General features: G+C 41.9%; 1 protein-coding gene and 1 long non-coding RNA gene across 2 annotated transcripts; one reads left to right on the top strand and one right to left on the bottom strand.

Moving 5' to 3' along the window:
- The first annotated feature begins 18,074 nt into the window (after window positions 1–18,074).
- LOC147418547 (uncharacterized) lies at window positions 18,075–42,128 on the top strand. The gene is made up of 2 exons (XR_015187276.1): window positions 18,075–18,347; window positions 41,912–42,128. It is a non-coding gene; the product is annotated as an uncharacterized LOC147418547 (long non-coding RNA).
- On the bottom strand, window positions 25,706–26,218 carry LOC147418548 (uncharacterized). Its single transcript, XM_086506480.1, has one exon. The coding sequence runs from the start codon at window positions 26,216–26,218 to the stop codon at window positions 25,706–25,708; it is 513 nt and encodes a 170-aa protein (XP_086362606.1).
- Window positions 42,129–64,633: the final 22,505 nt, after the last annotated feature.

Genomic DNA, 64,633 nt, shown 5'->3' with positions numbered 1-64,633 from the left:
AGATGCTCATGGTGAAAAGCAATAAGTGAAGACCCCTCACTTGTTCTCAAGCATTGCCCGACTATAGGAGGCCTCGCAGGTAAAAACTTGTAAATGGATACAAAAGACCAGGAAGATTCTATACTTCAACAGCGACCTACTCCTAGGTGTGAAGAAACAAGCTATGTTAATCTGCACACAAATTTTCTATTTCTGCTTCCTCAAACAGGTCTTGAAGTCTAAGAACTGGCGAGTCTTTGAAAATGACCTCTCAATAGCTAGCTTCGAAGAGATTGTTCAGGAAAGCAGGGACATGATCGTAGCTATTGGAAAAATCAATAAATCTGGGGAGCTATTGCAGCCACCATGGTCTTATTCACAACTAGATCACTTCATAAAATGTAACTCGCAAAGTAGCTTATGTCATTATGGGGGTTTGTAGCTCCATATTGTATCATTTGGCCCCTCAAGGAACATCTCATGCTACTTGAGAGTTATTGTACTTCCCTTTCTCATTGAATATAATACATCCACTCACAATTGTGAGTATGGCAAGAAAAAAAAGAGTGTTGTGATATTAAATAGTTTCTTTCTTGGATTTTTTCTCTTGATGTGGAACGTCACTATATAATGGTATGGTGATACAACCAAACTCTATATATTGTATTGCCTATTGATGTGAGTATGTGGTCACGATTCTGCTACTCACTCCAAAATCAAAAGGTATTCCTAATGGCTTCAAAACATTAAAAGGTGTTCCTAATTCAAAAATTTCCTCAACAAAAACAAAAATGATGCGCTAGTCTATAGCGTGTAGCAATAGACAATGACGAAACACATAGTCTTTTGACTTTCAACCTTCATATGTCTTTTGACTTAATGCGTTTTTGTCCTTTAGGGGTGCCAATATACTGCTGTTAGAAAATTTCGTTGAAGGATCCTATTGATTCTTTTATTTTGAAATAGCCTAAGCTAAGGGGCAGCCCTCCTTTTAGGTGCTCAAAAATATAATAAAGTTCAGTTTTTTTGTGAACACTTCTATGATCCATTCTTCTTTCTTCTATCAAAGCCATCCCACATGGTGAAAAGTAAGCTTTTCGAAAAGCCCTGCCAAAATTCTTAATCCATGCCACTAGAGAAATCTTGCATACATGACCTTGAAATAAAAGGACTAAAATTGAACATATGCACGCTCCAAGGACTAAAACTGAACTCACTCCAAGGAAAGGAACAACATCTGTGGAAATTCACTAGGAATATGAGCCGCTAGCATTTAGTATGTGTGTTGCCCTACTTTCATGGTCTTGATATTGTGGGAAGAATTTTCCGACCAGGTCTGCATGTTCTCAACCAATGGTGATTCTCTCTTTGTATGTGGGTCACCAGGTGCCATGTGGGCCTTGGTGTGCTAGAAAACTCATAATCGTGCCTGTTTGTATTCAAAATTTTCGGTTGAGAGCTAGAGGAAAATGGAAGAACACACCTGGATTATGACAAGAATAATGTGAAAATGGAAGTGAAAAACTCAATTTTTCAAAATATCCTTTTGAAAAAGTCATAACTAGAGTGCTTCTTTGGCCACGTTTGTATTGAATTGAAGTGAGTTTGAGGGTAAGAGAAAACGATTGAGAAAGCTTGCGATGTGTCACAAACATGGATGCAACTGTTAAAAATCCCAACCACATTCACGAAGGAGCTGCAAGAAGATTTTTGAATTTGACTATATGCTAACGAAGTAGCAAGAACCTAAAAGAGAAAATCTTGGAGATAGATAGATAGATAGATAGATGAATTATCATCCACGGAGGTCACATATGACCTATGGGACTAAAAACAAGACATTACAACGTTGCTTTTAAGTGGAGTCATTGGGTACATATCAGTTAAGGACTGAGGGTCCATTGGCTAGGAAGAAAGAAAAGAACAAAAACTAAAACAAAGACTAAGAGGTGGGGTCAAATGTGGGAGAGGCCGGTTTGGAAGTTCGAAACTCCTAGATGACGGTTTTACCGCCTCAATAGACTGCCCATTTTCCTTGTTTGCACGCTTTGTGCGTCTTCTTGAGCTCGCTTGCTTTAGTCTTCAGTTGATTCGTAGTTAATTCTTCGACAATCCAAAAATTTGTCCCTAGAGAAGGCCCGATTGGCGTAGCAACCGCATCTGCTCGTCTTTTTTCTTGAAGGTGAGGATACAATGTTTAGGTGGTACTTGCCTATGTGTGTCGTTGATCCAAGAGATGGTTTCGGGCTTTATGTTAACTGGTTGGAGAATATCATTCAGCTTGGAGATGGCTTCTTCGAGAGTGTTTTCATCGAGGGATTCTTGTAGCCGACGTTCCTATAAAACTGCATATACCTTAGTGTCAATCTCCTTAGTAATGGTATGTGTGGCCGAGTGGGCTTGCGTGACTTTTTCCTCAACTTGCTTCATCTTGTCGGTGGTGAGATCTACCATAGAGTCAAATTGTGCCTCAAGTTTGCTAAGGCGGGCCTTGAGCTCACGATTTTCTTCCATGACTCGGTCCAAGGCCTCCTGAAGTTGTCCGATGCTTTCAGCTTTGTTCGAGGCCACTACGATGGCGGCAAAACTTGGCCGTGTTCTCGTGGGTGTTTTTGGTAGTGCTGTATTTGCATTCGTCGACATTATCTTCACCAGCTTGTTGGTCGAGAAACTCTTGGTTGATACACTACGTGACCCTCTCTTTCTCTGAAACACAAACCCTTGGTCAATCCACTGAGTGACCCTCTCTTTCTCTGAAGCAATTAATCAATCAAGCATGCAATTAATCAAAGCCTGAAACAATTGAAACAGCTGTCATGACCATTGTGCGGTCGTGGACAGAGCGAAAGCCGGCAACGGTGAAGCATAGCAGCTATCACGAGCATGGTGTGGCCGTGGACAGAACGAAAGCCTGCAAACAGGCCGTGGACAAAGCGCGTGGACATGGGCTTTAGATGGGGCGAAGCTATTGGCTAACACCCCCCACAGGGCAGCCCTCGCCCAAGGGAAACATGCGGCAGCACAGGAAGAGGAGGGGAAATGACGCGTAGAGAGAGCTCTAGGTTGTGAGAGAGAGAGAGAGAGAGAGAGAGAGAGAGAGATGGATAAAAGCGTGTTCCCTAAGCACCAATGGATTAGCGTTAGGCTATGGGGGATGAAGCCTTAGATTAACCATGGTGTTATGGTTAGGGTTAGAGAGATGGAAATTAGGGCTAGGTTTATGCAAAAAGCAAAAGCATAGAGAGAGTATAGACACAACGGTGATAGCTCAAAGAGAAAAGATTGATTAGAAAAGAGCCTTTCAAATAGGCTTGGTGCTTTACAATCATTGGCTAGTGCTATTGTATCCTCTTGCTATTGGACCATGTCATAATTCTATCCTTCCTAGGTGGCTAGCTGGCTTTCCTATAGAAGCCTTGAGTTGGGCTTATCCCAACGAGAGAGAGAGAGAGAGAGAGAGAGAGAGAGAGAGAGAGAGGGGTTGTACTTCACTTTCCACAAATCTTGTTACCTTAAGTTGACATGGTCTTGTATTTACAATGCCATGATATTCATGTCCCAATTTTTGATATGTCTAAATATGTTCTTAGCTTTTAGATTGTATTAATTATTTGATTCAATGTCTCTCTATTGTGTGCATTCTTGTCATTTGTGTAAGTGTGGTTGTGTCATTTGAAGATTCAACAAGAGTATTTATCCATGGTGAAGAAAATGGAGAGAGAGAGAGAGAGAGAGAGAGAGAGAGAGAGAGAGAGATCTTGATACCTTTCACTGACTCAAGTTTTCTTATATAAAGTGATGATATGGATCATTAGAAATATGTTCACTTTTAGATGTTGTTTCCTTTTATGTTTGGAAAAAAAAAATTGAAGTCTCCTTGCATGGGAGTTTGCACATTCCTCCATAATTTTTATAATATGAGGGAACGTGCCATTTTCACGGCAGCATGCAATTTTCAATGTGTTCATTTCACTACATTGTTAGTAATGAGTATAGAATTCAAAGTATTTTACGTACCCTTTTGGCTCGACATTCATTTGTCGATTGTCGTAATGAACACAATGATGCTGGCTAAAGCTTTGTGAATGAGTTTTTCGACATGATGATTGTCTTCCCTATTGGTATATCTTCCAATCCAATCAGGGATTCTCATTTGTGTGAAGGCGTTATGTTAGGCCACATACTTTCAAAGAGCTAACTCAACTGTAGGAAGTGTTTGGATAGAGACGTTCCCTTAAACTAGCTTAGAACTTCGTCGCAACAGTGCAAGAGACTTTGTCTTAAGAGAAACACTCACCTCGCTTACTAATTTAAAATGTCTCTCATGGGCATGACGGCATGCAATCTTTATCTTGGTGGTGATACACCATTCACATAAATCTTGTAGAATCATTTGAAGCAGCTTTGGGCTGAGTCTCCACAATTATTACCCACAAATTAATCAAGCACCATTGCAAAAACACAATCCATTTCTAAAATGGTGAACCTTGTAGGCATTTGATATTATGATTTCTCTCATTTCCACCTTGGAAATGAACTTTCCTGTTGTATGGCAATCAAGACATACACTCAAGTTTTTGCCTACCCAGAAGGTTGTGCCTTGAGAATTGCCGCAAGTTTGGAAATGAACTTTGCTATTGTATGGCAAATTACCGTCAAGTCTTTGCCTACCCGAATGGTTTTGCCTTGAGAAGTGCTATAATCTACTTTGTCTTTAGCAACTATGGTATTGGAATGTTGATACTCAGATCCTCTCTACACACCATCTAATCATGGTAGTTATGGTCCTGTCGTATGGGCATGAAATGTCAGCATACCTCCTCAACCTTGCCTACATGACTGCAAGTGGAGAACAAACTGGTGGAAGTCACATCATTTAACATGAGCACGTAATCTAACATGCTCTGAAAATAACCACAAGCCAGGAGAAGTTGCTTTATAGAGCACAACCATCAAATTGTTGCACTCCATGTAACAAATTTCTTATTGGAAATCGCTACAATAGCATGTAAGCATCCTCTAGAATCCCGTAACTTGCGTACATATTTATAAGTATGTTGCCTTCAAGGTGGAAGCATAGGTGATTGCAATTAGATACACGCCTTCCCTTCGGATCCAACCAGGCTGGGTATATCCCACAATTTGTCTGATCAAAAAAGAAAAATTTGTTCCTTGTAACTCCTCATCATGCTTTGCTTATTTATGCTTTACTCGTGTTCCGAATATTGCTTTTTCATGGATTTTGTTAGTCAAAAAGTGAGAATATGAATTGTATTTGAAGATCTCGTATAAGGCCACAATAATTTGAGGTGGTAGGTGAGTGTAATTAGAGACAAGCCTTCCTGACGCATCTGGTAAAAACAGCCCAAAGTTTCCTTGCCACAACTAGGTTGACCATATCTTGCAATCCACTCACTCCAAGAGATGACAACCTAGAGTGGATCCCCATCAAAACTTCTCATGCGATCGTGACGGCACCACAATTGGCATACATATAGATCAAGGCACCACAATCAATGCATTCCAAGAGACAACTTTCCAAACAAAAAGCTCCTCAAGCACTTTCTGTGCTTTTTCAAGCGCACCACATTCGGCGTACATATTGACCAAGGTAGTGCCAAGCAAGACATCTTTTTCAATAGCCTCTGACTAATTGTGAATTTTTGTGCCATGCCAGCATCTTGCATAGATCCACATGTCTTCAAGATGCATGCCTAGGTGATTGCATCTGGAGAGAGGCCCTCACTTCGCATCTGCTAAAAACAGAGTAGAGCTTTTTGGACTTGGGCCCTTGGGGGAAAATCTTGCAATCAGTGCATTTCAAGAGCCACCTATCTTCAAGATGTAAGCATAGTCTTAAGCACGAAAGTATGGGTGATTGAATTTGGAGAGATACACATGCTTTGCATCCACTAGAAACAGGCTAGAGCTTTTTGGATCTACTCTTGTTGTGCACATTCCTCAATCAATGCATTTCAAGAGGCATACATATCAACCAAGACAATGCCAAGCACCACATCTTTTTTCAACTGTCCTAATCTTGTTGCGCACATCCCACAATTAGTGCTTTCCAAGAGGCAACATTCTAGACAAGAATATCCTCAAGAACTTCTTGTGCTTTCTCAAGTGCACCACATTTGGCATACATGTTGTTTAAGGTAGTGCCAAGCACGACATCTTTTTTCAACAGCCTCTGACTAACAATATAATTGTGATTACTTGTGCCTATACCAACATCTTGCCTCGGGGGTTGCACTATGTAATCATGCTAATGTATAACGTGAATTCAAAAGGAGTGGTTTTCAAATACAAAAGTTTTAGGCAATTTAACAGAGATACATTAAAATAAGGGGGTTTTATATTCAATTTTCGAAAAATTCCTAAAATAAGGGGTCATTTTATTCATTTGGACATGTTAAAAGAGGGGTTTTTCAAATGCACGTTATATAGGGGTCACTGAATAGTGAACCCCTCGAGCATCTTGCAAAGAGCCACATGCCTTCAACATGCATGCGTAGGTGATTGCATCTCGAGAGAGGCCCCACTTCGCATCTTCTAAAAACAGACTAAAGCTTTTTTGACCTGCCCCTGTGGGGCAAATCTTGCAATCAATGCATTCCAAGTGTCCACAATACGGATAGGAAGCTTCTCTAGAGCACTTGCGTAGAGCCACATGCAAGATGTAAGCATAGCCTCGAGCTTTTTGGCCCTGCTCTTGTTGTGCACATCCACAATCAATGCATTCCAAGAGGCGACATATTGAACATGAATCTCCTCAAGCACTTTTTGTGCTTTCTCAAGCGCACCACATTTGGCATACATATCGACCAAGGCAGTGCCAACCACGATATATTTTTTCAATAGACCTGCTCTTTTGCCCACATCTCGCAATCAATGCATTCCAAGAGGCGACATTCCAAACAAGAAGCTCCTCAAGCACATTTTGTGCTCTCAAGAGCACCACATCTAGCATACTTATCGACCAAGGCAGAGTCAAGCACGACAGCCTTTGACCAACAATATGATTGTGAATTTTTGTGCTCATATCAAAATCTTGCATAGAGCCAAATGCCTTCAAGATGCATGCTTAGGTGATTGCATATGGAGAGAGGCCTTGCTTCACATCTACTGAAAATACATTAGAGCGTTCTCTTGTGGGGCAAATCCTGCAATTAGTGCGTTTCAAGAGTCCACACTCCGGATAGGAAGCTCCTTGAGCACTTGCGTAGAGCCACATGCCTTCAAGATGTAAGCATAGGCTTCAAGAAGAAAGTATATGTGATTGAATTTGGAAAGATACACCTGCTTTGCATTTGTTGAAAAAACCCTAGATATTTTTGGCCCTGCTCTTGTTGCGTACATCCCGTAATCAGTGCACTCAAAGAGGCAACATTCCAGATAAGAAGTGAAGGGGATCGGGGAGCACCACAGACGGAGAGTGAGAGAGAGAGAGAGAAGGAGACACACACACGATGTGGGTGGGGAGACTCCAAAGAGTGAGCAGCCCCCTATACACTTATGCTATGTATAAGGTATACAAGTCAGTGGGCGCCCAGACTCTGGGCGGCCGGGCAAGGCACAGACGCCTATACCCCAACAACCTCCCACTTAAAGGTGAATGTGCCTTTAAGCAAGAGAACCTAGTCTAAAGACTACAAAAGGCGAGAGAAAACCGCTCTCAACCGATGCCCACTGGCTGGCTGTGATCGTGTGCATCCGGCTGTCCTGCTTCCGTGTAAGTCCATACACCACCAGACGTACCGCACACGTACTGCAAGTATGTACGCAATACCTGCATATCTCCCTCGTGCACTATGCCATCATCAGTCAACAAACGACTGACAACCCCAACTGCAAATGCTCCCACTACAGCTGCGATATCCGGTCTCAAGATCAGCATCTCATACATGAGACCACCGAATGCCGATGCAATGCTAGCGGGCCCTGCTAGCTCTACAGAGCATGCATCAATATATATATCCCTGGCAATAGGCATCTCTGACTGACAAGGCGCGTCAGCCACATGCATCTCCCGACTGTCCTCAAAAGACGCATCAACCTGTCGTGAAACCTCAGAGCAAACCAGCTGCTCTAGGTGTCTGCTGGAAGACATATCTTGCACAACTATATTCCCATGCTCACTGTCGAGCATAGAAAGGAATGATTGCATAATCGCTGACGTCTCAGCCTCCTCTGCAATCATCCACTGCAAACATGACCACTCAATCTGCTGTGACTCACTAGAGCTCTCATGCTCTAACTCTGTATGCATAGACTCTTGCACAACGTCCTCCTGTCGAGACTCACTAGAGCAAGACCGCTCTACCTGTCTATCCTGCATAGAAGTATCTCGCACAACTGACTCTCTGCTTTGCTCGGTCACTAGCAAAGCATGCATGTCTTACTCTGTCACCTCTCTGTGTGACTGCTCAAGTCGTGCCCCAACTGTGTGCACAACGAGCTCACTACTCTGCACTCCATGCAAAGCATCCTGCAACCCATGAGCAAAAGAGACTCGCCTGCTCTCTCGCTCTCTACCTGGCTGCATGATCACAGAGACAACACCGTCTCTCACGTGATCCACATGCAATGGGTAACCTGTACCACTCCTGGCACCTCTCGCAATCACTAGCGAACCCAAATGCATCACAAAATCTCGCTCTCGTAGCGAAATTTGACATCCACAATCTCTAAGCTGACCAATCGAGATCAAACTCACTGTCAAATCTGGTACATAGCGCACATGTCATAACAAGTAAGATGCACCACTCGGTAATGACAATCTCACATCTCCTGCACCTACTATCGCATGCACCGATCCATCGGTCAAACGTACACTGCCAAGCATCCCGCTAGAATAGCTACAAAACCATGCACGATGCGGCGTGACATGAAACATAGCATCTGCGTCTAGCAACCACTGCGAAGGGAGTGCACTATCCACATGTATAGCATCTCGTGCATAGCTCGAGGTAAAAGTGACATCCCCGTCACTAGTATACTCCGACACTACATCTGCCTCAACTGTCAAAGCAACTGAGTCCATGGCATCACTACATACATCTCTGAGACTGTCATGTCTCCTACGATGTCGCATACGACGAAAACAGTGCCGTCTAACGTGTCCAGAATGACCACAATACCAACATATCACCTGTCGGCGTACTCGTGAATGTACATGTCTCACACGAGTCCATGATGACTCAGATCTATCATACATTTCATGTAATCTGCGCCAAAGTGCTCTCGAAGTAGCCTCATACATAACAAGAGCATATACAGATTCCACAAGGTGCAAAGAGACTGTAGATAGTGCCATCTCCTCTAGCTCCTGCCACTGATCGTCAGACATGTTTGAAGGTCTACCTGCATCACCACTCAATGGTCGATGCAACCCTCGTTGTGTCAATGCATCAAGCATACACTCTCTCCATGCTGCAAAGTCTGACCCATCAAACATGCACATTTCGGAGAGATCATAATTTGAGCGATCACCTGTCTCTGCCATGAGCACAATGTAGCAAACTAGAAAGCAAAACCACCCCGCCAACAACACCTGGAAACTGTCTACAAATATGGCCAGAAACACAATGTAAAACCTGTGAGACACACTCCAAAATAGAGCTCCCGCAATGTCAATACAAGCCTCGCATGCTCTAGTATCTGTTGAGATGTCGAGCTCTACACCTTGAGCTGGCATCCACTACAGGTCTTGGCCGCTTACGGCATTTACTCACTGGCGCGTTAGGTGACCGACACGGAGGATCTCTGCCAGTGATTCTACAGCTGGACTACACTTATAGTGCCAGCCTAGTACGCTTCTAGCGAGTTAACACTTAGTGACCACATGTACATATGTGCTACTTTTCAGCTTTAGCACTTAGTCATTTTTGTACTCTCTTTTCTGTGAAGAAGAAGAAGAAGCTTTCCATCTCTGTGTGCTTTGTGCTTGTCTTGTGTAGCTCTCTTGCATCCTCATTCTTTACATGGTATCAGAGCCTGGTGCAGGCAAGAGAGGCTAAGAGAGCAAGAGCATCACAATCCCTTTGTTCGCAATCCACGACCAGATGCCGAAGGCGCCTCGCGCAGCGAAAAAAATTTTAGGGGTTTTTCGCACAAGTTTCTGAACAGGTCTCCAAAGTGCAGTATACAGAGATTTACTGTACAAGTACAGTGGTTGTGAAACGCTTGATTGTGGACACTCGTTGAGTGTAGAAAGCGTTACAGGAACCACGATAGCAGGTTTAACAGATTTACAGGTTTTTGCAGATTGCAGCTATTTTGTCTTAGTGCTTCAAGATGTCTGACGGTTTCAGTCAGATTGTTACTGAGAAGCTTGAGAAAAATAACTACCCTGCATGGAAGTTCAGAATAACAAATTTCCTAAAAGGAAAAGGTTATTGGGACTATGTAGAAGGAGACAATGAAAAGGAACCAGAGATTCCCGAGGCAAATGCTACAGCAGAACAAAGGAAAGCTTTGAGGGACTGGCAACAAGGCCAGAGCAAAGTGATGTATTGGCTGTCTATGAGCATCACAGATGGCATGATGGGCTATCTACAGGATGCTGAAACCCCCGCCATTGCATGGAGAAACTTAGGCAGAGTGTTCGAGGTGAACACCAAGGCCAGGAAGCTTCAACTAAAGTCGGAGCTAAATCAGGTTAAGAGGAACAACCTCTCCATCAATGATTATGCTTTGAAGATCAAGAGTATCATTGAGGCTCTTGGATCTATTAAAGTCTCAGTGGAAGACGATGACATTGTCCGTGCATGCTTGGATGGTCTAGGAGATGAGTATGTACATTTTAGGTCTTCCATGAATACAAGAGACGACATCCCCGTGTTCCAAGATTTGATTTCTATGCTTATTCTTGAGGAGAAGAACCTTGAAACATCTTCTTCTCATGGCAGAAATAATTCTGAACAGGCCTTCTATTCTAACTCCAACAGAGGTAGAGGTAGAGGTCATGGTCGAGGCCCAAGGGGTTGCAGGGGCCAATTTCTGGAAGGTCAATCAAATCAAAACAATACAGGTGGCAGGGGAAACCAGTCTCAAGGCAGGGGGAGTCAAAGAGGTCGTGGTGCAGGATCAAGCAGGCAGCAACATACTCCAGATAGTAGAGAATGTTGGACTTGTGGTGAAAGAGGTCACATGTCACGTGACTGTCCAAAGGGAAAAGCAAGTAGAAAGAGAGAACAGGGAAACTATGCATCTACTAGCAGAGATGCAGATGACAGCAAAAACGAGCGCATGTTTGTTATGCAGCATGTAATGAATACAATGACTGCAGAGAATTCCACGCAAGATGATGTTTGGTATGTGGATTCAGGTGCCTCTAATCACATGACGTCTCGTGGAGAGTGGTTTAGAGATATGCGCAAACCAGATGTTTCAGGCTATGTGCAGACAGGAGATGACACAGCTCACCCCATTGCTCATGTAGGGGACATACCTCTAAATACGAAGAGTGGGAAATCAAAGTACTTAGCAGATGTACTTCATGTCCCAAACATTACAAAGAATCTTGTTTCTGTTGGACAAATGGTTGAGCAGGGTTTGCAGGTTCGCTTCAATCCAAATGGCTGTTATGTAGAAGATTTCCAGAATGGCTGTAAGCTGATCACAGAGGGCAAATGTGTGGGCAGAATGTTTACGCTGAATGTAGACATGCCTGAGGTAAAAGCTGCATTATTTGCACAGGGCACAGGTGTTGTGGCTGATGTTGACATTTGGCACAAACGCATTGGCCATGTCAATGAGCAGAGATTGCGCAGCATGCAATCAAAACAGATTGTAAAAGGTTTGCCCAAATTCAAGGTGGATGGTATGCATAAAGTGTGTGCAGCATGCCAGTTTGGAAAACAGTCAAAGGGCTCATTTCCACATGAGCGCAATGTATGTAAAAGGCCACTTGAGGTGGTGCACACAGATGTTTGGGGTCCAACCGATACTGCAAGTATACATGGTTGCAGGTATTATGTCTCTTTCATTGATGACCATACAAGGAAAGTATGGGTCTACTTCATGCGTAACAAAAGTGAAGTGTTTGGTCACTTTCAAGACTTCAAAGTCATGATTGAGAAGGAGACAGATATGCAAATCAAGACATTGAGGTCAGATGGAGGGGGAGAGTACTTCTCCAATGATTTTTCAGATTTTCTGCGAATGCATGGTATACACAGGCAGTTTACATGCAGATATACTCCACAACAGAATGGGGTCGTAGAAAGGAAAAACAGGCACATTGCAGAGGTTGCACGTGCATTGATGAATGAGAAGAACATGCCTCATCATTTCTGGGCTGAAGCTGTAAATACAGCTGTGTACATTATGAACAGGACACCTACAGCTGCGGTGCATGATGTAACACCTGAGGAAAAGTTTACAGGTACAAAGCCTGATTTGGCACACTTGAAAGTGTTTGGCTGCATAGCTTACGTGCATGTACCAGATGAGTTGCGTAGGAAATTGGATCCTAAAGTAGAGAAATGTATTCTTGTGGGATATTCCCTTGAACAAAAGGGGTACAAGTGCTACAATCCTACTACACGAGAATTACGAGTGAGCAGAGATGTAGTCTTTGATGAGATGAGCAGCTGGTACAGTAATGCACATGGCACTATTGGGGCTGATGTAAAAGATGATGTGGTTGTACAAAATGTGAGGCCACAGTCACAGGTTTTGAGTGGACCACAAGAGTCCTCTTCTCGTGGCTCTATTGAGAAACCATGGAATGGTAGACTACGTACGCAGGTTACTCCACCAACAGGTATAGGGAATGTATCACGAAAAGGAAAGGAAAAGGTTGATGAACCTCCCTTTATGGCTGATGCATCATCAGGTTTTTCACATGTAGACATGGATTCAGATGGTTCTGAACAAAGTCTTGATGAGGAATTTGGAATTCCGGCTGTCAGGACACCTGGTGTAAGGAAAGTACAAGAAGATGCTAGAGGGCAAAGGAGTGACCCAGGACCGCGCAGATCTAATAGAGTCAGAAATCCAGTTCAGAAATTGACTTATGATGGGTATCTAGCGCATCACCAAGCCTACATGGCTAAGGTGATACAGGATGTGGAGCCCACATGTTTTGAGGATGCAGTTGGAAATGTGCATTGGGATGATGCAATGAATGAAGAGATGGCTGCATTGGAAGCAAATGACACATGGGAGTTGGTGCCATTGCCAAGTGGCAAGAAAGCTATTGGCTGTAAATGGGTGTATAAAACCAAGCATAAGGTTGATGGTAACATTGAGCGTCACAAGGCAAGGCTAGTCGCAAAGGGTTATGCACAGACGTATGACATAGACTATGAGGAGACCTTTGCTCCAGTGGCAAAGATGACGACTGTGAGAGCTGTCATAGCAGTGGCTGCATCTAGAGGATGGATTATACATCAAATGGATGTAAAGAATGCCTTCTTGAATGGTGAGTTGCAAGAGGAAGTGTATATGGATCAGCCACCTGGTTATGTCGATCCAGGTTACCCAGATTATGTATGCAGACTTCTCAAAGCTTTGTATGGTTTGAAGCAGGGCTCTAGAGCATGGTATGACAGGATTGCCAAGTATCTTGTCAGTATTGGTTTTAGGAGAGCTCATGCTGATCATTCACTCTATGTACGTGAGAGTGATGTGGGGATTGTGGTCATTAACATATATGTAGATGACCTTATTATTGTTGGTGACAATGCTATGGAGATTGACCATGTGAAGGGTCTTCTCAAACAGGAGTTTGAAATGAAAGATTTAGGCGAGTTGCGCTACTTTCTTGGCATTGAGGTGATCAGGACTCCAGAGGGTGTATGGCTATCACAGAGACAGTATGCTTTGGACATGTTGTCAAAGTATGGTATGGCTGATTGTAAGCCAATTTCTATTCCCTTGGATGTGAATGCAAAGCTGAGTGCAGAGAAGGGTGATGTTGTTGAGGATGTCAACATGTACAGGAAGATTGTGGGTAGTCTAATCTACTTGACTATCACAAGGCCAGACTTGAGCTACACAGTAGGCTTGGAGAGTCAGTTCATGCAGCTTCCGAGGAAGCCACATTTGGATGGAGTACGACGCACACTTAGGTATGTGCAAGGTACTCTTGACTACGCATTGTTCTATGCAGCAGATGCACCATTAGCATTGTATGGGTATACAGATGCAGATTGGGCAGGTAGCATTGTTGATAGGAGATCTACGAGTGGCTTCATGTTCTCTTTTGGGAGTGCTGCTGTTACTTGGAGCAGCAAAAAGCAGCCTACGGTTGCTTTATCGAGCACAGAGGCCGAGTACAGAGGTGCAGCAGGTGCGGCGTGCGAGGTAGCTTGGCTACGCACATTACTTGAGGACTTGGGAGTGCAGGTGGACCAGCAGATTTTCATCCATTGTGACAACCTCAGCAGCATGCAATTGGCTAGGAACCCAGTGTTCCATGCCAGGACCAAACACATAGAGGTCCATTACCACTACGTTCGAGAGAGAGTGTTGGCGGGCGACATCGACTTGGTCTACGTCAGCACAGAGGAGCAGATAGCGGATATCTTTACCAAGGCCCTCGGAGCTGAGAAGCTTCGACGTTTCCGGACTATGCTTGGACTCTACGACATGCAGAGCTCGAGGGGGAGTGTTGAGATGTCGAGCTCTACACCTTGAGCTGGCATCCACTACAGGTCTTGGCCGCTTACGGCATTTACTCACTGGCGCGTTAGGTGACCGACACGGAGGATCTCTGCCAGTGATTCTACAGCTGGACTACACTTATAGTGCCAGCCTAGTACGCTTCTAGCGAGTTAACACTTAGTGACCACATGTACATATGTGCTACTTTTCAGCTTTAGCACTTAGTCATTTTTGTACTCTCTTTTCTGTGAAGAAGAAGAAGAAGCTTTCCATCTCTGTGTGCTTTGTGCTTGTCTTGTGTAGCTCTCTTGCATCCTCATTCTTTACAGTATCACACTGCAATCTGTGAGCTAATCACCAAGCCCACACTGTGCGGTATCGATGCCTACACACGCACAAATCTCCCACCTGCAAAGAACACCGCACGCAAATGCTGAGTGAAACACGCAATCTCTACCTAGATCGCATAAATGATACGCATAAAACTCCTGGGAAAATTTCGCCAGAGTTTCGACGTACAATGGCTATCAACACAAAATAACCATTGTCCTGCAAGCTCAATACAATGAGCAATCAATGCGCATCAAACTACACTCAACATATATGCATAAGCTCTGCAAAACTATGGCAAACAATCCTCGAGATCACAAGACTCTCCCACCCGAGAGCAAAACACTGTCTCAAGCAAAGAAAGATACACAACTCCGCACTCTTGCAAGAGTGGATACAAAAACACAAAACTGTGTCCAAACTGACAAAACTTGTCAAAGTGAGAGTAAACACTCGATCAGAAACTATGGCGAGAATTTGAGAAAAATTCGACAGAATTTCCCTTGAAAACTGAGCAAAAAACTCAAGTACAATCTCTACCATAAACCATAACACTACTCAATGCCAATGAGTAGAAATGCTAAAATGGCTCCACATTTTCACATACAATGGCAATCCGCACTCAACGTACATCAACGGAGTGACTGCGCATAAGCAAACGCCAAAAGATTTGCAATCCGGAAACTTGATCAATGCGAAAACAATGCTCTCAAGAGAGCTTACCGGCACTTGAAAGTGCTCGCCAAAATGCATGTATGATGGGCATTAACCATGCGCCATAACCATATGCAAACCATTCGCAAAGACCATGAATCCAAGCACAAAATCATTGCCAAAGTATCCTGTGAAAACCAGTGAAAGAAGCTCCACCTGTGTGCTCCAAAAAACCTGCGTCTCTCAAGAGACCGCTTCGGTGGTGTGTAAACGCCTCCGTACTTCGTTGCCCAAGTCTACCAAAAAACCCTCAAACCACAAGCTTAACACAAGCTGCAATTGCATCTTCAGCTCAAAATTTATGCACTCAACTTCAAGCATCTCCCGTGCTTCCAAAAGTGCATCAAACTCGCACACAATGCGACAACAGAAAATTTGGAATTTCTGTATACAGTCAGTCTGAGCTGAATATCAGCAAAACGGTGAGGAATTTGCAAAAAGTTTCTTCTGCAAAGTTGTAGACCACGTCGAAACGAAAGGGCTTGGCGAATAGAATTCTCAGATCTGCATTCTACAAGGAGAAAAACGAATCTAAAAACAGTGCTGCTGCGCACACAGTTTTAGGGCAGCACCTTCACTTACACACAGTCTTCCACACTCCTTTCTGAGCTTCCACAAGAGCATACATCACTCTCAAGTGAGCTCACAAGCTCCCATTGCATTCTCACAAAGCTTCCAAGATTTCTTAATCTCTCTACAGTCGAGAGCGAGCGAGCTATCGCCTCGAAGCTCTCAAAGCTGTCGTGCTCTCCGCGGTCACCATAGCTCTGATACCAATTGAAGGGGATCGGGGAGCACCAAAGACAGAGAGTGAGAGAGAGAGAAGGAGACACACACACGATGTGGGTGGGGAGACTCCAAAGAGTGAGCAGCCCCCTATACACTTATGCTATGTATAAGGTATACAAGTCAGTGGGCGCCCAGACTCTGGGCGGCCGGGCAAGGCACAGACGCCTAGACCCCAACAAGAAGCTCCTCAAACACTTTTTGTGCTTTCTCAAGTGCACCACATTTGGCATACATATCGACCAAGACAATGCCAAGCACAACATCTTTTTTCAAGAGCCCTACTCTTCTTGCGCACATCCCGCAATCAGAGCATTCCGAGAGGCAACATTACAGACAAAAAGCTCCTCAAGCACTTTTTGTGCTTTCTCAAGCGCACCACATTTGGCATACATATTGATGAAGGCAGTGCTAAGCACGACATCTTTTTTCAACAGCCTTCGACTAACAATATAATTGTGAATTTTTGTGCCTATATTAGCATCTTGTGTAGAGCCAGATGCCTTCAAGATGCATGAGTAGGTGATTGCATCTCGAGAGAGGCCCTCGCTTCGCATCTGCTGAAAACAGACTAGAGCTTTCTCTTGTGGGGTAAATCCTACAATCAGAGCATTCCAAGAGTCCACACTCCAGATAGGAAGCTGAAAACGGCTTAGAGCTTTTTGCATGTGTAGGTGATGGCATATGAAGAGAGCCCCTCGCTTTGCATCTGTTGAAAAAAAACTAGAGCTTTCTGGACCTGCCCATGTGGGGCAAATCTTGCAATCAATGCATTCCAAGAGTCCACACTGCGGACAAGAAGCTCCAGCTCGAGCCTTTGCACAGAGCCACATGCCTTCAAGACGAAAGTACATGTGATTGAATTTGGAGAGATACACTTGCTTTGCAACAGCCTAGAGCTTTATGTCCCTTCTCTTGTTGCACACATCCCGCAATCAGTGCCTTCCAAGCGGCAACATTCTGGACAGGAAGCTCCTCAAGCACTTTTTGTTCTTTCTCAAGCGCACAACATTTGGCATATATATCGACAAGGCAATGCCAAGCACCACATCTCTTTTGAATAGCCTTGCTCTTCTTGCGCACATCCTGCAATCAGTGCCATTCAGGAGGCGACATTCTGGACATGAAGCTCATAAAGCACTTTTTGTTCTTTCTCAAGCGCACATTAGGAAGTGCCAAGCACGCCATTCTTTTTCAACAGCCTCTGACTAACAATATAATGATGAATCTTTGTGCCCGTATAAGTATCTTCCGTTGAGCCACACGCCTTCAAGATGCATGTGTAGGTGATTGTATTTGGAAGAGAGCCCCTCGCTTCGCTATGTATCATTGCTTTGAGGTCTCTTGTATCGATATATAGTCTGTCTTCTTATGACAACTTCTTATATTTTTGAAATTATTTAATATCACAACCAGGGGTATTTTGGAAAATTTGAAGAACATTTTGAGAATTTAGGAATTTTTGAAACTTGAGAGATATTTTCGGAATTTCCACAAAGTACAGGTATTTTGGTAATTTTCCCTAAATAGAAACAATTGTGGCGCTTTCTTCCACTTGAAGTTTCCGGGCGAAAAGAAAAGATTATTGTCCGGGCGCGTGTGAAATGGGCAAAGGTTGTCTATAAATAGAGAAGTGTGAGGCTACGGGTACAGTTCCGAAAAATGTCTTCCTCTTCTTCTGTTTCCTTTACTTCATCCACCTCTTCCACTTCTACGTCTGCAGGCAAGGCCGGCCATGGCCATGGCCATGGTGGTAGTGGTAGTGGTGGCAGCAGCAAGAAGGGCGGCAGCGGCGGATACAATATGAGCTTTAACGAGATGATGTCCTACGGCTTCAAGTATGGCGAGTCGTGGTCTGAGGACAAGCGTGCTTTCGAGAAGGCCTTCAATGCTGCTGACCGTAGCAACGCCAAGTCCAAGAAGTGAGACTCTCCTCCATGCATGCCTGAGGCCTCTTTAATCAGGCTGCCGTTTTTACTGTCATGCGTTTCTGATCTCCTTTCATGTTGAAAGCAAGTTCTTGTCCTTTAATTTTTATATAGCATTAAGGCACATCCAGTTTCTATGTGTGTTTTTGAGATAGCTCTTGGATGTCGAAGCCTTACGATAAGAAACCCTCGCTCTCATGGCAAGTTTTCCAATAAATGGGGACTCTCAATTGCTGAAAGATGCAGATCTATAGGTCAATTTATGTGAATGGCATAGATCATTGCCTTTAATATTGACAACTCTTGATGATAAGACTCCTTTGTGCTTTCTAGGTTGGCAAGAGTTTTTTGTACATTATTATTTGCAGCCTTGCCTGTGTCATACATTTTCGAATGCATGCTTGATGAGGGATTCAGATCCCATTCTCTCTCATCACGATAGGTTTAAGTGGAATACCATCATTGATGAGGGATTTGGAGGGCATTTTCTCTCATCACGACAGTGATGAGCAGTTACATTGGCGTTCCAGAAATTTATTGGATGCTAGATCTCTCCCAGCTCTGTTGCTTTGCTTGATCTGATATTGATAGTTAATCCAATCGAACCCTTGCATTTTGTCGATTGAGTGTATAAGGCAGGTTGTTGATGCCTGGGGAGGTCAAATAGCATCTTGAGGGCAGTTGAAGATGGGTGCATGGACATGGGTAGTTAGTGGCCCTAGGTGAGGCACAAGCATGCACAGGAGTTGCGAACGCATACAGATGGGATCATCTTACACGACGATGTATACTGAAATTACATTCTTGCTCTACCTCTCCTTGTGCCATTCAGGACCCTAAAATTTTCACTACAGATGGATATATTCAATGCTCTCCCTTTTTCCATTCAGTATGAGTGGGAGTTGTGAATGCGGGCAGATGGGTTTCCTCCACGGAGTGATAGATATCAGACTTACATTCTTACTCTACCTCTCCTCGCACCGTTCACGACCTTAAAATTTTCACTTAAGACGGGTTGATTTCCAATGCTCTTCCATTTTCCATTGATTCCTAAGAGTTGGGTCGTGCCAGTGCGTGTGGGGCGAGTAGGGGCAAGGCTACAAACCAGTCGTGCCTCTACATCGAGTTTGTGGGATGATATGGGTTTTTTGGTGAACACTACTTATCTCTTCAATCTGCCTTTTATCGCCCCATTTGGGCATAGGTCCTAAACAACACGAAAGAAATCATAGCTTTTCAATCTACCATTCATCACATCCTAGCACCATTGCTTTCTATCCTCTACCTTCTACCCTCTTGTTTGCAATATGAGCCCTCTTTTGCTCTCTTTAGGTGTTTTGATTTGTAGTTTGAAAGTCTACCTATGAAGTGCTTGCGTTATTGGCAACCTTTGGAGTAGTAGGCATTCTTTTGGTGGCAATAGTGGCAGTCATGCTACACCATCAGTGTTTGGGGAACTCTTTCTTCCTAACTGGCCGGATTTCCTCCTTGTACATATGCAAACCGGAAATTTGCACAATCTTGATGTCATGTGCAAAGGAACATATATTGTAGCTTTGTTACATAGTAAAAATTGACAGTGTTTTGCAAAGGGATTTTCAGTAATTGAGGAAGGTGTTTTTTGTTGCTTTAGTAATCTTATTTGTTGTAAAGTTTTGGGGATGCCTTACTTTGTTGTTTTTACTCTACACTATATCGTTTAAATAAAAAATAACTGTTTAAAGAAATATTAGCTTTGGCTTTGTATTCTACTAAAACCTATTAAGTTGAGGAGGATGTGATAGTGGGGCAGACATGAGATGGTCTTCCAAGTTGGTGTATTGGTACTAAATGAGGCATAATGAAAAGATAACGACACAAGTGTCACAATGTTGGACAAGATGGTATCAGATGGTAATGCACTCAATGAGTACATCAAGCTCTCTTGGGGGGAGGGGTGAATGTTACGGGTCTCCTTTTGCAAGGTCATCTCAAGACCCTCCACTACCTCTCGGCCCTTACGTGCAATCTCGACTCTCAAGGCATCGAGGACTCTCAAGACTTACCATCAATCTCGATTCTCAGCGCGGCTTATGGATGGTAGGGGGACTTGATCTATGGGCATGGTCCCTTGAGTTATTAGACAAGATTGATGGTAAGTCAAGATGTAAGTGGATTTTAGGACTTGGCAAAGGGATAATGTTATTAAGCTTACGGACATGCAAAGATAGAGATAAGAGAGAAGAGCTTCATCCAAGGATCTGCGAGTTTTGGCCTATGGGGAGTAGTCGTCCCTTGCGAGTTGTCTCACAGGTCTGTCTTGTTTTGCTTGTGGAGACCACGTGCTGTCTTGTGAGGTAGCAACATGCTATGGGTTTTTGGAGAAAATTCAAAGATGTAGGGTTAATAGTCTCTTACTCTCCCTTGTTTTGAGCCTTGAAATCCATAGTGGGTTGTGGTGATGCTTCCCCTCGTGAGGGATTTGATTATGCAGTAGAGTGAACTGTTGCGCATTAGAGCCTTCTTTTTTAGAGTTATATGCAAGCAAGTCTTTAACAATTGGTTGGCACAAAATGAGAAGGGTTCCAATATAGTTAGTGAGACAACTTTTGACATGCCAACATGAAACAATGTAGAAATCCATGGTTATGGTCAATTCGAATTGTCACACGAAGAGGTAGCTTATGGGGGCAAGGAATTAGTGGTAAAAGGAAATACATCATGGGTAGAGCTTGACTTGGAGATCATGGACAAATTGGTGGTGCAATCGCCTGCTAGAGTACAAGATGTAAAGTCCATGATTAGGTGGAAACAGGGAGAGCTTGAGAGCATGCAGCAATCCATGTGGAAGATCAAAAGGCAATCATTGGAAGCTTAACTACATATAAAGCAAAGGGATGAGATTCAAATCAAGTGCCATAAAATTAAGTGGATGGTGGACGAAGACAACTCATTCATTGTAGCACTTGAGGCATAGATTTTTTCGAGTCTTACAATAGACTGAGCGAAATTTACCGAGCAAATGGTAAAGCCGAGCAAGACCCATCAGAAAGAATGCAATTGAACACTATCCTTAGGCGAGAGACCTATGGTTGCCATACATTGAGTGCCAGATTTAATTAAATAACTTTTGTTCAAACTCTACCATATGAGTTGACAATAGGTCACTCTACTAGCACAAATGTAGCCACACCACTTACTACCACCACCTCTTCTTGATTTTTCATGGAGCTGCGACAATGAAACATCACATACATTCCCTATGATGCTCCTCCAAGGCTCCTAGGGTCATAATACTAGACCACTGCTATAACTAGAGGTTTCTGAAAAAATAAACTAACATATTATCACTAGCTTAAAAGTCAAAAGACAAACTAGTTTTCAAGAAGAAAACTGGTTTAAAAAATGGATGAAATTAAATTTACATTCTTTTTCGCAAAAACTAAAAAGTAGTTGCACTAGATGGTTGTGTGCCAACCCAATGAGACTTCTCTCTCTCTCTCTCTCTCTCTCTCTCACACACACACACACACACACACACACACACACACAAACAAAAACAAAGTCACTCTATTGTGGAGACATCTTGGTATACACGAGAGATAGACATGAGAAGGTACCCAACAAAATATGTGGGACTTCATGTGAGAAAGAAATGCTAAAAAACATTACTAAACTGCACTATGGATCAATAGTCCAAACCACATTATACCATCGGATACATACAAATTATTAACTTGAAGCACACTCATCATCTATGAAGAGATGCCGTCTTCGAGGCCTATCTTTTGGACGACCATCGTAACGTGGGTCCAATGTCATGTGTCTCGCCTCCGCCTCGATATATTCAGGTAATGCACTTCAATGAAACAAAATACACACAAAATTTCAATTCAACAAAACAACCATGACCCATAAATTCATATGCAAAAAAATCTACAAGTGGTAATAGCAATGTTTAGCCATGAATCATACAATGTTTTGGAAGACAACAAAAAGATAATCAACCATAAATGTCTACTAACATAACCCAAACAAAAGAAAAACACTATGAATGTCTTGTGGTAAGTCGAGAATGGGAATCTCACAAATAATCACAAGGGTTCCCACCCACGGGACGGTCTCCGTCGTCCACCACATCGATGTGGTCGCATCCTCTCTCCCTCTCTTCCTTGGTCGAAGCAAGGGTTGCAAGCAAGTAGAAACAAGTGCCTCATCAAAATCTAGAGATGCACATGCACGGCCAGAGACCAAACAACCTGTCAAAATAAGAGCCGTCCCACATCCAAACTCAAGGCACAACCCCCCAGGACGACACAACAACTCAATAAAGCATGCCACAAAAGTATGGCTCTTCTGTGCAGACCCTCTCCATGGCAATCCGGAATCCATAAGGACTCGACCTGAATCTGGCAAATAGTGGCGCATAGTGCTATCCATCGCACTCATCCCTAGTCCATGAAACAAAGAAGCACTCTCTGCAATGTAAAGTGGTGGGGGTGGTCCATGCCTGTGGACCAAGAACATGATAGAAGTGTCGCACTACAAGGAAGCAAAAAAACCAATTTCAAAAGCTGCACATTGGCTCTTACTTACCATGAAATTATAAATAGAGTGATCACCTCATGTCGCTCGCCGAATGACTCTACATATCTATAAGGTGCATGATGCAAAACCACCACACGTCGATGAATAATCAACTCCGATGCCCTGCAAAATCGCTCAACCCAAAAGACTGTGTCTCCTACAAGGACAAAATCCATCAATGATTAAAACTGAACATATTAATGACAATATCAATATCTAGGACTAATTTTGTTACCTGCAAGAGGCGCCATCACAAGTAGCCACCCCGAGTCCGCCAGGGTATTATGGCTCAAATGAATAATTGATCGTACATGATCCTCTGTACATGTATCCCATGTAGGTTGAGGTGATGGTGAGTGTAGAAAGCCTCCAAAAGGTAAGTCAACAAAGATAAAGTCAGCTGCCCATGACACTGATCTACCACTCCTCCGATATGTAATATCTGTGGATCGAGCTCTAGTCATATGCTCGTGTACATGAATCCATGATCTAGACTGCACGCCGCTACGAAAATCCCCACCAATCGCAATATAGTCACCATGCAAAGCAACACACCTACTATCACTGCAACCATTCTGCACAACAGGCTGAATAGGCAATGGTGCATACACAAAATGTAGGGCATGTCGCAATCTCTGTGTGCCCCCACTCTCTACATGAGCAAACACATTATCTATATAAATATGAGTAATACAATAGAGCTGCAACAACAAGACTCCAATAAAAAACAAGATTATACCTAAGATAGACGGCAGATCATCAATCACATGGTCTGTAGTAGCAGATGCATTCTGATTCTTATCCAAAAAGCTTGTTGCTTAAATTTAGAAAAAAGTGTCAAAATTATTAATAATTCTTAAATTAGCAAAGTGTAGGACACATAGAAAGTGAGAATGAATCTAACTCACAAGTTCGAGTAGGTGGACGAGATGGTAGAGATTGAGAAGATGGATCAGCAACATCTGTGGCTTTGGGTGGTGGAAGATCCGTAGATGCGGCTCCTTTAAACTGCACATTATGCAATTCTCTCTCTCTAGCAAGGACATGGCCTCTATCCATGTCAATCCACCAAGGGCAATGATCAAGCTCCCACTGTGAGAGCTGATGCATGGTTGGTGGATACATGCATCCCTCACCGCTCTCAATGTGTGTCCAAGAGCGTGCAAGAACAGGTATCGCAACAATGTGATGCATGGTCAAGAGGTGAGCAAAGTATCTACAAAAGACAACAAAGAATTATTCTAAACTCAAAAAGGAATGCATACCCTATATTAGTTGAAGCATATATTATGATACAAAAATAGTCAAATCATTATCTACCTGTAAACTAGTCGCTGAGAAGCCATGCGGCAATAGTCAATCCTCTTTAAGGCTTGCAACTCTACATCCTTCGTTTTGTTTTCCAAAGCCACCTCAAGAGGGAATAAGAATTTTCTTCCCTCCACCACAATCTCCGTGTAAAACATATCCATGGTGCACGAGGGAGGAATATCAATCCCTCCAGGCACATCCACATAGTCCACAAGAAGCTTCTTAGATTTTTCTAAGATACTTTGCAAAGCTCCCTCTCGTTTTAACCACCTTTCACACCAAGCATGCAAGAGAAGAATCAAACTTCTTATTAACATTCACAAGTTCAATCATAAACCATTTGCATAAAGATGCTCACCCTCGAAACTTGTGGTCTCCTTTCACCATGCAATAAGCAGCACGAGTGATCTTGCTTGCCTCTAGTAAGGACACCCAGAGGTTTTTATTTTCTATGGAAGCATCATGTAGAGCAATCAAGTTAAGTTTCTCTAGAGTGGCCCAACTATCTTCCCCCCATTGAAGGCTCATCACACGATCAAACCAATCCTTTCCTAACCTTGGATCAACAATATTGAGAATCTACCAAACAAGGACATTATTCAATTAAAATAAAATTGCATCTTACCATGTATTAAAAAAAACACCAAGAGATCGTTATATACCTTCTCTACACGATCTGAATATTTATAATAAAGATCATTCATGATCTTAGTCTCTTCTTTTTTCAAGTCCTCTTTAGAAAGCAATGATTTCTTGCTCTCTAGCTTAGTGTGTAGTTCTTTTGACATTTGAACCTTCAAAATAAACTACTACTTTTTAAAACAAACAGCTTCAGATAAAGCATACAAAAAAGAGATCCAATGTCAAACACACTTACATAAAAAAGAAGCCTAGCTAGATATCTTCGTGTAAGAGGATGCCATGGCTCTTCTCCCTTTGTGGTTCTCTTGCGTAGAGTGTCGATCAATTTCTAGTCATTCTCCGGTAATGCACGAAGGTAATCTTCATGATCCGAAGAGCAAATGTTTGCACAATTCACCAACTCATCTCTTAGATGAGAAGATACTAAAGCATGAGTGTTCATACTGATGAAAATATTAGTAAGTTAGTCAACCTTCAATCATTTAAATCTTACCTAATAACAAGAGTATAGTGTCACTCACAAATTCATGCGTTGCAAGCTCGTCAATAATGCTATTTCGGAAACCTTTGTGGGGTCAATGATAGTACACAAGACCCTACAATGCTTCTCTCTGCTATTGGAAAACATTTCTCTAACAGCTGCTTGCCAAGCTACCGTCCTGTGATTGCCTTCCCACACGTAGAACATTCTACCAAACAGTGACTCTAGTTGTGGCTGCAAAGCTAACTCCTCTTCATACTCTTTATTTATGTCTTTCCAAAGTGGGTCCCATGTCTCAACAATATCATCTATTTCAAAAAATAAATAAGACTCCAAAAGAACCTTAAACATTCTAAAGAAAAAGCAACATGTCAATCCATAAAATTACTTTGAAACAACAATGATTACCTGTCAACAATGTCTGTTCCTTGTGGCATGTTTGCAGTGAAACTATAAAAGCACCTTTTTCCTTTATGTAACCTTCTCTGGCAAATGCAGCCTTCAAGCCAGAAACATCTGATCTGAGGCCACGTACATGAGCATATGGAATGAGTCTACACAAAGGAACTAGAGGACACTCAAAACAACTAAAAACCCTGGTGGTTTTGAGAATGTCCTCTCCTCTATCCATATGCAAATGACTATCATCCACATCATCAGCAGACGGCCCAACTTCTGGGGCAATATGAAATGGAACCAATTCCAAAGTTGCCTCTTGTCTAGCTATTTGAGCATCAACTTCATTCATTGATCCTAATCCAATGTCGGCACTCTCACTCTCATCACCAATAAAATCATTGTCATCGAAGTCTTCTGTGACTGCCACAGAGCTGACCTGATCACTGCATATAGGAACAAGAGGCATAGCCTCTTTGCCCTTTCGACGAGAACATCTCCCAGTTGCAGGACTACAGATAAATTTACAAACTCAAATTAATCTAGATCTAGAATTTATCTACTTTTGCCTAGAATCAAACCCAAAATATTTCATCCTATTAACTAGATCAAAGACTAAACATACAAATTGCCTACCCTAATGAATATGTTCCTTTCTTTTGTCAGTACCAATCCATACTAACCACTTAAATTGTAGACAAGCGACTTCACACAAAATATACTGAACCAAACAATTCTAAGCAACATATAATATACCTTACACTTAAAAGGACATTGTCGTAAATTATTATCATATCAAAAAATTTTAGCAAAAAAAAGGCCCCGGTCCTGTTGTTGGAGTTGGACAGCTGTCGGAACTGTTCTGCACCGGTGCGGAACAGTTCTGACAGCTGTCTAACTCCAATAGTTGGACTGGGGCCTTTTTCTTTTTTGGCATCTCAACACTGAGCAAGATGTCTCATAGTCAATGCAATCACATAATAACAACATTTTCATAGAAAATTTATCAAAAAAATCCTCAACGTCTTGTTGAAGCCAATGGCCATTTGATTTCACGGAGTCCGGAATGCAGCTAGAACCAGTCCGCGCCGGCGCGGACTGGTTCCCGGCGCGGACTGGTTCTAGCAGCATTCCGGACTCCGTGAAACCGAATGGCCATTGGCTTCAACAAGACGTTGAGGATTTGTTATAAAGGGTGCACCTAGTTGGGGGTCGTTTACGAGGTGGCATCTCCTTGTCGTAGCAGGCCGTGGAATGGAAGAAATAACTCCGAGAAAGTGTATTGACGATAGAATTAGTATCGAGTCGATGATGTTCTCTCACTGCATATAATTCAACTTTGCACTCTCCCTTTGTTGTTCTCACTGCATTAGGGTTTAAAAATTGGCATCATTCTTTATACCATCACAAGTCTATGCTAGTTGATGAATAAAAGGAGTACAAAATCACCATCCTGTACCGTGCAGGTGCCTAGACAAAAGCACTGGCTTCACTAATGCGCTTCATTCGCAGAAATCCTTATGTCACAACGCTGTTAATATTAAAATCTGCAGCGATGTTAATATCGCAAACGAACTCAATTTGCATTAAAAAAAAAGCCTGTCTACTGCTCCTCGGCCCGCGAGAACGCAAATGCAACAAGGGCTGGTTCAGTGCTGCAACCAGTGGTTGCAGCACTGAACCAGCCCTTAGTGCATAGGCGTTCTCACGGGCCCAGGAGCAATAGACAGGCGGCATATTACCCACTAGACAGGCGTTAGACTTGCTTTCTTACAGGCAGTATGCAGACTCGAGGGAGGTGGCGACCATGCGCAGGATCAACTGCATCGCATCATACTTTGCCAAGCATTGAACTTCAATATGCTGCGCAATACTAAACAACGTTAATTTTGCAATTCCAAGCATCAAAACTCTAAACTGCAGCGCAAATCAACCATCTTGTAGAATAGATTTGACCAAAAATTTCGCCCTCCTGCTGCTCCTCAACCCGCACGTATTCCAATGGGCAAAGGGCTGGTTCGGTGCTCCAACCAGTCCGGCGCGGACTGGTTGGAGCACCGAACCAGCCCTTTGCCCATTGGAATACGTGCGGGCTGAGGAGCAGCAGGAGGGCGAAATAACATTCAAGGAATTGATATAAACTGCAAGAGTAGCAAGCGACTGAAGAGGTTCACTTACCCGCAACAAGCACTGTGGTTGGAGGCGGCGAGCATGCGCAGGTATGGCCCGAGCTCTGTGCGCCAACAGTAGCCAAATTAATTAGGTTCAATAGGATAGATGTTAGATTCAAACTTGGCCGGACGCCCACAAAGGCAAGAAGAGCTGTGAGTGAGCAAGGAAATTGGAGCAATAAAATCTAGCTTGTGTTCATTTAGAATCACTATTTAATGCGTGAAAAAAGGAAAATATTTAAAAGTTAGCGATATTTTTTTCAAATTTTAATATGTTAAGGCAATATTTTTCACAGATTTAAACAAGAAAATACTATAGTCCATTTAGAATCACTACTAAATGCTCTAAAAAAATTAAGAAAATTGATAAGTTTAAGTATGATTTTTTTGAATTGTATTATTTTTAGTCTGCAATTATTTCCACGTTATAGGTATATTGTATTTTTCAACACTTCATCTCGACATGGCTGTCAGTAACGACTTTAAGACTCTGACACCTACGACGTTTTCAAGGATGATCTTCAAATACAAATCATTGTTAAAATATTTTTTATGCTCATGAAAAAGCAAGCACCGACTACGATTTTGATAACATTTGAAAATATAAAAAATGTTATACTAAATAACACATATTATTGTGGCGAGTATCACCTTTTCTCTTTCTTTTCCCACTACATCTGTTCTTTTTTCTCGCTATTTCCTGTCTAATTTGGAGCAATGAGCAGACACTTTACTGTTTACGGAACCCAGAGAGGTCAAAAGCTTGTTCTTCTATGTGACAATCGGTTCCAAGAGATCAAGGTAGCCACAATTAAGCAGCATTTTGATATTCAAAATGTTGATTTCGCTCTATGTCCCCTTACATTGTCTGGAGATACTGGCCATCTTGAAACCAGAGAAAACAATGATGGGGAACTATTTTACACCCTTGACCACGAAGTTTCACAGTTTTACAAGATTCTTGTCACCTCTTATCTATTGCCTAATGTTGATGGCTCAAAGGTTTCACCGATAGTGATCAAAGAGAAATTAGACGACATGTGGCTTCCATGTGCGAGTGTAATTGACTTCATTAGAACTCTACCACTGCAAACTAACCTGGTTGTGGCTTTGAGTCAAGTTCAGAAAGTTGTGCAAGTGTTTGAGCTCCCATCTCAGTATGATGGGTATATTGCTTTTGAGTTACCTCCACAAACTGAAAACTCAAGTATGAGTGGTATGGAGCAACGTTTTGATGGTCATTCTTGGGTAGAATATGTGACTTGTAGCATTGATTTTTTCAAAGGTGTCGTGCGATTTAGCAGATGCTGTGGCCATCTGCGATGTGTCAATCTTGATTGTAGTTATCATTTGAGAACAAAGCTTCCAAATGAGAGTCAATGGAAGGGACGATTATCGCGAGCACCACAAAGGGGATTAATTGGAGCAGAATTTGGAAAGCTTGTGTGTGTCCATTGTCATCAGATACCAAAATGTGTAAATGCTTGTGCTGCAGTCATTTATTATTGCATCCCTATTGAAAAGGAGTCTGTTAGTAGATGTGTGCTTCATCTTGGTTATCACAAGCATCCAATGGCTGAGGGAAAAAGAAGAGCTGCTGACAAGGTTATTTCGCAAGCTTTGCTTGCACGCGCAGTTTTAGATCCTTTGACAACAGCCAAACAATTGGAGAGAGTAACAACAGAAGAGATAATAATGGATAGGCTCATGGGGCTAAGTTCCTCTAGGAATACTGCCTTGGACGAAGATGAATTTGTCACGTTCCTTGACACAGTGACTCCACTCTCTAATAAGCATCGTGTGCAGCAGATTTTGGAAACAACCAAGAAAGCCAAGGGCATCACTTCAATGGGATTTGAGTCCATATTGAAATTAAAAAGCAATAGCCGATACCCATACCTGCACAGTGTTCTTTTTCCAGGCCAGTTGGGAGCAGAGAAACAACCTCATGTTTTCAAAATGTCTACAATGGGTCCAGGTAGTGGGGTGGACTTGGTGAATCGTATGCGTCCTGGAGGTAACTTGCAAGATATGTGGGTACACTTTGACCATGTGCATAGAGTTGATGGATGGCCTACTATGTCAGCACATGTATATGATCCTTACGTTCGAGAACTTTTAACTTTTGCAATATGTGAATTTACAGTTGAAAATAAGCATGCACAGATTGAGTTTTGGAGAATGCTTAACAAGGTGGTGATGGATCTGGGATTCCAAAAACCCGAGTTTAGAGGTTTCATGGCAAATGAGGCTAATGCAAATTGGATTGCTATTCGCACGGTTTACTTTGGCGGTGCAAATAAGAAAATGCCTGAGAAAGAAAGATCATGCGTTTTCCATTGGGAGCAAAGTATGGTTAGGCATACTTCAAAATGTATCCGAAATTCTTACCAAGAAGAGCACAAACTTAAATGCCGAAAGTGGATGCATGCCTCCACAGAGAATGCTGCAAATGTTTGTAAAGAGGAGATTAGACAATTTTGGCATGTTGGGCATGCCATTGAGTCAGAGATTCCATCATTGGAAACATGGTTGTCTTGGTGGGATGTAAGAGTGCCTCATTGGGGTGATAGATTTGTTTGTCAAGATGCAGCAGGTGCTTTTGTGCCAAGAACCAATCTAGCTGAGGCAAAGCATGCTAGCATGCGTGCAGCTATTGGATACAAGTCTAGTATAGGTTTGTATGAAGCCACATGTGCAGATATGGCTCTAGCTGTGTTGCAGAGTGTTAGATACAATGCATACCTTAAAGGGAGTAACACATGCACTGGACCAGTAGTGGTAGATTTGGCTGCAAGGTTTATGAGTCAACATGCTGCTAGTGGGTCGGGTAAGAAGCTCATAGACCTGGCTAATTCTTCTTTGAGGGAGATGAGCATGCCAAGTCCTGAGATGAACAGAGAATCAATGAGGGAAAAGAGTGTTCGAAGATCTAGACCAATATTTGTGGAGCCTGATGAAATTCTAGAAGATGATAGCCACAGACCTGAGTATGTGACAGTCACAACGACAAATGGGCTACCTAGGAGTGCACAGCAGAAAGATTCCACAGCTCCCCTCGTGTGGTTGGAGCAAAAAGTGTCTCGGACTCTGTGGGCAATTAGGCGTACTGAGCCAGGGAGAAAAATGACATGCTTTGGCGTTCTTGCAAATCATACAACAAGATGTGGTAGGTTTATTAATGAAATTGCACCTTCTGTTAAACACGGAGTGCCTACACCAAGCTTCTGGGGAAGGCGGAGATATCCTGCAAAAGGATCCAATCTAGGAGGCATTGTTGAGGGATTTGTATGGTTCTGCAACAGTAGTAACACTCCAGGACCTGCACCTGGGACTTGGGTTGTGGATGAGGGCACTAATCTGCAGCCATCTGAAGTTGAAATGTTGTTGAACAATGGGTTTGTTCTTAAAGAAGCAAATGCAAATGCTGAGTGTAGTCGCAATGTTAAAACAAGTGGGAGCACACCGAGTTCATTTCGTCCAAAATTTAGAGATGGCAAACTTGTTAGATGGAGATCAAAACTTACAAGAGATTTTCACGATAGGATTGCGCAGGGAAGAACTATGGCTGCCAAATTAGTAAGGGAGGTAATTGTGGTCTCGAATGTATCACATGTGCTTCATGTTAGTACAGCTGGATCGGTGGAGAAAGGTGTTACGTATGCTATCACACTTGCAGACTTCCCTGGATGCTCATGTGAGGATTTTCAAAGGCATGATAGCAAACGTGTTGCATATGTGCCTTGCAAGCACATCTACTTTGTGTTTTTTAGAATCTTGGGTTTGGACTCCTTTGCTCATGAGTTTGTGCATCAATCTGCACTTACAAAAGTAGAGCTATTTCAAGCTTTAGGAGGTTCTCGGATAGCATCATAGGTGCTAGAGTTCATGTGTTGACTTTTTTTGGGAAATGTTTGTGCCAAATTTGTGGTTGCCTATTTTGGAGAGGATCACCTAGAATTACGCAATGTGTGAAGTATTATGTTTTATGAATGATTCTAAAATCTAAATTTGTCTCCATTGGTTCACATATTTGTGTTAATGAAAATAACATGCATGGCATAATTATTTTATTTCACAATTGTTTCTATTGTGGCTGCTTACCCTTGGACTTGCTCGGAATGTGACTTCGCTCGATTTTTTTTGCTCGATGATTAGAAATCCCTGATTTTTTCCCTTGAGTCTTGAGGGGGTGGAAATCGCAAATCTATAATGCGGGCAAGTAACCTTTTGAAGCTTGCAAAGCTTTGTAATAGCATCGATAGTATCAAGCAAGTTGTAGATCTGGGAGCCATAAAAAATTTGACGCTTATTGAAGCTTTATTGGAGCGCTAGTGTGTACGAAGCATTAACGTAAAGCCTCAAGTTTTTAATCTTCGGTTGTGCGCGCGCGCGCGCGCACACACACACACACACACACACACACACACACACACACACACACACACACATTACATTGGTGGAATATGCCATTGACAACCTGGCTGGATTACTAACACACGTGAATGAAATATCGATTTTAATGTGCTTACAAGAAAGTTCTACATCCTTGGTTACCAATACAACCAACAATATTAATTCTCTAGGGAGTACGGAGTAACTATGGAACTACCCTTGAAGATTGGTTTATCTACCATCTCAAAAACGTGTAGCCCTGTGTAGCTTCTTAACACCAATCTATAGATATGCTTTGGTATTGTGATTAATAAAAACCTCCTTTTGGCAACATTGGTCGTCTCCTACAATCTAGCCAAAATTTTGACTTACACACCTCTTCCTAGTCTTCTTGATGTGATTATCTACCACACTGGATCGATGTTACTACTTTTATGTCTATAGGGTTTGATAAGTTCCGTCATTTGAGAACTCATCGTAGGAATAATCAACATATCCAGTATCGTTGCGATTTTAGCCGACCATCTAAAATGTTTTTAAACATAGGACATATTGATAAAACTAAAAGGATTATTGGATTTTTCCATGGATATGCTTACCATGGCTCAAGCATTCTAAAATACAACCAATCCTCATGTCCAAAGTTGGTTGTGGCCCGATGGTGGCACGTCCATATCTTTAAATGCACCGAATTACTTTTTTAGGAGAGTTAGGACGTGTTATTAACAACATCATGCGTTTTTGCATGGCGCTTTGATTTTTGTTCTTTGTAGCTACTGCTCACATAGAGTTGCTCATTGATTTTTCCTATTCGCCATACCAAAAAGCGTTGCTTGCTCACCCCACACACACACACACACACACACACACACACACACACACACACACACACACACACATATTTTGAAAGGAATTCGTCCTCAACTATCATTGTATACCCCACCCTTATACGCACACATACACACACACACACACTTCTCTAGACAAGACAATATATTTTTACCCCAAGGGATGTGGATAAGCATCATTTAAGGCACTACGCATGCTTAAGAGTGGAGCCACCCACATACTCACCCACATAACTGCTGAAGGTTAAGAACATTCCTTGTGCATCGAATGCCAAATTTGTGCAGATGAATAGAAGCCTTCACACTCATTAAAAAGTCCCATGCTAATGCTCATATCCGCTTGCATGTTTTAAGCTCTCATAAAGTGCCAATTTTCCTGGTTCACCCTCCTGTCCTGCTCTCGCTTACCCCCCTCCCCCCCCTCTGCCCTTTTTTTTCTAGCTTGGTTCGCTCACGACATCACAGTCCCTCACGCTTACCGTGCACACATCTCTCTCTTAGCTCGCATGATGAAACCTCATGGCTTTATCTGATTGGGAAGGTTCTAAGTCTTGCTTTTGGCGCACCAGCGAAAACACACACACACACACACACCCCTACCCCGGTGACCTATGCCAAGCCTCACTTATGCATGGAGGAATTCTCTCTTTCTCTATCTCTCTCTCTCTCTCTCTCTCACACACACACGCATGCTTGCGGGCACTTGCTCTGGCCAGGTTGAAGTTTGTGATCCACTTCTTGCTCGCCTAATGCACGCACACACACACATACAAACACACACAAACACACACACAGATTGTCACAGGAAGACATCTATAGCAGCATTCTGTAATCTTCAAACAAAGGGTAGCTCTACCCTTTGGGATCAACAATATCTGGATGACAGACAAAAAAGCGATAAATGAAGGTTTTTGCACATTGCCAATCAACCTCTATGGGGCTGTCGCCATTTGAATGATAGAAAGATACATTTACGCAACATTTTTCTCTCTTATTTTATCCGATGGACATACAGGTAGGTGCCTATGCACCTACTCAGTGTGTATAAGTTTTTTTCTTCTTGAAAATAAAGGTGTGAAACTAGTCTTTAAAACACTACCTGCTGATGATACTTCCGATGAAGAGGTTTGTTGGTTGACATCTAAAATACAACACATTAGGCTGATCTGCCAATAATAACCGAGTTTGAAATACGCTCTGATTTGAAATTTTTGAAATAACATGTGGATAACTATGTGGATTTACATTTATAACCTTAGGGATGTTCTGTCAAGAGATGCTATATGTGGTTGATTTCAAAAAAATGATGATATTACAAATAAAATGCTCGTAGACTTTTTGGTAGATTTTTACATATATGCACACATATGGAATTGACTGGTAGATGATGATACCGATTGATGTTTTTGAATGTAAAATATGGGGAAGTTGTAGCATACCTTAATCATGGAGTCACAGATACATGAAAGTGTGTATGTACACAAACCACTTATTATGGAGAAACCACTAACTTGCTTATAGAGGCTGTAAATGATTCTGGTTTTTAAACATGTCTACACTAAAATCAATAGAATATATGGGTTCTTGGACATGTACCTTTGGTCTACTTGCCGTAAACCTCTAGTGAGGATCTCTGAGGATATGGCAATGACTGGACTTTTGGAAAATAAGGCCAAAACGTAAACAAAACTCTGGCAAATTATTTATAGGAAATATTAGCGACGGAAGATGACCCTTTAGCTTTAATATTTGGGCTTCAGTCTTACCGCTTGATACGTTGGAATCTGGATTGAATTTTATTGATTTATTGAGGTGAGATATTTTGATACTTTTTACTCATTGTTGGCCTAAAACCATGGTTTTAGGACTATCTTTCCCACCTGTTGACGACGGAACACAGAAGAAGTTTCCCCAATATGTTGTACCATTATTTTTGAACCGAACTGATACTTTTTGTAATATTTGAGTAGCCATTAGACTTTGTGGGAATGAGCCTCTATGGAGGAATGTATATAAATCAATATTTGTAACACTAAACCCAACTTTTGAATTAATTAAATCCGGTTATCACTGTGCGTGGTGTCTGAAAGTGTGATTTCTTCTCTCCCCTACGCGCACTACGGAAGGTACATTGCTAAAGAAACACCACCATCGTGTTAGCAACGGCGAGGGCTTCCATTCAACGCCAAGAGTGTGCGATTTCGACTACGACGCGAAGTGAGCTCCTACGAGCTTCTGGATGAGTTTTCTTGCAAACTAGGTGTTCGTTTGGTGAGTTCTTTACACCTATGGATTCATGGAGAGTAGGACTACGCATTAAGACCATATGCCACGAAAAATGGTAACCTGTATTTTGCTGCATGTTTTTATACGTGATTATCGCAAGAGGTAGTTGGAGGTCGGTTATCAAGTCACGTTCCATAGGGTATTGATCTCATGACAAGGAGAGTATATCTTGTGAGTTTTGTGACATTTCGAATGCATTTGGCATAGATTTGGATAGCATTAGCATCGTAGATTGGGTTGCTTTCACTAGTGCATAAAAACGTTTGGATTTGATTTCCTCGATTAGAGATTGTCTTAGAAGGTCGAGAAGGAGATTGATACCCATCTTTTTGTTTCCATGCACCTACGGTTAAGCTTTTCCCTTGGCCGACATAGAGTTATTGGGTTTTTTCTCGCTATGCTAGCGTCAGCTCGCGGCATATCTGCTAACATTGGCGCCATTGCCGGGGAACAAAGCCCTAGGTAGGTGACCTTAGACTAATCCTATGAGGTGAGAGTTCCTCTAGTGTGCCAAAGTATTCTTTTCTATCTTAGTTTAGTTTGGACCTATAGAGAGGTGATAGGAAGCGTGTGTCTTGCCTTGGTCACCTGTGTTGATGATTTTATTTTATAATTGTATTGGTTTGAGAGCTTGAGTGGTTGAAGAGGTGATAAAAGCATTGGCTAGTCCGTGTGTGTCAGTTAAGTGCTCATCTACTTACAATTGCAAAAGCCCAATTTTTTATGTTTAGGAGTAGCTTTAGGTAGATGAATTGATCTTCATCTAGCGTTGTCCATCAATGAAAATTTGATCGGGTTAATTGATTGCATTGAAATCTTGAAAAGAGAGTGATTCTTAGTTGAAACAATGCAAAACAAGGTTCATAATTTTTTTTGCATGATTGAGGATTGCTGAGAGCATAAGAAGGCATCAGAAAGGGCCCTGTGCATAAAAAAATGAAATTTGCAAGGTTAGACTTTATACGCGTATAAAGTCTCAAGGGCTAACAAGAGACCAAACTTGTGGAAACTGATTGTACCAGAATGTTCAAATGAGTATTTATACCCTAGGAACACCTTGAGTGTGAAACTTTGTCATAGAATTGGAGACCAAAAGACAAAACTCGGAGTGGTTGTAACTGAAAAAAGCAGAAACTTGGGTTTGTAAGCACTTTTAAACTTTAAATTCTTCTATGAACACATGTACATGATGCTGATAAGTAGGGGAACTTAAGGTAGAAACAGATTTGGATTTTGAGACAGGAGACTGTATACGCGTATAATGTCTCCAGCATAGATTTGGGCAATATCTTGCATGTTGTCATCACTAAGCCATTTGGGAGGTGTCTATAAGCTTGACTACAAGATTCTATACCATTTGGTTAGCCAACTTTACATATGAAGAGAATTTTGCAATTTGTTACAAAAAACAAAGAAAAGAGGTGCATTGGTGAATCATTGACATCAAACTTGATTTTGAGCACATATGCTTTGAGTACACACAAAAGAGAACCTTGGGTTGAGATTTAACTTAATTTTTGTCAAATAGACTTTATACGCGTATAAAATCTTTTTGCCCAGAATAGACTCAAATTGTACAAAGGTGTCACGTGCCACATCCAACCCTATGTGTCCGTGGACAAGCTACAACATGACCAGGGTTTAGTTCAGTCAAGTCAGTCTAGAATGGGAAGCGATCTGACACCTTTGTGAGTCTGTTCGCAGACCATGTATGTCTAGACACTTAGATTAGATGCATATCCTCCCGTTGCTCCACAGCATAAACCTAGCATTTTTGGACCAGATCAGCCATCTTTTTTGGATCTTGCAGATTCCTAGCGATAGTAAGAAGCAAAAGCCCCAGCGTTAGCAGATTCACCGCACCAGGACCATTTTTCAGCCTAGCGTTTTTGCCTCAACCCGAAGCCATCGTCATTTTTGCAAACCTGAAGCCATCGTCATCAACAAGAAGACCAACGTTTTCAGTTTTCAGCAGTCAAGCAGAACAATAGAACCCATAAACCTCGCAGATCTCACCTTCTTGCAACAGATCCTCGCCGCACGATGAGATTCATCAAGGTTTACAGTATCACCCCAGAAAACGCAGATTTCAGCATCTGTGTTTTCAGCGCATTGTAGTCGCATCATCGTCATCTACATCGTCATCGACATAGAGTCAGAATTCAGCAGATAAAGATTTTTAGATTTCAGCCCTAGCATTTGCAGATTTCAGCCCGTCTTGTCATCGTCCTCATCGTTGTCGACATCGTCGGCAAGTCCAAGCATTGTAGAGATTTGTGTAATCATAAGTAGACCGCTCTCGCCATAGAGAGTGGGGCCTTCAAAGGAGGGTTTTACGTCTCTGGTGTCGTATTCTCTTCTCTCTCTATCTCTCAGTCTCATGCACTTCCATTCCCAGTGTCCATTTACTTTGTTTGTGTCCATTGCACTCTCTCACTAAAGGAACGGAAGGCTCTCCCTTCCGTAAGTAAAAGGAACCCTTGAGCATAGTTCGGAGCACTCATCTTGAGCAAAGTTCAACATTCATTCTGCTGCACCTTACATTGGTATCAGAGCTTTGACAGTGTTCTGTATCACTCAAGGAAAGAACCACATATTTTTTTGCTTATTGAGGTCGCATGTAACCCAAGTTCCCTTGGGCGTGTCAATTCTTAATCGTGTTTTTGAAGAGTGACAGGAATCTCAAGAAAGAAGGGCTTGTCCAGACTCTCCTTGTGCCTCTTTTCACTCATTGAGAGCGGACCGTGCACTTAGTGGCCGGCCAATCGATGTGAGGTGGGAAAAAGCAACCTTGGTGTGAGCGCAAGGCCGCCAAGGGGTGCGTCCACGGAAAAGAGCAGAACTTGGGTGAAGAGAAGATCCTTCTCTAACACATATTGCAAGCAAAAGAAGAACCTTAAGAACCTTAAGAACCCAAGAACCTCAAGACCCTAAAGAACCCCAAGACCCGCAAGAACCCAAGTTCGTCGTGAACTTAAGAACCCAAGACTACAAGAACCCACGACTTCAGTGGATGGTCATCACTCGAAGCGGAATGGATACTTCGCTTAGAGGTCATGAGCATGAGAGAGGCGAAGAAGAATTTTCCCCACCAGGAGGTTTTTCCGACCCTTCCCAATCTACGTCAAGGATTGCACTAACTCCTATGGAGGCTTTAGATCTAATGTTTATGGAAAGGGAGTTAGAACGCCATGCAAGAACAACAGAAAGAATGACAAAAATTGATCGTCAGTACCAAGACAAAATGACAGCCATAGCACGTGAGCTCGAGCAAGCACGCTTGGAAGCCAAAGTAAGACAAGCAGAATTTGATCGTAAGAACAAAGCAAGACAAGAGAAGGGCGACCAACACATGAAAGAGTTGTGCGACTCCTTTCTCAAGTGCAGGCACAGATGAAAGAGATTCGAGAAAAGGAGACTCTCTTAGTCTCTTCTTCTTCCAAGCATGACACACAAGATTTGCATGATGATTTGAATGACAAACATGATGATTTGCATGATGCTCACAATGTGATTTCTCACAAGCATGATGATTTGCATGATGATCAAGATGTGATTTCTCACGAGCATGATGATTTGTATGCCCATGATGTAATTGCTCACAAAAATGATGGTTTAGTTGATGCTTTTTCTAGCGAAGCTAACCTCGTTGCAGATTCAATCAATCACGAAGAACCGATCTTGGCTCTCGAGCCGAGGTCCAAAGACCCCCCTCAGGAAGAATCGATCTTGGCTCTCGAGTCGAGGTCCAAAGCACCCTCACAGGAAGTACTATGTGTTCTAATGATTCATCAGCTCGCATTGAACGAGTGTTTCAGTCGTGATCGTTTCTTGTATTTTGGTCATTGTCTTTATGTGATCCCTTTTGCTAGGCATGACATATTGTACATTGAGCACGTTTCACTCATGAATGAGCACTGGTGTATAATGATTATTCATGAAAAGCTGAAAAGTATGCATTCAAGGAAGTCACATTCCATATCTCTCCCTTGGCACGACACAGTTTCAGAAAGAGCACAAGAAAGATTGAGCATCAAGCGTAGGGATTTCCATTGTGTTTTGCCACAGTTGATTGATTTAGATCAGAAGAAAAGATTCGATCTCATTGTTTGCGTGTGTGTGGTGAACGACACTCTATTGGAAGTGGTTTCAGGAATTTTCAACCATGGAGATTCTTGAAGAAGCACGAAGCATGACTCTAGATGAAGTTGAAGCATCGAAGGAGCCACATAAGACTTTGTGTTTTCGGCACTTCCCAAAGAAGCAAGCGTTACAGACCTTTATTAAGTTCGAGTATCGCACGACCCACACATTAGAGTGGGCCGGTGAAGAGTCCTTTCGAGGATTCCGGATGTTATTGGCGATTTCCCTCGATGCCATACAGTTTGGTACCAGTACCTCACTTTGAAAAGGAGGGGATGTTGCATGACAAATCCAACCCTATGTGTCTGTGGACAAGCTACAACATGACCAGGGTTCAGTTCAGTTTAGAATAGGAAGTGATCTGGCACCTTTGTGAGTCTGTTCGCAGACCATGCATGTCCAAACACTTAGATTAGATGCATATCCTCTGGTTGCTCCACAACATAAACCTAGCGTTTTCGGACCAGATCAGCTAGCGTTTTTGGATCTTGCAGATTCCTGGCGATAACAAGAAGTAGAAGCCCTAGCGTTAGCAGATTCACCGCAGCAGGACCATTTTTCAGCCTAGCGTTTTTGCCTCAACTAGAAGCCATCAACGTTTTTGCAAACTTTCGCAACAAGACCAACAAGAAGACCAGTGTTTTCAGTTTTTAATAGTCAAGCACAGCAGTAGAACCCTTGAACCTCGTAGATCTCACCTCCCCGCAGAGCAGATCCTCGCCGCACGATGAGATTCATCAAGGTTTACAGTTTCAACCCAGAAAACGTAGATTTCAGCATTTGTATTTTAAGCGCGTCGTCGTCGCATCGTCGTCATCGACATAGAGTCAGAATTCAACAGATAAAGATTTGCAAATTTCAGCCCTTAGCATTTGCAGATTTCAGCTCGTCTCATCGTCGTCCTCATTGTCGTCGACATCGTCGGCAAGTCCAAGCATTGTAGAGTTTTGTGCAATCATAAGTAGACCGCTCTCGCCATAGAGAGTGGGGCCTTCGGAGGAGGGTTTTACAATGTCTCTGGTGTCGTATTCTCTTCTCTCTCTATCTCTCAGTCTCATGCACTTCCATTCACAGTGTCTGTTCACTTTGTTTGTGTCCATTGCACTCTCTCACTAAAGGAACGGAAGGCTCTCCCTTTTATAAGTAAAGGGAACCCTTGAGCACAGTTCGGAGCACTCATCTTGAGCAAAGTTCAACATTCATTCCGCTGCACCTTACAAAAGGTATATGGCTAAATCTTCCGAAAGACTTGGAGAAGTCCATAGATTATATTTTATTTCATTTGGACCAAATCTAAGTTTAAAAAGACCGGGATATAATATATGGGTTCTTGGACATATACCTTTGATGTACTTGGCGTAAACCTCTATTGAGGATCTCCGAGGATATGGCAATGACTGGACTTTTGGAAAATAAGGCCAAAATGTAAACAAAACTCTGGCAAATTATTTATAGGAAATATTAGCAACGAATTTAATATTTGGGCTTCAGTCTTACCATTTGATAGGTTGGAATTTGACTGAATCTGGATTGAATTTTATTGATTTATTGATGAGATATTACTCATTGTTGGCCTAAAACCATGGTTTTAGGACCAGCTTTCCCACCTCTTCATTATTTCTGGCTCAACTAGGCTTTACCTAAATGTTGGGGTTCTCTCTCAATCACACAACACTAGACACAAATACACTGATTACATCACTTACAATAGGTGATTGAGATTAATTGGAATGTCAACTAATGAGGTGCTAAATATATCTTAACATGCTCAAACTATGCTTCAGATCACAACATTATTATCCTTCTATCTTATACAGGAACTCACTCTTATTGAAGGTAATATATCTTAACATGCTCAAACTATGCTTCAGATCACAACATTATTATCCTTCTATCTTATACAGGAACTCACTCTTATTGAAGGTAAGTATACAGTGTTGAATTCAAAATTGTAAAGTGCTTTTAATGATATCCTTTTTTGGTGAATAAATGCATAATTCTTGTGCTAGTAATGTACTTTGAAATCAATCCAATGTGTGTTACAAGATCCTTAATCCTCATGTGGGGGTCTCAAATGAGATGGCATTCAAAAATTGATCCAATTTACAAAAGGACATGCTGTCCGATCTTTTTTGAATTAAAAGATGTAAACATTATAGTAAAAAAATGGCTCAATCTATAAACATAAAATTTGATCTGTGTTAGGTTGTTAATTTTTTTGTGATTTTTGACACCGATAACAAGGGGAGGGAGTCATTGACACCTGTCTTCCCAAGTAATGCCAGTTCTGACGAGCTTGTGTTTCTTGGATGGTGGCAGGTAAGAGATTTCTTCCTTGAGATTACGACAACAACTGCAACAATAACAAAAGATCATCCATCGTTCGATTATTTTTATGATTGATAGATAGACCTAGTATATGATTCTTTGATAATATTCACAAGTAGATACATTATAAGTCAATGTCAATTGTAGTCTTTTGTTTGTCATTTTTCAGACTACTTTTTATCTAATGTATACATAGTTTTTGGTTATTTACACACTGTCTGGTCTCTATTCCCATTGTATGGTTCAATAGTTTGTGAAATCAAACTATTTTTAGATAATCAATCTTAAACACACTTATACTTGTTTCTAGCTAGCCTTTGGTTGGGTTAGCACCATACAATGGGGCCTAGACCAGCTATATTTTTAGATATATTTGTGAAATCAAACTATTTTTAGATAATCAATCTTAAACACACTTATACTTGTTTCTAGCTAGCCTTTGGTTGGGTTAGCACCATACAATGGGGCCTAGACCAGCTATATTTTTTGACTTGACCCACCTAATCCAATAGGATGGGTTGGGGCCACGGCTCATGATCAATCGTATATAGCATATAGTTCTATTAGCTTAGAATGCAGTTTCTCAAAGAGTGTATACCCCTATTACACCTTTTATCCTGCTGAACAGATTGAGACCTTTATGTCTACAATATGGTCACCATTGTGTATATCCTATTGGATGTAGAACCTGATATTCTTGAGTGCACTTAATATTCTGATACAAATTTGTAAAACTATCTAGATATCTAGAAGTGATTTTTTGTCATTGATTTCCGATGAAGATATGAACCTAAGATATAGTGTTTTTATAGGGTATTGGACGATTCCATATAGAACACTGGAAACGATGTTCTTGAACATAGATCAATCTAGCTAGGGTGAACAATAGTAAGACATTCTCTCTTACTCAGTACCTGACAAAGTATACTTAATCAGACGGCTTTTTCTATGAATGTGATGTTTATATATATTAGCCCTATTGACACCAATTTACCAAAACGATAACTTTTCTACATATGATAAATACCTCTTTGAACACTTCACTTATTTGGATATTTTTGTCACTCAATTGTTTACACTTGGTTGGGGGTAGGGTTCCACATGGTGGGCTCTATTTCCCACCATGTGGATCTTCTCCTCAGGGATGGAAGAGGGCAACACACACACACACACACTCTCTCTCTCTCTCTCTCTCTCTCTCACTCACACACACACACACACACACACACACACACACACACACACACACACACACACACACACACACACACACACACACACACACACACACACACACACACACACACACACACACACTTGTCTAGACGAGACACTATATTTTTACCCCAAGGGATGTGGATAAGCATCATTTAAGGCACTAGACATGCTTAAGAGTGGAGCCACCCACATAGTCACCCACATAACTGATGAAGGTTAAGAGCATTCCCTCTGCATCAAATGCCAATTTTGTTCTTATGAATAGAAGCCTTCACACTCGTTAAAAAGTCCCAAGCTAATGCTCATATCCGCTTGCATGTTCCAAGATCTCATAAAGTGCCGATTTTCCTAGCTCACCCACCCATCCTACTCCGGCTTAACTCCCCCCGCCCTTTTTTTTCTAGCTTGGGCATCACAGTCTCTCACGCTTACCGTGCACACATGCCTCCTTGATCTCTCTTTTACCTCAATGGCTTTATCATCTCATTGTGTAGGTTCTAAGTCCTGCTTTTGGCTCACCAGACAATAGTCTTCAGATGTAAATCCCAAAACTTGTCTACATATTTGTGGATAGACTCATGGGAGAGAATCTTCAAACTGCGCCATTCGATGAGCACTTTGTCCTTTGTATCACTTGCAAGGAGTTTCTTCATGATGGAAACTTGTCTTTGGGGCTTCATTGTTGCCACAAATGCTAGCCCACATTGACGATCCAATTTCTAGAAATGCATAGCTACATGGCATAGCTTGGAGAACTCCATAAAGCCCTCATCTCCAAAGGCCACATCAAATTGTTGGATGAAGGCCAACACTTTGTAGGTAGCACCAAAGGTGCCATCATAGGTGAGAAAACAGATACTCTTTCCTTCCTCCTTGAACTTCTTGAGCTTTGGTGTCCTTCATCATGCAGGATATGATTTACGATGTCCTCCCCTCTTGTATTCTCTAGGAGAATAGCCATAGGAAGGTGAAGAAGAAGGAGAAGAAGAAGGAGAAGAGGGTGACCTATTTCTTGCCCTTCTCTTCTTTTTTTTCCTCTCTTCCCTTTTAGAATGATGAGGAGAAGGACTGTATGTTGATCTTTTTCTCTTGGGAGGAGTTGTCAATCGTCTAGACTGCCATCTTCCTGGACCTACATCTTCAGAGGAACTTAAAGTTTCATTGATTTCTTGCTCTTTGGATTCCTCCTCTCGTATGGGAGAGAGTCTTCTTTTGGGGGTCTCTTCAAGAGGCCCCCTAAGATCTCTCTCCTCTTGCAGAGGAAGGGAAATCCCATAAGCGCAAAGTTGTTAACTTCAGCTTGCAAAGCAGGATTGCCCATAGCTTCTTGCAACCTAGTAACAAGATAATTGACAAACATGGGGACATCATCATTAGCACCTTCATGTGCAAAATCAAAGCTATCAATGTTTATTCTACTCTCTTGGTTATTGCCGGCCATGTTAACACTCCTCTTAGCCTTTGAAAATTGGCTCTTAAGTATCTACACCCACAGCTCAAAGTGGTTAATTATAGAGAGTAGTGGAGTGGGTCTAATATTGCAGATTTTTCAAGGGCTAGCTCCTTTCATACTTCTTATGGCTCAATAATGGTAAAGCCGTAGGCAAGTCTAAAAAGACTCCATTATTAAGTCCAAAGCTCCCGAGGTGTGCAGCATATCCCACATAGTGAGCTCAACCAAACCGATAATAGATCACAGCCCCACTTATCCTAATATAATTAACAAAATCAACCATTTATAGGCTACTTAAGGACCTCTCTTCTTAAGCAAGAAAAGAGAAACTAAATGCTCTAATACCAATCTAATGGAATTGGCCTATTTACTTGAGAGTAGCGAAAATTAGAGAGAGTACTTTTGTGAAATTACTTTGTGAGCATAGAGGGTGAACATAATTGATGGTAGCAACATAAACATAGCATTTAGTTAACTTGGCATGAACAATGCTTTTGCAAGAGAGAGAGTTTAGAGAACATGACAACCATTGAGGACCAGATTTATGTGGAGCCGGTCCCTCCTCCAATAGCATTTGTATTATAGTTTCTCCCATCAAGAGAGACTTGTTACAATACAATATTTGTGTTCCTTGTGACCTAGGTGATGCAATGAAGATGGAAAACTTCACATCACGAGCATACCGTAAACTTTGTGGAAAGCATTAACTATCCCAAGCCTCAGTCCCAAGACCTCAAACACCTTCGAAGGTGGAGAGAGCTAGCAAGGAATGAGGGTAGGGAAGAGAAAGAAGAAACTATCCGAAGCCTCAGTCCCAAGACCTCAAACACCTCTGAAGGTAGAGAGAGATAGCAGGGAATAAGGGTAGGGAAGAGGAAGAAGAAAAATTTCATAGGAGAAAGAGTTAGTTCCTCACTTATCATCACTCTTCTTGCTAGCATACATAATAGAATAGTAATGAAGATGGAGAAGATGGTAAGCTTAAGCATTGAAGCATGGCTCTTGGTTGGATTTGCATTCCATAGCCAAGAGTGTTAGTGTAGGCTCTCAACCTCTCTACTTGCTTGGAGAAGGAGAGGGAGCTCTGGCACTTTGCACTTCACATAATGAGTGTGTGTGTGTGTGTGTGTGTGTGTGTGAGGGGGGGGGGGCAAGGGGGGGGGGGGGGGGGGGAGAGTATAGACCTCAAGCAGGCCCCCTACTTGCTTTGGTCGACCCCCCCTTGTAGCTCATGCTTGAAGCTCATTGGACCCCTCTAAGCCTAGCCAAGCACAAGCAAGAGTCATACCAAGGAACAAGGGTAGCCTTGGAGCAAGTGTCCCCCTTTTCCCTTTGAGAGAGAGGGCTTGATAAATGCTAAAAAAATAAATTAAATCCACTAAATTATCATTGGACCCCTTGGAAGGCCAACCAATAGGCTTTAGGCACACCATGAGGGTAACCTAGCTAGGGGCTTGACATGTGTCCTACTTGCCTCTTGGGCAAGGGGTGCCCTTTGGGAGAGAGAGTGGTCTAGAAACCACCCCCCCTTCTTGCATGGATCACCCCCTCCTTGTAGGGATTTGCTTTGACTTTTGTGGCATCTCCAACCCCTCAACCTTGAGAGTAGTTCTCACCACAAGCTTGGTCCTTAAGTTCCTCAAGCTTGGGCTGGGTTCCCACCTCGAGTACATCCCTAGCATCTCAAGCATGACAAGCAGCTCAAGCATCTCAATCATCAAGCACTTCAAGCATCTCAGTCATCAGACATGACAAGCACCTCAAGCTTGGGCCAGGCTGCCACCTAAAGCACAACCCTAGCTTACCTAAGGTCAAAGGACTTTTAACACTAATTATTGGAGGTCTGCAATGAAGCTAACCCTAAGGTCTTTATGCTCCATTCGTTATCCTTGATCTTTGATAGACCATCTCTCATTTGGGCCCCTTTACCATTGGTCCCGTGTTGAGATAGACCTATAAGCACATGTCTGTAGCCTAATCATTGTTCACGTTTATTCTCCTACATTAAATGATCAGTTTAATATGAGAAGATCATTTGGGTTGGTTAGATATCAGATTTTATGACATTAGTACTGCTTAACCAGTCCAAGAAAGACCCTACCCAATAAATCCTAAGTATGCAAAGATTATTCAAGAAGAACTGAAAAAGCTTATCAAATGTGGATTCATATACCCTATTGAGCACTTAGAATGGGTGTCTCCAATAGTTATTGTGAAAAAAAAGAATGGGAAACTCAGGGTGTACGTGGATCTCAAGAAGGTTAATCTTGCCACTAGAAGAGACCATTATCCCTTGCCATATTCGGAACATGTGCTTGAGAGAGTCACAGGGAAGGAAGCTTATAGCTTTTTAGATGGGTACTATGGTTACAATCAAATCACAATTGCGTTAGAGGACCAAGCTAAAACCGCTTTTATAATAATTGAATTTGGAGTGTTCGCATTTCGTGTTATGGCTTTTGGCTTAACTAATGCCCGTGCTACATACCAAAGATTAATAAATAGTGATTTTAGGAAATATTTAAGAGAGTTTTACGAAGCTTTTATAGATGACCTTTGTGTTTATTCTTTGTGGAGAGAACATCTATCATGTTTACCAAAAGTGTTTGAAAGGTGCAGATTGTATCGCATCTCATTGAACCCTTTCAAATGCCAATCTTGGGTTAAACATGGGGCCATTTTAGGGCATATTGTGTCCAAGAATGGGATTTCCACCAAAGATGAAAGAAAAATTAAAGCCATTGCTAATTTACCACCACCTACAAACTATAAGGGAGTTCAAAGATTCATAGGGTACGTTGGTTATTATCAATGGTTTATTTTAAACTTTGCTTAGATAACTTGTCCATTGTACAAGCTTCTTATCGAGTTTCACTAGACCGAGCAGTGTGACCATGCCTATGAATTATAAATAAGGGCCGTGGCAAGTGCTCCAATCTTGTGAGTGCCTGATTGGAACGTAATTTTCCATGTGCATATTGATACATTAAACTTTGCTATTGGGTGTGTTTTAGCTCAACCAAAAGAACATAAATTGGACACCCAATTAGCTTTTCAAGTCACCAACTGAATGATGCTGACAGGAACTACACCACTACAGAGCGGGAAGGTTTAACTATGATTTATGCACTAAAAAAAATTCACTATTACCTTCTTGCCAACAAGTTTGTTTTTTGTGTGGATCATCAAGCGTTGTTGTATCTAGTAAACAAACCATGTTCCACGGGAAGAATTACACGATGGTTATTAATTCTTCTTGAGTTTGATCTTACCGTCTTGGGTGGTGAGACTCAATAAAATGCATGTCATGGCTAATCATTTGTCTCACATACCCAATGGTGAAGTCCCTACCTAGAATCGATGATGAATTGCCCGATACTTCCCTATTCCTAGTTGAGACCATGCCTGAATAGAGTGAGAAGATTGTAAACTTTTTAGTTAATGGTTTTTCACCCAAGGAGCTTTATAAGGATATAGCTCAAAAGCTACTTAAGGAAGGTGAACCTTACTTTCTAATTGCAGGTACTCTCTGCAAGGTAGGCAAGGAGGACATTCTTAGACAATGTGCTCGTGAGGATGACTATTTGTACATAGTGCAAGAAGCACACATGGGCATAGCCGGAGGATAGTTTTTAGGACAACTAACTGCTAAGAAGGTGTTGCAATCAAGCTATTGGTGGCCCACCTTATTCAAGGATGCATCACTTTTTGCGAAGGGATGCAATGAATGCCAACGTTACAAGACCACACAATGGAAGGATTGGATGCCCTTACATCTTATAAAAAGCGACCCAACCATTTGAAAAATGGGGTTTAGACTTTGTAGGCCTTAGTTTGGCAGACCATAACACCCAATCCCGATATATTATTGTTGCGACTCAAAGTGGGCCGAAGCTAAGGCAACACGGAAGGCTAATGCAAGGTCAACCGCTAAGTTTCTCTTTGAGAACATTATTACGTGATTTGGTTGTCCCTTTGAAATTGTGAGTGATAATGGCATTCATTTTATAAATGAAGTGATAAAGGAATTCAACAAGCTTCATGATATCCCACCATAAGTCAATACCTTATTATCCACAAGCAAATGGGCAAGCTGAGAGTACTAGCAAGACTTTAATTTATATCTTGACCAAGACAATAGAGGCTCATCACATATATTGGGATTTGAACCTAGCATCAACTCTATGGGCTTATCTTATTGCGTATTAATTGTACACAATTTAAGATGGTATATGGCCAAGGAGCAATTATGACCTGGGAGTTTGTCTGCTTCAAGTAGCTTCACATGAAGGTTGGGATGGTAACCCTTTAGTTGAGTATTATATATCCTTGAGCAGTTAGATGAAGAGAGGCAATTGGTTGTGCAAAAGGCACTTGTGGAGAAGGATAGGCAAAAGAAATGCTTTGGTCATAAGTTAAAGAACAAGGATATCAAGGTTGGGGATAAAGTTCTTATGTATGAAGTGCATAACGAGAAGAAAAAGCTGAAATATATGGGAAAAGGACCATATAAAGTATGCAAAATCACCCTACAAGGTACCATTTTTGTGGAAACTCTTGATGGAGTGGAAATCATTGGATTCCTCAATGGGAGTGAATTTAAAAAATACTATGATCCTTTAGGCCAAGAGGAGCTACGTGCCATTCATCAGAAAAAGGCAGCCAAGGTAAAAGAAAATTTGAGAAAGATACAAGCTCAAGCCGAGGCTCAAGAGCGACAACAACGTATTAGGCACCAACGAGAGGCCAAACTTGGAGTTACACATGCATTTTTAGTTACAAGATGATTTGAAAGATTCTGACCCACCTCTACGATACCCCATCGACTTAAATAGCACTTATGGGAAAGTGCTATATAACGTTGTCAAAGAGTTGGCGGTCTTGCCAGGAAGGCGCCAGGCCTCTAGCTATGAGGGTTTGTGGGGAGACTGTGTAGCTTTTCACTTAAGCAAGCTTAGTGTTTGTAGCAAATACATTGTGTGTAGCCATTGGAATCTCACACGCAGACACACACATACGCACACGTGAAACCCTCAAAACAAAACAAAGATAAAAACATCAAGGCTTTGATCGTATCTAATCAAAGGTAGGATGAAAGGGTTCACTGATGCATTTATAATAGCAAGTCGTTGTGCTCCAAATAGACTGCGAATGGTTCTTTGAAACTGTAACTTAGTGCTTACAAAGATGTACATATTTTGCCTAGCGATAGGAATGAGCCGTGTATACAAGTCTTCTTGGTTCATAGTAATATTAAGAAAGCAGGACTCAACCCCTAGAGGAGAATAAATATGTGCACATCGAAAGAATTAGAGTAGTCTAGCAGTGGCAAAATAAGAGGATGTGGAGAAATAAGAATCTCTTGCAGTCTTTCCGGCCCAAAGAGAAACACAATTCTCTGTTGGAAGTGGATTTTACGGCTAATACAAACGTTAATTCTAATATGTTGCACAAAATGAAAGGGTTGAAAAGTTACACCATCGGGGTTATTCATCTAAGAAAGCTCAGAAAGCAGTCCAAACAATGGAGGAAAGAGATAAGAGAGACAATCAACACACAAACACCCACACAAGCTTAATACAAAGAAGTGAAGCACACCTTAAGACTTGTGATATTGTAGCCAACTTAATGAAGTAGATGATGCGTAGTAGTCCCCAACACCGTTTGCAAGCCACCAACAATGCATCTTTATTGAAGAAAGAAGGTTACATAGAGTGTATGAGTTTTACAAGTGAGGAGATAGAAGGCTTGAGGAATGAAGTAGTAAGCTCAAGATGTGTTGGGCTGAGATTGAGAGAGAGTTTTCCTCACGGAGATGGCTAGGAGGTTGGGTGATGGCTTGATAGAGTGGTTTGATTATGGGGATTGCTTGAGCGCTTGGTTGCTTGATGGTTTTCTTCATGCCCAAGTGAGGAGCAAGAGGCTCTATTTATAGGTGAGGTTGCCTCTTGAAGAAGATATTTGCTTAGAAATATCTAAGGGATTTGTGTGACAATATCTTCAAAGTTTCTAGATCTTTCTCATCAATAAATATCTAGAGGTTCTTCTAGATCTTTCTCCAAATATCTTCTCCTTGCCGCCATAAGCCTCCAAGAGTAGCTTTATAAAAAATTGAGAGAGAGCTTGGCATACATCATGGATGACATCAAACAAACTCGTAACCACTTTTCTAAGGGATTTTTCTAGGTCCATAATCACTCCAAAGTGCACCTACTATGTGTAGAATGACACCTCATGGGGTATACTATGACTAAGGCCACTTTTGGCCATGCTATACATGTCATATGCCACCTAGGATGCCTAGTAGATAGGAGGTAAGTTTTATAGGCTCATTTCATCATGGCTCCAAGAAGAAATTCACAAAGAAGCCCGGGATCGAAACCCATTCCCAACAAGAGTGACACATCAGACTTCGACTAGCTTTTTGCATGCTAAATAGAAAATGCATATACTTATGCATGCTTAAGGTATACACATAAAATCCATAATATTGTAGGGCTTAGCTTCCGTTCCCACCATGCACGTGCCGCGGCACGACATCCACCCCCTCTAAACCTGCACATCCTCCGGTATGTGCCACAGCCAATGTTTGCAGGTTCGACTCTCTTAGAGTTTCTTCTTCTTCATCTTCACTTGGTGATTCCAAACCTTCATTCTCGCTTACTTGATCAGCCGGATGACTATCCTCTCTTCTTTTGAATACCTTGATTACATTTCCTGCAATGTGTATCTTTATCTCTGTTTCATCCAATTCAGCCAAGGTGTAAGTGGCATTGTCATGTACGTAGTTGACTATATACGGTCCAGACCATCTTTTTGAAACCTTTCGCATGACAATATTTTATTATCAAGACTACTGTCGTACACTAAAACCCAATCTCCTTGCTTAATTACCTTCCTTCTTAGCCTGTTTCGTCTATCAAAGTAGTCCTTGCTTTTCAACCTAGCATTCTTCAATCTCTCTTTTGCAACCTCAATGTCTTCAGGCCTTCTTTCTAGCTCTCTTATACGCAAGGCAAGGAGCTCTTCTCTGCTAAGCCCATCTTGCCAAGGTAGCGCATTCCATGTGGGAATGGTCTCTTCAATGGGCATTACAGGCTTTTGACCATACATCAATTCTGCAGGCATGTAGCCAGTTACTGAGCTATGTGTCGTGCGATCAGCCCATAGAGCATATGGCAATAGTTTTGGCCACTCACTAATTCTCCCTTCACAAGATTTAGCCAAGGATTTGATGATTGGCGGATGCCCTCTTTCACTTTTCCCGTTGCCTTCCGGATTGTAAGCGGTGGTAAGGGAAAGATTAATTCCTATTCTGGAAAAGAATTCCCTTGCTTCCACGGCATCTAGCTCTCCTCTGTCTGCAGTTATATTCCCCACACAACCATAGCAACAGATTACATCTTCAAGGAGAAATTTACACACTGCCTCTGTAGTCTTTGTCCTTAAAGCTCGCCCGTCAACCTGATTAGTCAAGTCTTCTCTTGCAAGAACCAAGTACCTCATCTGCCAGAGTCCTAAAGGCATGGTGACTAGATCCACAACCCATTTGTAATGCATGGCTAGTGGATAAGTAGGATGTAATCCATCACGATGTCGGACATTTGAATACATTTGACATGTTACACATGATTCCACAAAGTGGGATACATCCTTGTACATACCTTTCCACCAATACCTTTCCTTCAGCTTTGAAAAGGTTTCCCACACACCGTCGGTGTCCAGCCCATAGGTTCTGATGAAACTCCTGCATGAGCTTTACCTGACTCTGTTTGTTACATACTACCCTTCGCGGTATAGCACCCTTCTTTTTGGGATGTTTCCATAAGTAACCATCCTGCAGAAAGTACCCATATGCTTTTCTGCGTATCCTCTTAAACTCATGCTCAGACCAGTCACCCTGTTTTGTTAAAGTACTCAAATAACGAAAAATAAGCAACCAATCTCCTTCATACCCATCTTCTAGAAACAACTCAAGTGCACTAGGTGTGCCAACATCATTATGCTCAACATGATTAATGGAGTAGAACTTTGTGCCTACATCTTCACTATCATCTACCATGTCTTGCTCATCCTCATACCTTGCCCTTGACAGCATATCCGCTACCGGGTTGTCTTTTCCTACAATATGCTTGAACTCAAGATTCAAGGACTTAATGTAGGCAATCCATCTTAGCATGGCAATGTTGGGTGTTGAGCAGCTTGTAACCATTCCAAGGAGTGGAAGACAATCTGTTTCCACAACCACATATGCTCCAATCAAGTACTACTTTTCACACCTTAGTGCTGTAACCATGCCCCACAACTCCCGTTTTACCTGTGGGTAGTTCCTTTGTCGAGTACTTAGAACCTTGGCTCCAAACCTTACCACATACATATGTCCCTCTTCATCATCCTGCCCTATTGCCCATCCAATTCCTGTCGGACTCGTATCCACTGTCACTATTACTGGCTTTCCACACTCATAGTTTACCTTTCTTAAAGTTGGTGCTTGTTTTAGTAAATCCTTTAGATTTCTCATAGCCCTTGCTTGTGCATCTCCCCAATGAAACTTTTTGGTTTTTCCTTAACAACTGATACAAAGGATCTGCTACATGTGCATAATGTGGGATCCATATAACATAAAACACACATGCACCAAGAAATCTGCGAACTTCACTCCCAGATATGCATACCTCCTTCATCTTCTGAATTGCATCAATTTTTGCTGGACAAGGTCGTCTCCCATTGGGGCCACACATGTGCCCAACAATCAACACCTCCTTCACTCCAAACATAGACTTTTGTCCTGAGAGGGTAAGGTTCACCTCTTCCAGTCTGGATAGGATCTTGTCACAATCATCTATGTGTTGTGCCACAAAGTTGTAGCACCCCTTGGAATCCAAAGCTTCATCTTTATTACTTTCTTCACATCCTTTGATAGGAACATCATCAAGAAAGGGCATAGTTACCTGGGAAATAAAGTCACGTAAGACCTTATTCATACCATTTATCATATGTGCAAACGAATTGGTTGCTCCCTATGGTAAGGTACACATCCTCACCAAACCCAAAGGTGTCCTCATGGTAGTCATATCCCTGCTTTCTATTGCTAGTTGGAATTGATCATACCCTGAGTACAAATCTCCCATAGAATATATTGCCCTTCCTGCAAATGCTTCTGTAAACTCATCCACAATTGGCCCTGTACCCATATTCCTGATTGTGTCTTTGTTGACCGGCTACATATCTTGGATGAAGCGCAAAGCTCCATTCTTCTTTGGTACTGTGAACCACCTGCTTGAGTATGGAGCACATGAAGGCTCCAAAATACCCATCTTGATCTTCTCATTTAGCAACTCAATTAACTTTGGTAAGTGAGCCTTTGGAACTGGTATTGGCCGTAAGTTCCAAGGTACATGAGGGATGGTAAAGATCACCATAGGAGCAACAATGGTAGGATCTACACATCCTATTTCATGTGGCTCAAACGCAAATGCTTTTCCATGTTTAGAGATCATCTCTTCAAAACATTCATTTTCAACCTGTGTCAAGGATTCCTCATTCCCAATCTTCAATTGCTTTAGAGACTCCTTTGTAAGCCTGTGTCCAATCCCTTTTGGATTTCTGAGACTAGGTTGCAAAGAAGCCTGTTCTAGCTTGTTGGACGGGATGCGACTCACACACCCATGAAGTGCATGCAAACACTACCTAGATCAACATAATGTCAATCAAGGACACAGATGACATGATAGGCACACGGAGGAAATCGCTTTAGCTTGTCAGGCTGAGACCATCCTACACATACAACACTCTGGAAGGCCAACTAAACCACAATCAAGAACCTCACTGCTCTCAACGACACCACCTAGCCACATACACACATACGGAAGGTAACTCACCTAATCATGCCAGATTTATACGAAACTTAAGGAACACCATCCCCTCACTAGGATACACTGGTCCCTAAGCTTCTACACTCAAAACCCTCACTCTAAACCCGTCTGTGGAAAACGCGTAGGATGATAGAGCAAAATTTTGAAAGTGCCGGAAATTGAAATTTATGAGTACCTATGCGTAGCTTATGTCCCCACAATTCTATAGACTACTAGCACGCAAAAAACAGACATCGTTTGATACACTTACGGCCACAAATAGCTCATAGATGCGTCGGCGTGTGCGCTTCATCTCGCGTGGAATGCTTGGCATTGTTGCGTAGCTCTCCTCGAGCCTACAACAATGGTGCAGTTGGATCTCCAATGCGTTGAGCGAGCCAGGCGTAGCGAGAGGATGAAGCTCACACTCACTCTCTTTCTCTCTCACACACTGTAGACGATAGCGCTAAAAGTTTGATTATGATTAAAGTCCTCCTTTACAAAATGACCTAGGTACCTTATATACTAAGGCTACCTTAGGTTTAACCAAAAATGGGGTTGAAAGGGTCAAATGGCTTTGTATTTACAATCTGGAAGTGCCATTGCACCCCGGCTTCTGAAACTAGAATAACTACTCATTACAAATGACGTTTATAGGCATAATCCGCAGCATTTCATAACTCACAAAAGATAAGACTTTGGTACGAAACTTGAGTTATGTTGTGTTGTTGACCCAGCGGTCAAAATTCCCCGCTTCCGCGTTCATGTCGTCCCCGACATGACCTGATTGTCGATGGCGATGTGGTCTTTGCTGTCGTTTTGTTGTTGGAAAGAAAGTATAGACTATAGCCTTTGCAGTAGCTTGTCTTGTTCGTCCAATCCGATGTACATAGTCTTCACATGATTCAGGAAAATCATAATTGATGACGAACTTTATGCCTTTCACATCCATGCTCCGAGCTGCAGCATCTGTTTCTGTCATTATAGGTCTACTGCCAGATCTAAATTCAAAAAGAACCCAATGTCGTTTAACTTGACTCTTATCATCATGGATAGAGAAAGCTCCATCCATCACTTGCTCCATCAAATCTATCAATTCGGAGTATTTGTGATTCTCAAGAACAACTTCTACAATCTGTAGAATTGAGTGACTGGCTTTCTGATCTTGTGAGCCAATGACAACTTTGTAAGGATTTTGTAGAAATTGTATGGCTAAACCCTTAACTTCTTTAGGCCAAGTTGCACTCCAATGCAAAGTCTGTCTGTTAGGCCGAATCCAGGACTTAATTATTCTAATTTGAGGTTCAAAACCCTTCCTAGCATTCGATGCGCATTATCAAGGACAAGCTTTTGAGATTCTATGATTACTTTTATGTCTGCTCTTCTTCATTGGGGACTTCTTTGTTCCTGTGCAATCATGTTGTTAGTGTTGTCTGCAGCTTCGTCATTGTAGGCCATTCTTCGACTCGCCATTGAGGAGAAGTATGCTATGATCAGAAATTAGTGCTCGAATTCATTTGTCAATTGATTTGAGTAGCATTTCCTTATTGTTGATGTAGAAGGAATATGTACAAGAGGATGGTGATAGGTGGCTTTAGATTAGGGTCTAAAACGTGGATGACCAAAGGGAAAAAACCCGGTGGGAAAAAAATGCCTTTGGTATATGCTCTTATTGGAGTTGAGGAGTTGAACGTGAAGTACATGTTCATGAAAGGTGAGTGCTTGGGTGAAACACGGAAAGAGTGCCTGATGCAAGTGCCAATTATGGGACACTCTATATGCATATGAGAAATTTGTCATCAAAAGCATGCAATGTGAAAGAAGGAGATGATGGGTGTTTCGAGGAATAAATGTATCACATGTGACATCAAAAGATGTCTCAATAGCTTCCACCTTTCCAAGAAGGGTTGTCGATGTTGAAGTTTCTCCACTCGTATCACACTGTGCTCAGTACGTGAGTGTCTTTTGGACCTTCTCCTTCACTTCACGAGACTTAAGTACTTAGACTTCGACTCTTTTGCTCACCTATACCAGCATGAGCGACACAACGTAAATATGCTCAACTCTTCCAGCTTGAGCAGTACCTAGAATAGCTAAGACGCTTAGACCACAGAGAATATTACTTGAAGCTTTGGGACTAACACCTCACTCATTTTGTGGCTTAGCTACTCGATTCTGACTATTATGACTTGTCGGTTGCATGTTGACACTGCTTTGTGACAAGTTCTGCGGCTGTTGTAGTGGCTGCTGAGACATACTTCGTGAAGTTTCATCGTTTACCTGTACCTTCTTCTCTTTGTAGTGCTCAGGCCTCTCGTTAGTCTTTTCTTCATGTGGATTATGGATTTTTTTATTTTTTCTTAATAATAAACAAAGAAAATATTAAAGCAACTCAACAAAAGAAAAATAATTCAAATAGAAATCTAAATGCTATGTACACTATACACATGTACCTATGGGCTCATATATGTATTTTGTCCCCATACTCCTCTGTAGCACTACTATGAGGGCATATACTCTAAATTTCGTCAAAAAAATTATCACAATAAAATGCAAAAATTCAATGCCTCTCTCAAAAAATTTCCCTCTAATAGTCATAATGTTAGGTCCGCATTCAGAATGCCTCCCCCCTTCCTATTTGGAGTCATCCTTTACAACATGGTATCGCAAAGGGTATGTGTTGTGCTTGGGCAATTAAAAGTTGTTCCTATGCACGCCTTGTAATGTAGCCCTATTATGCATACACAGTCAATGCATGGAAAAGATTTATGTTGTGCAAGATGTGGGTATAAGCAATTTGCTTATTGGCATTTGTTGGCGAGGATTCCTATTCTAAGCAATGTAATGGTCTTTGAAGCTTTTGTATCGTTGCTTGATTGAAGGGACTTGATCTCTTCTAACTGTACTGTAATTGTAGGAAGAATTGCAAGAATTCAAGTGGCGATGCACTGACAGCAGTTTTGTTGTTCTTCTTTGGGACCCATTTCTTTGTGATTATTGACTGTTTTGTTGCTGACGCTCGTTTGGGAACCCATACTTGCCCGTGCTTCGTTTGTGTTTGAAGAGACTTCTTTGGGATCCACCTTTTTGTTGTGTGAGTCGACAATGGTCTTTGCTTCATCCCTTGTACGCTTGGTTGGGGACAGGATTTAGGCTTTGAAAGTTGATACTGTGGTTGGCTTGAATCAACTTCTTTGGAGCCCAAACCTGAGTTGTGAAAGCTTGCGGCTTTGTGATATTCTGACCTGTTCGTGCACATTTTACTTGTTTTTGTTTTGGTGTTGGATCTTGTGATTTGTCATTAGAGATCTTTGTCTTCTTGATCCATATCAGTTTTTGGAAGATCTGGCTTTTTGGCATCCAGATTTGTCGAGCTTTTTGGCTTTGACTTGTTGTCCTGTTCTTTTGACCTGTCATGGTTGTTGCTGAAGGGGTTGGTGATAGTGATGGCCTGAGTAGATGATAGGGGATGTCGTAAGATTCATCACTATCGCTACTATCCTCAGCAAGGTTGACTTCTTGTACTTTCCCTTGATTTTTTGGCTGGTAGTGGAAAGTTATTGTCTGTTTGCTCGTGGGTGGTAGTTTCTTGGAGGACTTTTCTAGCCCATTGATTAGAGCATTGTTAGCTCGTTGCTCTGGTCGTATTCCTCCTAGCTGAGTCTTTGCATCCTTATTAGGAGCCCTATATGAGGATTCTTGTGGTGGCTGTGTCTTCACTGAGGACTTTGGAATCCATTTTTGATGCACTTTATTGGTGTAGCGATGACATTGATTCCCAGGTCGTTGATCTTCTTGAAGCTCGAAGTGTTCTACAGAGTCATAGAACTCGTCGTCTTCTTCATCTTTTGATTCTCCACATTTCTTTGTTTGCTCCTTATTTCGAGAGCTTGTTGATGTCTGGACCTCTTCATTTTCCTGGACTACACTCACTGCAAAATAAGGAACGACATCATAGCCATTTTCATCACAAAACTTTGTTGTGGGAGCATCCTCCACGGCGCACACGTCCAGAGTAGCCAAGATGTGTTCCCATCCAAAAGGTTCTAACTCTTCTTCAGGAAATGGTTCTGGGATATAGTCCCTATCCTCTATAACTCTCTCTAGGATACATTCATCACGTTTCAAGCTACCACATTGTGAAGCTCCACACATCCACAGTTCTTTAGGCTTACCTAACCAAGCTGGAAGTTCTGATCCTGCTACTGTGGCGGAATCAAACTCCTCAACAGGTGTTCTCGTCACATCCCTATAGCTATGGTCCCTCGAGTTTATTTTTGTTATGGTTTCCATATGTCTCAGGTATATATGGTCATAACCCCAATCTTGGACCATTTTCAATTGTCGCATGAATGGTCTTCCCAGAATGATGTCATAGTTGTTCTTCTTGCCAAAGTCAACAATAGCAAAAGTGTGTTCATATTCAATGCCACAAGAAGTAAAAAGTACTTTTTCTAGAAGTGCAAAGGGGATTTTCCTTGTGTCCGTCTGCAAGCTGCAGGGTCATTCGTGTGGATATCAAGGCAGGTTTTCCCCATGTTTTCCAAGCTTCTTTGGTTGCAATGCCCACACCAGCTCCACTATCAAGGATTGCCATGGTTTCTACACCATTGAATTCCAAAGGAAGGGTGGTGTTTCCATCTTCTCCCTCGTAATACTCGCCTACCTTGTTTAATGGCACTGGCCTAGTATTTAGTTGAGGCATTTCAAGCTCTTTGATGCCTTCCTCGATTTGAGTCATTGGGGTTTTTACACCAAATTTCTCTAGACATTTACCCACATTAGCCCACATGTTTGGTCTTATTTTGAGCAACTCGGCTAACATTATTGTACATGTGACTGGGGTAGATAGAATATCTACTAGCCCCTTTGAATCGATGGCCTTGTTGGGAGACAGTCTCTGAGATGGGATTGCAACCATATCTGACTTGGTCTCGGACCCTCCCATGTAGGACGGTAGTGTTCTTAGCGAATGGGGTTGACTATCCATAGATTGTACAGATCCTTTCTCGCCCCAATAAGATTGCATGTCTAGATTCATTTGAGATCCAGTCTCAAATTCCTCTATTGGTGGTATAAACACTCCTCGTTCATCACCAGTCTTGTCTACTCGTCTTCTTAGGTCATCGGCTTCATTGGCCTCTCTGACTTGTTTCCACAATTCGTCAAGACCATCTATCTCTTTACAATCCTCAAGTATAGCTTGGTGAAATCCCTCGGAAGAGTTATCCGTGGTATTCAATACTATCCTTGGTTCTAATGCTGGGTCTTTGAGGTTTGGTCTGTGCTCATGACTAGAATATGGCTCTTTTAGTTCCTGGTTTGGTGGGATTACTTGTGTAGGCATGAAACGGATCACATTCTCAGGTTTTGCAACTGGTGGTTCTAGTAAAGCTTGGGCTGTTTGAATCATTTTTTGGCACATTTCAAACTTTTGCTTTTCTAGTTTCACATAGGGATATGTCATCCACCTGTGTTCTTGGGTTTGGTTGTTTTTGAGCCTCACATCATAGGCTTTCAAGAGGGCATCTAATGTCTCATTAACCTTATCTACCAACACAGATCCTCCTGAACTAGCACTTCTTGGTTTCTCATGCGTGGATGGTTCTTCTAGAGGTTTAACCATCTGTGTAAGAGAAGGTGCCTCCTTTTCCTCATGTTGTTTTATCTTCTCCTCAGCTTCGGTAAGCTCCTCAACTAGGGATTTTTGCTCTCGTTCCCTGCGTGCTTTCATCCTAGTCTTTCTAGCTTTCCAACTATTTCATTTGCTCTTGGTTTTCTGACTAGGTGCGTTTGTCTTTGGTCCATCATCTGTCTTTGGACTCGTGTCACTTTTTGTGTTCTTTGTCTCTGGATTCTCATCAGCTTTCTTTTGGGCTTGTGCTCTCGTCACCACTTGAACTGGTACGACATTTTCATTTTCTGAGCTACTAGGTAGCTGAACAATCCCTAATACATTTGTCATGCTTTTCTTGATTTGGTTTGGGTTTTTCGGGCAATCAGGGATCAAGTGAGTGATGCCACACTCAAGACAATAGGCATTTACTTCAGTGATCTCCGTATGAGGACATTGTTTGACCAAGTGGTTGTCACGACTTTTGTGACAATCTGTCTCTGGTTGAGGAGATTCTTTTAGCATTTCCTCTTGGCTATAAGCAAGATTTGACCTAGATAAGCCGTTATTTGCAATGAATCGCAATGCCCTTTCGTCCATTTCATACCTTCTTTCTTTCGACTGAAACCTAGGAGGTGGAGGTTGTACCGGCCTCACCACTCCATGTGTTTCTCTCACATTTTGTTGCTTCGAAGGGTAACACTCACTTTGGTTGCTATACCACATTGTAGCTGGTACTAGCGTTGGTTTATTTGATGCTTCCATCATTGGCATGTATCTCATGTCTACCTGCATTCTAGCACCTGGCAGCGGAGGTTGTTGTCCTAAGACAAGCTGTGGCCTTAAAGCTCCTACTGGTCCTGGCGCATTCCCCGTAATGTATCTAGGTGGAGTAGGTGCTTCTGGAACAGGTTGTACATACCTTTCCCTAGCATTTTCCATGTTATAATAGCACTCTTCCTCCGTATGGTTCTTCCATTTTCTCTCAATTTCACATTTTCTCTCCGTAAAAAATGCTAAAGTCTGTTCAATCTTCCTTTCACTGACCCAAATGAGATGAAATTTATCACATGCACTCAATACAACATTTAGAACATGCCTATGGAGTCATCCTATGGTTTGGTCTCAAAATTAGGCCTTGGACTCAATTTGGGTAGGATGTCTGGCAATTCTTGTCTTTTGGCTTTGATCTGTCAAAATTTGGTCAAATTTCCACTTTCCAGGTGAAAATAGAAAAAACCTACCTTCTAAACACACTGGTAACCTCAGATTTTCAAAATTTCCACCAGATCACCCTGTAGACATCCTACGCATAGGATGTCTACTGCTGATTTTTTGAGACTGAAATGTCCTTGATGCTTCCTTATGCTCTCAGCAAGTGCAAGTATGCTTCACAATTGCAAAAACATGCAAAAATCACTCAATTTAAGCCTTTTCTAAAATTTTACGTTTTTTGATTCCGCCTTTTGGCTTTTGATCAACAAAAATAGGGAAAAACACCCAAGTCAATATGTTACTAGGGTAAAACCTACCCTGTGAATCCACAGGTAACTTGAGTTTCCCCAAATTCCCTACCAAAAGTGCCCTGGAGACATCCTACGCGTAGGATGTCTACTGATGAAATTTTTGGCAGAATTCATCCACAGGCATCCCCAAGTCTTGAGCACTACTTTTCAAGCATTCCTACCAGTTTTTATGCAAAATATTGCTCAGAATCTTAAGTTTCTTGTTTTCGCGTTTTTGACACTCCGTCTTTGGTCTTTTGGGTGTCAAGAGTTGGTCAAAACTCTAGCTTCAATGTATACTTACGGTAAACCCCCCCTTTTGAACACACTAGTGCAGTCAGAATTTTCAAATTTGGTCTCCAGAACCCCCTTGAGACATCCTACGCGTAGGATGTCTATGTTTATAGAATTGCAGGTTTTCTTCACAAAACCCTTGCAAATGCTCTTTTATATGCACAACATCAATCAGTCATACAAAAATAGCCACAAAAGCTTGTTTAATGCATTTTTACCCTCAAAAGCACACTTTTCCGTGATTTCAAATGTAATCAAGCACTTTAGCAAATAATTCAGTGTTGAATAGCTCTAGATCAGAATCGGATCACTTACCTAAAGCTACTCCTACAAATCATATGGGTTTTTGCATCTATGAGTAGAAAAACGCTTCACTGCCACACACGGACTAGTAAACGCTTTTATCACCTCACAAATCACTCGACCACCAACAACTACTCTAATCCACAGATCTTAACTAAACCTATCTAGTCACAGACCCTCGGCAATACACATGCTTCCTGGCTATCCACTTGATTGCGGAATATCCTCTTCTGGATCCACTTAAGAAAAATGTTTTTTTTAGCCGAAACTAAATCAAGAAACCATCACACGAGTGTTAGTAAGAAACCTACTTAGGTCCTTGTGTCCCCGGCAACGGCGCCAATGTTGGACAGGATGCGACTCACACATCCATGAAGGGCATGCAAACACTACCTAGATGAACGTAATGTCAATCGAGGACACAGATGACACGATAGGCACACAGAGGAAATCTCTTTAGCTTGTCAAGCTGAGACCATCCTACACATACAACACTCTGGAAGGCCAACTGAACCACAATCAAGAACCTCACTGCTCTCAACTACACCACCTAGCCACATACACACATACGGAAGGTAACTCACCTAATCATGCCAGATTCATACGAAACTTAAGGAACACCATCCCCTCACTAGGATACACCCGTCCCTAATCTTCTACACTCAAAACCCTCACTCTAAACCCGTCTGCGGAAAATGCGTAGGATGATAGAGCAGAATTTTAAAGTGCCCGAAACTGAAATTTATGAGTACCTATGTGTAGCTTATGTCGCCACGCTTCTATAGACTACTAGCACGCAGAAAACAGACATCGTTTGATACACTTACGACCACAAATAGCTCGTAGATGCGTCGGCGTGTGCGCTTCGTCTCGCGTGGAATGCTTGGCGTTGTTGCGTAGCTCTCCTTGAGCGTACAACAATGGTGCAGTCGGATCTCCAATGCGTTGAGCGAGCCGGGCGTAGCGAGAGGATGAAGCTCACACTCACTCTCTTTCTCTCTCACACAGAGTAGACGACATCGCCAAAAGATTGATTATGATTAAAGTCCTCCTTTACAAAATGACCTAGGTACCTTATATACTAAGGCTACCTTAGGTTTAACCAAAAATGGGGTTGAAAGGGTCAAATGGCTTTGTATTTACAATCTGGAAGTGCCACTTCACCCCGGCTTCTGAAACTAGAATAACTACTCATTACAAATGACGTTTATAGGCATAATCCACTGTCGAGAAATTTGCGGTCTTGCCAGGAAAGCACCGGTCTTATGATTGTGAGAGTTTGTGAGAGAACTCCAAAAAACTATATGAAGGAGTTAAACCATAGATGCCATGAAGACTAGTGTTTGGATGAAAGTGCAATAAAAAAAGTTTCACTCTTTCTCTCTTGCACTCACACACACAAAGAAAGAACACAAAAGAGAATGTCAAAACAACACAAAGATGAAAACATCAAGGCTATGGTCATATCGTATCATGGGTAGTATGAAAGGGTTAATAGATGAGTTAATGGAATTCAATCTTGGTTGACCAAATAGGCTACGAATTGTTCTTTGGAATTGTAGTTTTGTGCTTACCATAATTATTACTCTTGTAGGATGCGTTCCCACTATGTACGTGTCACAGCACGACATCCACCCCCTCTAAACCTGCACATCCTCCGGCATGTGCCAACCTCATGGTAACTTGTGAAAGCAATTGTATCCCCTGTCATCTCATGACCTCCTCCAGGATCATATGGGTAACTCAAAAACTTGTATTGTACTAAGCATTGAGATTCTCCGCATCTTTTAATTCCTCTTGGATCAGAAGGAATTGTTATATACATCTGTCTCCAAAACATCTGTAACAAATCTCCATTATGTGCAAAATCTTCATGACGTAGAGACATAAGTTCCTCATCCTCCTCTTCAAAAAACACTTCCAGGCTTCCTATAATATACTTGAAAGATTTTTGAAACTGCACTTCAACCTTCTCACCAACCTCTAAATCCATATGTACCTCTTTTGCATAGAAGTCTGAATCTGGATCTTCATTCTCAAAAGAATCCTCTAGATAGCCTTTCTCAACATCGAGAGAAAGCTCAGAAATATGCATGGTAAACCTCTCATCAATTCTCTCACCTTTTACCAAATACCTCTCTAGCTTTACATCATAAAACTTTGCATACCTCTCAGATATGGTGTCTAATTCCCTTTCCAAATCATCCTAGTAGGTATGCTCCCGGTCACTTGAAACCGACTGCTCAAAAACCTCCTTGGAGTTAGTCTCTGACACAATATCTTCACCCCTTCTTCCTTTTTGACCCATCGCTAAATTATCTTCAACTGAATCATGTCTCCACTCATCTAGGGAGAACCCTTCTTCATTACATGACTCTGGTGTCAGCATAGAGCTAGCATCCTCTTCTTGCTTCAAGGCATCACCATGTATACCCTTCCTATCCATAGCAGAAAGATGCTCACAAACCTGCT

Source organism: Adiantum capillus-veneris, chromosome 30 (genome assembly GCF_014529385.1).
Source record: "Adiantum capillus-veneris isolate H3 chromosome 30, ASM1452938v2, whole genome shotgun sequence".
NCBI lineage: Eukaryota > Viridiplantae > Streptophyta > Polypodiopsida > Polypodiales > Pteridaceae > Adiantum > Adiantum capillus-veneris.
Note: the sequence above shows the minus strand (reverse complement) of the source record. Positions and strands in the feature narration are given on the sequence as shown.

Bases quoted from the DNA above. Each gene is read 5' to 3' on its own strand.
- LOC147418548 (XM_086506480.1), bottom strand. From the start codon at position 26,218: ATGCCTCTTGTTCCTATATGCAGTGATCAGGTCAGCTCTGTGGCAGTC.